Source organism: Anas acuta, chromosome Z, assembly GCF_963932015.1.
Source record: "Anas acuta chromosome Z, bAnaAcu1.1, whole genome shotgun sequence".
NCBI lineage: Eukaryota > Metazoa > Chordata > Aves > Anseriformes > Anatidae > Anas > Anas acuta.
This window is the reverse complement of record NC_089017.1, coordinates 19,417,194-19,473,744: the sequence shown is the minus strand read 5'-3', so window position 1 is coordinate 19,473,744 and position 56,551 is coordinate 19,417,194. Positions and strand designations below refer to the sequence as shown.

The 56,551-nt window shown below is 41.1% G+C and overlaps 1 protein-coding gene across 2 annotated transcripts; it reads left to right on the top strand.

Moving 5' to 3' along the window:
* The first annotated feature begins 4,327 nt into the window (after positions 1-4,327).
* Positions 4,328-50,769, top strand: CMYA5 (cardiomyopathy associated 5). Of its 2 annotated transcripts, XM_068666137.1 has the most exons (13): positions 4,329-4,611; positions 11,437-23,614; positions 25,912-26,007; positions 26,730-26,963; positions 28,649-28,671; positions 30,694-30,815; positions 35,220-35,369; positions 36,342-36,488; positions 40,209-40,353; positions 47,620-47,753; positions 48,361-48,460; positions 49,021-49,197; positions 50,140-50,769. In XM_068666137.1, exons 1-13 carry the CDS (start codon positions 4,451-4,453, stop codon positions 50,390-50,392), a joined length of 13,920 nt encoding a protein of 4,639 aa, XP_068522238.1. In that variant the 5' UTR covers positions 4,329-4,450; the 3' UTR covers positions 50,393-50,769. The 2 variants fall into 2 exon arrangements, 1 of the variants encoding a protein (XP_068522238.1); XR_011091046.1 differs by lacking the exons at positions 28,649-28,671; positions 30,694-30,815; positions 40,209-40,353; ... (2 more) ...; positions 49,021-49,197; positions 50,140-50,769 and having other exon boundaries at positions 4,328-4,611; positions 36,342-36,480.
* Positions 50,770-56,551: the final 5,782 nt, after the last annotated feature.

The following is a 56,551-nucleotide window of genomic DNA, read 5'->3' as shown; positions in this document are numbered from 1 at the left end:
CAAAATGTAAATTCTAATGTAAGTGTTACAATGTGGAAGTAATACAAACTGTAAACTTCTTCCTGAGATGTCACTTACACAAACAATTGTGATCCAGTCTATCTAATAGTTTGGCTTGCTTCTTGAAACAGTTTCCTTCTGCAATTTACACAGGCTTTCAGTTTTAATCTGACTGGCAAGCCACTAAAATATTGTCCCTCAATGTGTATTTGCCCCCATATTGGCCTTCATCTTCAGAAGGTGATAGATGTTTCACCTTCCTTTTTACCTCATTCTATTTAAAATGCAACCAGAAGTTTTTAGTACAGAATGATGCCTTGATTAAAAGATGGCATACGAATGGGGAGGTGGAGGAGATGTTGCTTCTTTTAAAAAAAAAAAAAAAATCTTGCCATCTTTTTGTCTATAAAATGTAAACTTTCTTGAAAATAGTATAACTAAGAATGGGCATGTGTTTAAACTTTGCAAAAATGTGTTTTAAGTGAGCTGGACATGAATCACAAAACTTCATGCATGACTATTTCTTAAGAGTTTGCATTCACAGACTCACAGAATCACAGAATTGAGGGGGTTGGAAGGGACCTCGAAAGATCATCAGGTCCAACCATCCTGCCAAAGCAAGTTCCTTAGACCAGGCTGCCCAGGTAGGTGTCCAGACGGGCCTTGACTATCTCCAGAGAAGGAGACTTCACAACCTCCCTGGGCAACCTGTCCCAGTGCTCTGTCACCCTCACCGTGAAGAAGTTCTTTTGCGTGTTGGTGCGGAACTATATGCGATCCATCTTGTGACCATTACTCCTTGTTCTGTCCCCGCAAACCACTGAAAAGAGGTTGGCCAAATCCCTCTGTCTCCCACACCTCAGGTATTTATACACATTGGTGAGATCCCCTCTCAGTCTTTTCTCCAGGCTGAACAGACCCAGGTCTCTCAGCCTTTCTTCATAGGAAGATGTTCCAGGCCCTGTATCATCTCTGTGGCCCCCTGCTGGATTCTTTCCAGGAGATCCCTGTACCGGGGAGCCCAGAACTGGACACAGTACTCCAGGTGAGGCCTGACCAGGGCAGAGTAGAAGGAGAGGATCACCTCCCTTGACCTGCTGGCCATGCTCCTTTTAATGCACGCCAGGATCTCATTGGCCCTCTTGGCCATGAGGACACGCTGCTGGCTCATGGTCAGCACATGTACAGTAAAAAATAACCATCACTTTTGGAGTTAACATGTCCCACACCTTAAATTATTGTTTTATGTTGGAAATCTTTTTTTTTTTTTTTCAGTATCTGTTTCAAAACAGACCAATAAAAATCTGAAACCTTCAAGCAACTTTTTAAAGTGACCCAATTCAGTAATCTTTTGAATACAATCTTACAATGGCCTGTATCCTTAAAAATAATATTAAAAAAAAAAAAAGAAAGAAAAAAGTTGATGTACTTCTGATAAGCTATATTTATAATCAAAAATGTAAAGTCTAGATGTTAGTTTTTGCAAATGTTGGGACAAGCATTTTTGTCACATCCTCTCTTAAGAGAAAACTCCCCAGTAATTTAACACTGAAATAGCACTTAGCTGTGTTAGCTCAATTGCAGGCACTATCCGGTGACGTGCAAATTAATGTGACTTGGTTTACCTTACGGTGAAGGAAGCGAATTGGACAAGTGGATATGTAGCAAGAGCACAGACAGTGGCAATACTTTCATGTATTAAAAGATAATCTGAGAGGTCCAGAAAACAAATTTCACTAGTGTCACCTTATATTATTATTTTGTCAAGGCAAACAAGTGTCATTACTTTCCATGGAAATGCCAGACGACTGGAACAAGTGGACATGATGTCGGGCTGCAACTTTTGACCGAAAACTTTGGTTAAAGTGCCACAGTATCAATTGTTTTGGGATAAGGACTAGGAGCTGAACTTTAACTTGGATTCAGTTCTGCATATACTAAAAGGTCTGTTTTTCATTGCTGACCAACGTTTTAATGTGTGTGCAAGACACTGACATATCTGAGGCCTCTTACTACCTACAATCAAAAATGCTTTATTTCAGCTCTGTAATTTTAGGGGTAGTTCTGTGTACTTGTTTTGGCATTGGGTTCACCTGTCACTTCTCACATAAATAATGTCTCACATAAATAATAACTGCTAATGTCTTATCTAGGATTTTAGGAACTCTCTTTAATCTTCTAGTGGGGTTTTTAATTAATCGGCTTAGATTTGTATGGGAGCGAGAGCTCCCAGTTCAGTGTTATCAAGAGCTTCCAATTAAATAAGAGTAGTACCAGAATTGGCATAGGCTGTATGCTGTGAAAATTGAACTTCATGTATCTTCTAGCTCTCTTGCTTCTCATTATATGTGATATTTGAACTAACTGGGGGAGGGGGCATAACAAATATACTCTACGTATCTTAAGGTGTTCTGACAATATGAGAGTTATTTTTAAGAAATGCCTTCAGAAGAATCATAGAATGGCTCAGGTTGGAAGGGACCTCATAGATCATTTATTTCCAAACCCACTGCCATAGGCAGGGATGCCACCCACCAGACCAGGTTGCTCAAAGAATTCAGTATGAAACAATTTTAAGACCCAAATTGAAGGGTTACATGGTTATTTTGGATAAATAGGCAGACATAACAGGAGGATGCAAGAGGAATTCTAGATCACCTAAAGGTAGTGTTTGTGAATACCATTCTAAATGCCTATTTGGAAACAATGCTTTATTTGAATTTAGGTCACTGAACTTGATTCACAATACATTTATTTGATGTTAAATTTCAGTCCTTCAGAGAATGTCACTCCTGATCTAATGTACTCTTGCTCTGGAGAATCTCACATGTACTTTGTAGCGTTTGTTTTTGTCGTGTTTGTCTTGTTTTCTCTAGAAATTCAGTTGATCTTTTAATCCTTATGTGTATTGATATAAATCTTTCCCTCATACAGAGTTTGATGGTTGTAAGAAAAGCATGAACGAATATGCTGTTTTGGTCAACTTAAAGGCTAAATTGTGAGAAATACAGAAAGGAGAGAACAAGTTCTGAAAATAATTTGGAGTGGTATTGGTGAAAGGGTTGTCACCTTGTCACCTTCCTCTCACTGTGTGTGGAATGAATCAAAACTTGTGCAATACACACGTTTCATATAGATTAATTTCTACCAGGCTGTAATGCTCATCTACCATACATACACTTTCTCTGCACTCACAATAAAAACTAGAGTTTAAGTTTAGTATGCATTTCAAGTACTCTTCTTTGAGAAATTACATTTTGACCTTGTGAATTGTGTACCACTGGTGTCAGTGGGTTGGTCAGGAGAACAGATTGCTTTTATACACACATGCTGCTTAGGAAGTATTTTACATCAGGTGAATTTGACCGTAAAGTTTTAATTCAGCACCGCAGAGAGATCTTGTACTTAGAAATACCTGCTTGGGTGTTTCTGTACTTAAAACACTAGGAAGAGTTCGCTGATTGCTTGACAACTGTTTTAGAACTAAAATTACTGAGATTAGAGTTGTGCTGGGTGTACAAACATTGTATATACCTGAAATAATTTGGAAGTTCTTCAGTTAGAATCTGAGCATAGATGCTTTTCTCTCCCTCTTTCATTTTATTTTTATTTTATTTATTTTATTTTATTTCACTTCATTTTTATTATTTTTAAAGGCTTTTTTTGGCTAGTGATTTGGAAATACTTCCATTTTGTTTGTGAAAACCACAGGCTTCTGAGTGAAAATGCAGAATGTTAAAGGACAAATGGGGCTTGACGTTAACTCTTCATGGTAATACGATTTGGTTTTGCTTTAAATTAGTATCGGTTCTAGTCCACCGGAAAAAGATACTTGAGATGCCCTGGGATTTAATACATCAGTGGATTTCAGGGTTCAAACATATGCCCTACATGTTGTTGAAATCAGCAGTGCACCCGATACCCCTCAGAGCACGGCATTAATTACTAAAGGTGCACATCCAAGTCACCCCCTGGGTAATCTCCTGTGACCTCTCTAGCTCCAGGAGGTCTTGCCTTGAGCCACCACATGTCCCCAGCTGGGCTCCACGCTGGAAATAGCATTTGGGCATGCCAAAAGCGCCTTTTTTTGCAGGGGCAGGAGAAAACACTCGCTTTGTTTGTGCCTCCCCCCCACTCCAGCTCTTTAACCAGACCCACTTGGAGCAGCTTGGCCGGGGCTTGGGCCCCGTTCCCCAGCCCATGGTGGCCTTTGCCTCTGGGGCGGCGTGAGGCCAGCCGGCCGCTGCCACGTGCCCTGGCACCCGGTTGGTGCTAGGACCCGGGGTGGGACCGGCAGCGAGTCGGTGCTGCAACTTCACTGCCTCTATTTAAAGACTGCCCTGAGTCAGGAGAAGCGAGAGCTGCTGGGGATGACAGTTGCTTCAGGCAACCCTGGGGAGGACAGGGTCGGGGGTAAAAATCACCGTCGAGGGCCTGAGCTAGAAAGGGCATGGAGGGGTACCGCGGCGCCGAGTGTGACCGGGCATCCGAGACCTCCTCCTTCATAGAGGATGAAGAAGAGGAAGAGGAGGAGGAGGAGGAGGAAGAAGAGGAGGAAGAAGAGGAGGAGGAGGCCGTGGACCCAGAGGAAGCAGAGGAGCTGAGTAACAGGTACTGCCTCCCCTGTGGGGGCTGCTGGCGGCCTCGCCTGACAGCACTGCCCTGTGGAGGTGAAGGTTTGGGCCTGGGCCCGGTTCGGTTCCTCTTCCCCCTTCCCACCCCTGCAGGGGCTCTTTGGCTGCTGCAGATATGAGGTGGGGGGTGTTTTGGGTGGGGATGGCCGTAATTAGGTTTTGTGCAGCAAGCGCCGGCTCTGAGTTCCCTGAAAGCTTTTCTATTTAAAGAGCCTCCGGCATGCCAGCTCAAGTGGCATCTCCCTCTGCTCCTCCCTTTCTGGCTGACTCTTTGTCACATTTCGATCTGAGACGTGCTGGAGATTTGCCTGTCGGAGAGAAAACGGTCAAATATGATAATGGTGCAGTTAAATTTGTTCCTTTTTTCTGCCTTCGCTCTCGTCCCTCCCTCATCAGTCCTTTCTTTTCTCAAAAAAGTAAAACTTGTTCTACACACTCTCCACTAACAGGAAATCTCAGGAGATTTGTGGAGTGGAATGAGGTGTCATTTGATTTTTTGATTTTTTAACACTTGCATGGAAGCTTTTTTTTTTTTTTTTTTCCCTAACACTACGTTTCTGCCATGAGGAAAATAAGGAGAGGGAACTTGGTCCCACACTGGATGCGGGGGCGTCTGCAGCTCGACTCACCCTAACGTCGTCTTTGGCCATGCAAACGCTGTTGATTTCATAAAGAGACAGAGAGGCCACCCCTTTGTACCAGCTGCAAGGTTTCTGGAGCAAAGCCAACCAGTTCAGGGTGCATACTTCAGGAAGAACCGATAACATCACCGTTGACTGTTTAAGATATTTTCAGAAATAACATTTATATGAAATTTTGGTCATACAGGACCTAAAACCAAAGTGCTGTGGAGCCATTCTGCATTTAGAAACTGCTCTGACAATGCAAAGCATTTCTCATTTTCACTGAGCTTCACCAGGAGAGAAAGAGATGGCCGAAGAGAGGTGGTGGGGCAGCATCTGTGCTGCCTAAACCACCCTGAGTCCTGCAGGAGTGAAATTTAAACAGCGAAACGTAGCTCAGGAGAGCTGGGAAAGCTCTGTGCTCTGAGAATGAAGAGCCAGTTTTCCAGAAAGGGGGGGATGCCTCCTGTAGGTAATGCTGCTTTTCTCCCAAGGGAGACGTTTACTTGGGTCCACACAGGCAGTGAGAGGGGTTACGTGACTATAAATGGTATTTACACCTGCGCATAGCTGTAACCTGACAAGAAAACCAGCTGAAGCTAGAGCTACTCACTGCAGACAGCTAAAACACAACAGCCTGGAGTCTTTTTTAATGCTATCTGCAATTAAATGGCTAATAATAAAACTCAAATTGTAGAACACAACAAGAGTAGGAATGGCTAACTTTTCCATTAAAGGAATGGAACTACATGCCTGTATGTAGCACTGCAGTTATTTACTGCTCACGATGGGAGGACGACTTCTCAGGTGCCTGTTTGCAGCTCCCCACAGCTGTGACTTGCTTCTGGCTAGCAGCCTCTGCAACCAAAGCTCAGGCATTGCATTGCAATGCTTAATTAAACCACAGAAATCATTCCCTTTAGCAATCAGTTATATTACAAATTCCAGAGTTCATACCTACCCTTAACCATCTACTAATAAGAGAGATCAGAGCCTACCAGTGAGTTCTTTAACAGCTGTGCCCAGTGGTAACTGAGTATATAACTCCATTTGATTAGTTTAATTAGGGTAATTGAGATGCAAAATTTTGTTTTTGGCACAGATACATTAACTGCACTGGGCATTCAGAAATAGCTTATTAAAGTTAAATAAAATGGATTCTTTAACAGCTTAAATTTTGCTATTGCAAATGTCAGTGTGCTAGTAGAGTTTAAAGCCTTCTGCTATGCTTACTGCCTGGGCAAAATTCCTGGGAAGTACTGGCTAAGCAAGAACAGCAAGGCAAAGCCCCTTCCATGTACTCACTGAGTCTGTAAGATAGTTATTGGTTGACAAACATTTTTTAAAGCCCCGGATGCAGAACATAATTTTCTGGTGTTTTGAAAATGTAGCTGAGAGGAGATGTAACCAATATGCAAACTTGGCTGAAGACAGCCTGTCCTGGCCCCTGTCGTCACTGATTTATTTTTAACAGCCCCAAGCTCTCTGTCGTTTTTGTGTTCCTCCTTTACATGCAGTTGAATGGCACCTGATTGTGCAACATTGCAGTCAGTGGGAAGTTCCCCATTGGCTCCTTCTATTTCCATCTTTTGAGCACACAAATTCTCATTCCTATTTTATAAAAGAGTTATGCAACACAACGGCTGGCCCAAGGTCAGGAAGTGCTTCAGGGAGTGAAGCAGAAGAGTCTCGGTGTTCCCCTGCTCCCTTCACGTCGCTGTACAAGCCCTGGCTGACCTGCACCACTTCCACATGTGTTCCTTTGCAGAAGTTATGGAGCAGGGCATAGTTTTTGCTGCAGCTTTTTTCATGCATGCCCCTTCCAGCAAAGAAGCCTGGCTTCTGCGTCTTGTTAATCCCCACCAGCTGCCTGAGCAACGAGCAGGTGTCTGTGTACAAGGCTCTGATGGCAGGCCAGGGTAAAGGTTTGGTTTTGTTTCCCTTCCATAGCACAGGTAAAACGCCAGCCAGCTATCAGACCCCCATGGGTTACTGAGAGCACTTCTGCGGACTAAGAAAATTATTCTTCTCTGATAGAAAGTGCTTTCCTGTTGGAAATGCACCACGTAATTCATAAGTCTCTTTAGAGTGTTAAAAAAAATGCATAAAGGTGCAGCAGAGCTTATGGCTTGCCCAAGAATTATGATGCCTGCACATAAAGCAGAAAAGTTCAGGTTTTACTAAGCTTTGTAATGTAATCTGTAAACAATTTGGTTTCCTATCACAGTTTGTTATGCAAGTAGTGAGACTAACACACGACATCAGAACCCAATATAAAGCTGGCGTAAGGCATCGCATCCTGGTCAGTATAAATAACCCATTGATCTTCGGAAGGTTCATGCAATATTTTCTTGCCTTTGGGCATTTTGCTGTCTGAGACTAATGGCTCTTGACAGATGTCTTTTTTTTTTTTTTCCTAGTTCCATGTAGAATAAATCGTTTAAATAGCAAAAATATTTTCAAAGCACTTGTTTTATATTTTAAGGCAAACAGCAAATATGAGTAGATTTTAATTTTTGTGCTGGTATCTGTGAGATTACAGTCTTGTTGTGGGAAGATAACACCCAAGTGATTTGTGTACCTGCTAGAATACCTGAGCCTCTAACTGCTATGTGACATTTGAGCAGCTGCAGCACAGTTCTGCCTCTCCTAACTTTCCCAACTGATTTCCTTTTGCAGAAAGGGAAGGTCTCAGGATGTGTCTGTAGGCAGGGCTTATGTTATAAGGGCTCTGCAGTCAATGTATATGTGTTTCCAGGTAGCTGGAATGGGTGTGGGACTCTTTTTATCTATTTAGTGATGACCTAAGAAGGCCAGTTAATGGGGAGAAAGTCATGGAGTTCTGGAAATTCCATTTCCCACTCCCCCTATTTTCCTTTTTTTTTCCCCCTTCTCATTTTTACATGAAGTAGTCATTCCACAGGAAGATATGAAGTTAACAGTAGGCTAATACATGAAAGGCTGGGTTTAAAATAATGAGTTTCTGGTAGTTCCTAATTCTCTTACCCTGCAGAAGGAAAAGGATGATCTATTGCCCTAGGAAATGCAGAGCAATAGGGAGACACAGCTGAGCATACAGATTGCTGTAGGGCGAAAGGGGCAGCATGGTGAAGGCAGAGACTGCAGGAATGTGCAGAACAAAATCACAGAAAAAGAACATGTTTCTTTCAGCTAGGATGGGAAGCTGGCCCAAGCAATTTTTTTCTCCTTGCGCTGTGCTGCAGAGTTGTGGTAGGAGACTTTAGGAAATGAGAGACCTTGCCTGTGCAGGCCACTGGCACAGCTTGACATCCAGGATGTACAGGGACATCCTGGCATCCAGGGAGGTGAAAAGTCTTTCCCAGCATTATACGCAAGGGAGCACAAGCTCAGCCTGCCACGCTGGGCTAGAAATCTGAAATCCCAGCAGGCACAGCATGCAAGTTGTGGTGAGAGGCAGGAGACTGTGAGAAGCAGAAGAAGATAAGAAATCTCTGGGGTTTGGGCTATTACAACAGGAAGCACGAAACAGATTGTTGGTGTCTTCAAGAACTATAAAAGTTTTGAGCCAATGTCCTAGCGTGGAAATAACAGACTGGCTGGTTTGCCAACAAGATTGGGTGTGAAATGTCTGTGTGGAAAAAAGCAGCGTTGTCTGCTGTCCCTGGATGTCTGCACTTTCACATCTCTATTTATGCACCTGGAACATTGGGAATGTCTTTTTGCAATGGCAAACACTTCCAGTGACTAGAAGCCTACTGCTGTACAGCATACAAATTCTACAGAGAACTAGAGGAGCATTTGGAAGTATGTTGGATGAAAAATCTTAAATTGTATGTCTTTCATTCTGGCTTAAAAATATAAAGCACCAGCTCATTGCACTGCAGAGGAAGATGGACTGTGACTGCAACTTTGGAAAACAGAGGATGACTTGAATAATTGAAGCTCTTTGCATAGGCAGGGCCAGGGCAGCCTGCTCTTAATGACTAATAACAGATGATGTGGGAGAGCTGCTCTATTCTGTGTGGGATTTTATTTAATAACACCAGTGCAGAGGAGAAGGTTAAAAAATATATGAGGGCTATTCAGAAGTTGAAAAATCTATAAAAAGATTAGGCTTCTGTTATTGTGGACTCAGATAGGACCTGAATGTACTTCCTTAGTACTAATGCGATGGATTTTATTTATTTATTTGCTTATGCTATGCCCAAGTCAACCCAATACCAAATCATGAAACAGGCAAAGGAAGAGATAGCAGCAAAATTGATGCAGGTATTGTTTTCTTTGTCTGTTCTTCCACACTATAAATCTTACCTATGAAGCTAGCCTTGCTAGGGAGTACCACACCTAGGCAGGTAATCAGCTGTCTATGCTGCATTTTTGGTTTGGTTTTGCTTTGGTTTGTGGGATGGGCATTGCATTATGTTTTGGTTTGGTTTGGTTTTGGTTTAATTTGGTTTGGTGGTGTTTTGTTTGTTTGTTTGTTTTTGGCTAAGACATGATTATTTGTTATTGTACTGTCAGACTTAGACTCTGGGCATGACTCCAAGCTGTCCTACTAAGCACAACCTTCTGGCCAGCCTAGTCACCACAACTGTCTTTAAGTCCTGTCACTGGACTTCAACACTGTGTTGTCCCACCGTGGCCTGGTCAGGCTGTGTCCCATGGGTGACTTCAGTCTTTGGTTAGCACCAAACTCATCAGAGATGGGACACAGTTTGTATGAACCTCAGCATGGGCCAGCCCAGGGCAGCTCTTGTGCTGTACTTTTAGCTTTTAGGAGCAAAAGTTAGGGAAAGGTAACACCAGCAGTCCTAGAGGTATTAGCAGTATTAGATTTTTATTTTTTTTTTAACCTTCTGGCAGGTACTGAGCAGTTTTGCTGAGTGACCTTTACAAATTCTTTATGGTTTGCAAAGTTCACTTGATGGAGAGATGATGGCTCTGCAGAATTGCCTTTTCTCCTCCCTCAGAGACCTTCGCCTCCTGGCATTTGCTCAGCACCCTGCAGAGCAGTGCTGAGAGCTCCACACCTGTGTTCCCCTTGCCTTGGGCACCCTCCTGGTCGTAGCTGGGTCATCACTTGCAGCACTCGGTGAGTCAGGTGCTGCAGCTCAGTGCCCGTGGTCAGGAGCCAGATTTCTTCACTTTTGTGAAGCACTCTATCCTAATCACATACAAAGTGCTACAGAGGGCTTTGTGTAGCCATAGTTTTGCACCCTTCTGTGGGAGTGACCGAGGTCACCCCTCCTTCACCAGCTTTGCTCTGCTGAAGCCTCCACCTCTGCCAGAAGGCACTCTGCATTTCTTTCCCTCAGCTACTAACACAATTTCCCCCAGTGAACTTCTACCTACTCCAGGAGTATGGGGGTTGAGTGTTATGATCGCTTTTTCTATGCTTTTTCGAAGTAACTCTTGCAACCCTAGTAAGATATATTTTTTTTAAATAGCACCATGTTTCAATGTCTTATAATTGCTTTTGCTGTTTTTTACGTTCTTACACCTAAGACTGTTTTTTTTCCAAAGCTTCTCAGAAAACATTTCTTCATTTTTTTCTTAAACTAAGATGAGATTTAATTGCAGCATGTGACAGTGTACTGTCACATGCATATCATGAGGTTTAAAGTTAGCTTTATAAAACACTGTTATTTCAGAATATTTAGATTGTTGAACATATTCTAAATTACTTTGTTAAATATGTAGAGTGCTTAGACAGTGAAACATAGGTGAAGACAGTAACGAGCCAGATTTGCTACTCCTTTGCACATTATATCAAAGCAAATGTGGATGCTATTAAAATATTGACAGTATCTTATAAATGATTAGTGCTAGGTTTAAATTATACTGTGAGATAATCAGGCACTGGAGAATAGCCCCAGAATCCATTCAATCTCATACTGGCAAATCAAGGCCTGATCAAAGACTGCTTTTCCTGCATTGTCAAGAGCATTTAAACACCTCTCCTTTGGTGAACTAATCTTGCAACATGCACACTTAGAAAAATGCTTCTAAAGTACATTCGTCAGATGAAATATGGCTTCACTTCTGCTTGTGTTTCAAAATATATGCACATGCAGTATTTTTGAAAGTTTAAAAAACATTGTTTTAGTGCACTGGATTTCATAGCAGTAATTTGATGTTATGTGATTTTATGGCTTTTTTTTTTTCCTTCTTTTTTCTCTTTTTTTTTTCTTCTTCAGTTTAAAAGATCTAATCCAAAGTGAAGATGTGAAACCCAAGCTGCAGTACATCATGAATAACCCCTCCTTTTCTATGGTAACAGTTCAAAGTGAAGATAGTGGAATAACCTGGGAAACCAGCTCGAGCAGATGTTCTACTCCCTGGACCTCAGAAACTAGTACAACTTCTGATCTTTACAGTATGGAAAGTTCACCAGTAGGTTCTCCTCCAGGAAAAGTTATCTTTATCATGGATGAAGGTAAAATTGTTAGGAAAAGGAAGCGTAAACCTTCAAATAGGGTGCCATTGCCTACAACTCTCAAAGGAGGCCAGGGCAACAAAAAACGTGACTCTTCTGGAATGCAGAGACAAGAACCAAGAACTGTTCTAGGAGATGTGCAAGGCTCAGTGCTAAATGTTGAACAGATGGAAACACGAGATACAGATGAGGAAATGTTGGATGACAAAGAAGATCTGGAGAATATTGCAGAAGAACCAGTAAAACGTGCTCCAATAAGATCCATATTTAGAGAAAGCAGACTGAGAAAAGTAGGACCGATCCTTGGAGGACCAGTAAAAGCTAGAATTCAGCTGTTCAACTCCATTTTTGGAGGAACTGGGCCAGCCCCTGAAACACTAGAGAAAACTAGAATCCAAAGAAAGAGCTCAGTTTCAGGAGATTCTGAACAGTTCCTAGATACATCAGTAAAAGAAAGATTGCATCAGTTCAGTTCATTTTCGGAAGCAACGCATCCAAAACCTTTCCAGAGGATAAACAGAAATCTTGAAACACCATCAGAAAGAAGAAGGAATCAAAGGCAGCAATCTGCAACATATCCAAGTCAAAGCTATTCTTCAGCAACACATCTTGAAAAGCAACGTACTAATAAAGATGATATTTCACTTAAAAATATTAAACCGACTAAAATGAAAGATACACCAAGCAAATCTTCAAGCTCTGCTGAAAAAACAACTCTTCAGCATAAAGAAAGAACAGACAGACAGTCTCTACTGGAGACTCCAGATGAGGTACCAGGACAGTCAGTGAAGTCCTGCCCTCCTGAAGAAGCAAGGAAGCAGCAAAGTTTCTCCTATTCACCGGTGGCCAAGATGGCAATAACAGAGCAGTCGACATCCATTGCATTAGAGTCTGATGACAAATCAGAGAAACAAGTGCTGATTCCTTCAGCTGAAACTGCAGAAAAGAAAACAGAGCAATCACTGCTGACAGCATCAGATCTTCTGGATGAATCAAAGGAGCAGAAAACCCAGGCCAGTTCAGCACCACAGCCTGATTCAGCAGATAGACAAAGCACTGAACCTGTTTTGCCTACAGCATCAGCATCAGAACATCCTGAGAAGGAAATACAGAAGTCAGCAGTTCAGTCTTACTTACCTAGTGCTCCATCAGCTAAATTCAGATATTCCACTCTATCTGAAACAAGACAGGAGGATATTATTCCTCAGTCATCGGAGAGTGCACAATCAGAGTCAGAACATGTGCCTTTACCACATTCTGTAGATGAAACAGAGAAGCAAGAAACTGAGAGTCACTCGTCGGCAACTGCACAGTCAAAAACTGATCTTTCAGGTCCATTGGATTCCATTAAAAAAATGGAGAGTCAAAGGACCCCAATACCAGAAATGCAAAATGTTCACTTACAGAAGCAAACAGAGTCAGAACAAGACTTCTCCACTCAGATAACAGAGGATGAAGGAGTTAAACTAAAATCACATATTCCTGAAAAGATAGATTCCAAATATCTTGGCATTTCCTATGCTGTTCACACAGAAAAACAAGAAACCCAGAAAAGTTCAGTTGTGAGTAAAGCAGTAGATATGGATCACCCTGTTGTTTCCACTGAAGTAAACAATCAAGCAGAGAGTGCACAAATGGAGATGGAGAATCCAGACATCTCATACTCCAGTGAACAAATGCTGGAATCAGAGAGCATAAAACTGGAAACAGAGCATCCAGGCTTTTCTTATTCCAAGGATGACACAGAAGAACTGGAGAGTGCACAGCTGGAGATGGAGCAGCCAGATATCTCTATTTCCAGGGAAGAAACAGAGGAAATGGAGAGTGCACAACATAAGACAGAGCATCCAGATTTTTCATATTCCAGAGAAGAAATGGAGGAACCAGAGAGTGCACAGCTGGAGATGGAGCAGCCAGATTTTTCATATTCCAGGGAAGAAACAGAGGAATTAGAGGGTGCACAGCTGGAGATGGAACAGCCAGACTCCTCTCTTTCCAAAGAAGACACAGAAGAACCAGAGAGTGCACAACATAAAATGGAGCATCCAGATTTTTCATATTCCCAAGAAGAAATAGTGGAATCAGAGAGTGAACAGCAGGAAGATGAGCAGCCATATATTTCATATTCCAGAGAAGAAACTGAGGAATTGGAAAGTGCACAGCTAGAGACGGAGCAGCCAGACATCTCTCTTTCCAAGGAAGACACAGAAGAATCAGAGAGTGCACAACATAAGACAGATCATCCAGGTTTTTCATATTCCCAGGAAGAAATGCTGGAATCAGAGAGTACACAGCTGGAGACAGAGTACCCAGGTCTTTCTTATGCCAGGGAAGAAATGGTGGAATCAGGGAGTGCACAGCTGGAGATGGAGCAGCCAGACTTCTCTTTTTCCAGGGAAGAAACAGAAGAATTGGAGAATGTTCAATATAAGAAGGAACAGCCAGACTTTTCATATTCCAGAGAAGAAATGGTGGGATCAGAGAGTGCACAGCTGGAGCATCCAGACTTTTCATTTTCCAGGGAAGACACAGAGGAATTGGAGAGTGCACAGTTGGAGATGGAGCAGCCAGGCTTCTCTTTTTCCAGCGAAGAAACAGAAGAATTGGAGAATGCTCAACATAAGATGGAACAGCCAGACTTTTCATATTCCAGAGAAGAAATGGTGGAATCAGGGAGTGCACAGCTGGAGCATCCAGACTTTTCATTTTCCAGGGAAGACACAGAGGAATTGGAGAGTGCACAGTTGGAGATGGAGCAGCCAGGCTTCTCTTTTTCCAGCGAAGAAACAAAAGAATTGGAGAATGCTCAACATAAGATGGAACAGCCAGACTTTTCATATTCCAGAGAAGAAATGGTGGAATCAGGGAGTGCACAGCTGGAGCATCCAGACTTTTCATTTTCCAGGGAAGACACAGAGGAATTGGAGAGTGCACAGTTGGAGATGGAGCAGCCAGGCTTCTCTTTTTCCAGCGAAGAAACAAAAGAATTGGAGAATGCTCAACATAAGATGGAACAGCCAGACTTTTCATATTCCAGAGAAGAAATGGTGGAATCAGGGAGTGCACAGCTGGAGCATCCAGACCTTTCATTTTCCAGAGAAGAAACAGAGGAATCAGAGAGTGCACAACTGGAGACAGAACATCAGGACTTTTCCTTTTACAAGGAAGAAACAGAAAGGCCAAAACCTGTTCCTATTGAACTAGAACACCCAGAGTCTTACTACCCTGAAGAAGCAGAGCAAGAAACAACAGCAAAACTTGAGCTGGAACCTTCAGATTTATCGTGTTTGAGGGGAGAAGCAGAGAAAGAAAACTCTACAGAATTTGACTCAGTACATCCAGATATATACGATTCTACTGGAGGAGCTGAGAAGCAGCAAATGGGGCATCTGAAAAAAGGGCATTCAGATTTACCATATCCCATGGATAAAACAAAGCATCAAGCATTGGCACAAGTAGATTTGGACAGTTCTCTTTCCTCACATTTTGGTGACAAAGGAGAACAGCTGCAGCCTGTACAGCAGGATTCACAACTTGGAGGTAAACTGTACTCACTTGGCAAGGCAGTACAAGGAGAAGCTACTCAACTTGCTCAGTCAGAGCATCCAATTGTGTCATATTCTACTACAAAAGAACAGCAGCATAAAACTTCACAGCTGAGGACAGAAGGGGCAGATACTTCATATTCCACTGACAAAACAGAACAGGAATTATTGCAACCAAGGCTGAAACATGCAGATGTCCCATATTCCCAGGGAGAAGCAGCACTGGAAGCTGTCCACAAAGACTTAGAAGGTCCAGGGTGGCCAAGTTCCATTAGGGAAGGAGAGCAAAATGAAAATGTACTACCCTCAGAAAACAGGGGCCTGTCATTCACCACTGGAGAAATAGTGCAAGAAGGAATAGATTCGGGATCATTATACTCCTCATGTTCAATTGACAGACCAAATTCTGGGGAAATGGCACAGCTGGAGCAGAAGGATTTATTTCCTTCCTATTCTACTTCTGACAGTAAACAACAGGGAACATCACCACTGGGTTTGGCCCAGTCAGATACATCTTATTCCTTTGGAAAAATGGAACAAGAAGAGACAGAACACAGAGAGCTGGAAGAGCTGGAAGAAGCCCAACCAAAAGCTACACAAATGGAATTGCAGCATTCAGATTTGTCAGAAACCTGGGGGAAAGCAGATTCACAAGACATAGACCAAATGGATTTGGCACAGCAAGAAACAGCTCAGCCAGAGTTAGCATGTCCTCTGCCATATACTTTCAGTGAACAAATGCAAGAAATGCAAATGAAGCCAGCATACCCAGAACAGGCATTTTATGTAAGTACAGGCATGCAGGAGGAGGTGACACAATGCAAATCAAAGCAACCACTTCTTTCATGTTTTACTGGGAAAATGGAACAAGATGAAGTAACACATCCAGAGCTGGAGCAAACATTGTTGCCCTCTTCCAGTGGAAAAGAGTCTCCACTGGAAATGGAAGTGAGTTCAGAATATCCAGATTTGTCATATTCCTCTCACAGACCTAAACAACAAGAAAAGTTTAAACATCCAACTTTGCCATTTAGTTCGAAGCAACAAGAAACTGCACCACTGGTGATGGAACATCCAGATTTTTCATGTACCACGGCTGAAGTGAAATCATATGATGCCATACAGCAGGATTCAGAACATCCAGAGAAGCTACACTCCATGGGAGAAATGCAACAAGAATCAGAGTATTTAGATTCTCCAGAAACCCTGAGTGGAGCACAAGATGAAGCCATGGAGGTGGAATCTAAATACACAAATTTGTCACGTTCTGTTGGTGAAGAAAAACAGCAAGAAACCTTACAATTGGACTCAAAACATCCAGATATATCACTTTCCTTTGGTGAATCTGCAGAACAATCAACTCAAGAGTTTGAGTCAAAATGTAAAGATTTGCCTAAAGTGGCCAGAAAAAGAGCTTTACCAGGAATTGCACAAATCGACACAAAACATCCAGGTTTGACGTATTCCCTCAGCAAAGTTGAGAAGCCAGAAATTGCACAATCAGAAGTGAGACAAACTGACTTGTCACATTTCACCAATGAGGCAAACAAACCAGAAGCAATACTTTTGGATCAGAAACACAGAAAAATTTCTGTTGACAGAGAAAAGCATCAGCAAACCCCAAAACAACAGTTACAGCAAGAAAAGCTTTCATATTCTCCTGGCAACATAGAACAATTAAAATGTGCTCAAGAGGACTTGGAACAATCAGGTGTATCATTTCCCACTGACAGGCCAGTTGACAAAATGACCTTGCCAGGGACAGAACATGTTGATGTGATACATCCTCTGGATAAATCAGAGGTGCAACTAGAATCAGAGCAAGTGGGTTTAATTTGCTCCCTTGGAAAACCTGAACAGAAAATGGTTCAGTCAGAAGTGGATATTTCACATTTGGCCCATTCTGTGGGCCAACGAGAATGTTCAGTAGAACAAGAAGAAACAGCAGAGCCAGGGCAGGGACATCCTGACTTGCTTTATTCAGTTTTCAAAGAAGGAGAACTGAAAACTACAGAGTTGAAACCTGAACATCCTAGTCTATCATGCTCCCTCAGCAAAGTAGAAGAAATAACACAACTGGAAGTGGAACAATTTGATGTGTTGCATGTCCATGACAAAACAGAGCAACATCCACCTGCTCAGCTGGAGCTGGGCCGCAGAGTCTTGGCATCCCGTGCTGACAAAGTGGGACGGCGAGACATGGCACATACAGACTTGGTACACCCTGATGAGGTGCAGCCTGTCGGCAGAACAGAGCATCCACCACCTGCAAAAGAGAAGCAAGGAGTTCCATGTGCATCACCTGACAGTGGAAAAGAAAAACAAAAAGGAATCGCAAAACCAGAGCTGGAGCATCCTGATTTATCATATTCCATTGATAAAACACAGCCAGAAAAAAATACACAACTGGGGATAGGAAAACCAGACTTATCATCTTGGCCTGGCAAAACAGAGCAAGCACAAGCTGCTCAAGAGGAGCAGTCAAGCTTCTTCCATTCTTTCAAACAAGGAGAGAAAGCAAAGCCAGAACTGGGACATTCACAGTTATTTTATTCCGTTAGTGAGGCAGAACAAGAAACGCCACATAAGAAATCAATTCATTCAGACTTATCTGGTGGCAGATTAGAACACCATGAAGTTATACAGCCAGAGACAGAAATAATGGATTTATCATGCTCAGTTGGTGAAACACAGCACACTCAAATTGCCAAGCTGGATTTGGAATGTCCAGATTTATCACATTCCACTGGTGCTTTACAGCAACAAGAAGGAGTTCAACCAGAGCTGGAAAAGCCAGGTGATTTTTCATCATCTCTCAGCAAAGGGCAATGGGAAAGTGCAGGAATGCAGGCAGAACGCTCTAAGTTGCAGTACTCTGTTCAGAAAACAGAAGGACTGCAAAATTCACAAGCAGAATCAGAATATGCAGATTTGTCATTCTCTGTTGGCACAGCAGAATCTCATAAAGCAATACAACCAGAGTTGGAAGAACTTGATTTGTTGCATTCTACTGTCAAAACAAAGCAATCATGGGCTGCTGCACTAGACCCTGAACATCCAAATGTCTCAGATGCCATGGCCAAAGTACTACAGCCTGATTTGTCCTCTTCCATTAGCAAAGACAAGCAAAGTGCACAACTGGATTTCAAACAGGAAAGGGAAAGCCATACATTGCACCCAGAGGAAGAAGCACGACTAAACTTAGAACAGCCAACATTGTCAAGTAGAACAGTGGAGCAACCAGAAAGGGCCTCAGTGGTAGGGGAGTTCCTGGACGTCTTGCATTCCTTTAGCAAAAAAGAGCAGCAAGAAATGGCAAAACAAGAGTTGGAGCATTCAGGTTTATCATACTCTACTGATAAAACACAGAGAAAAGAAACACCACAGCTTGTGTTAGGACAAGCAGATTTATCATCTTGCCCTGGCAAGACAGAGCAAGCACAAACTGTTCAAGTGGAAACAGAACATCAGGACTTGCTACATTCACCTGGTAAAACACAGCAGCAAGGAACAGCACGACCAGAGGTTGAACATCCAGGTTTGTCACGTTCTGTTGCCAAAGTAGAGCAGCCACAGGCTATGCAATGGGAATCAGAGCAGACTGTAACACCCCATCCCATTGTAAAAACAGAGCAACATGGAGTGACACATCCAGAGCAGGAACTTCCCAGTTTACCATATTCCGTTTGCAAACCAGTGTCACAAGAAAGGACAAAACTAGACATAGGACACCAAGATTTAACATATGCCCTTGGTAAAACAGATGAAATACAAACTGTGCGAGGTGAACTGGAACACAGAACTTCGCAGTATTCTTCCGGCAAAACAGAACAAGAAATGATGTTGTCAGAGTTGCAACATAAACAGCTATCTTATCCAGTTAGAGAAATAGAAGAGGAAGCTACACATCAGAAATCAAACTATACAGATTTGTCACATTCCATTGGCCAAAAAGAGCACCATGGAATAGTACAACCAGAACTGGAAGAAATGGATTTATCCTATACAAGTGACAGGTCAGAAATCTCACAACCAGCCCAAATAGTACTGCAACAGCCAGAGGTTTTGGATTCTTTTGGCAAACTGGAGGAAAAAGTGATGTCCCAGCCTTCCATTTTGCACTCACATGGTGAAGAAAAGCAGGAACTAACTTCACAGTTAGACTCAATGCAGCCAGGTGTATCACATCTGCTTGGTAAAACAGAAATACAGGAAACTGCAGAAGAAGGGTTTGTGCCTTCTGATCTTTCATATTCTATGGGAAAAGCAGACCAGTTGCAAAGAGAACAAATGAAATTAAAATGTCCAGAGTTGTCATATTCTCTTGGCAAACTAGAAACTCATGGAGTGAAACCATCGAGTTTAATGTACTCCTATGGCAAAGCAGAGCAGCCGCAGGCTGCCCAGATGGAACATCCAGAGACACCATACTTCATGGGTGAAACAGAGCAAAAGGATGGGGCCCATCCTGAAGAGCAGTGTGTTAATTTGCAGTACTCTGTTGTTGAAGCAGAGCAACCAGAAACACCTTCTGTACTTTATACCCTTGGCAGGACTGGGGAGCAGGAAACTGCACAACCAAAATTTGAACAACCTTTTTCAACCTCTACTGAACAAGCAGAAAAGCATGAAATGCATGTATTGAGAGCAGGACATTCAGAGAAGGGGGACACTGGGACTACTTCATCTCTAACTACTCAGTGGGAAACTGAACAAGATTTATCCTTTTCCGCTGAGGAAGCAGCAAGCCCAAAAATTCAACCCTATTCATCTCCTACTGAAAAATCCGTGTCTATTCCTCTGGGTGTTTCACGTTCTGTTTCTAAAACAAAAATGGAAAGAAGTCCAAAGTCTTCACCTGTAGCTGGAGGCATGTCCCCTGAGCACTTAGATTTATCTCACACCCATTATAAAACAGAGCAGTCAGAAACTGCACAGCCTGTGTCAAGTTTCTTCTCTGCAAGAAAAGAAGCAGAGAATACAAGAATTCATCCACATTTGCATATGGCTGCATATTCAGAAGCTGAACATATAATTACATCTGAAGCAGAGAGAGAACAGGCTCCACATTACTTCCACACAACTAAACAATTAGAATCTGAGCCATTAAATGCATCATATTCTACAGATAAAACAGAAACTGTACAAGGTCAAGAGTATTTAACCGTACCTTCAAAACTGGAGACTGAACCTTCAGTTCCATTTTATTCAGTTGATGAAACATGTCAGCAAGAAATTCCACCTTATTCAAAACCTACCTCTGAGTATTTGGTTGCCAAGTGCTCCCTAGCTGAACACGAAAGGCAGAGCATGCTGCTGGTTACTCCCCAGTCTGCACAATCAGAGAGTAGATATGTAATTCCACCACATGATGAAACAGAATTGCAAAAAGATCAGCTATATTCACCTAAAACAGCAAGCTTGAATATAGCACAGATGGGGGATAAGTCCCTGCTGCACACACAAGAACAAGACGAGCAAAACCTCACAGAATACTTGTCATCAGAGCAGCTAAGAAGTCACCCCACATTCACTGCCAACCAGGATAAGCAAGAAATACAACCTGATGTGCAGAAGGTGCCATCATTGATGAACACAGAGTCAAAGGTGACTGCTGTAGCAGACCAGCAACCAATATCCTCAGATTCATTTGTTCCTTTTCATACTTCATCTGAAAAGTCAGTATCTGTGTCTTTCACTGGTGATAAAGAGAAAAAAAATATTTCATTATCTCTATCTAAAATAGTAGGTACATCTGGAAACCAAACAAAAAAAGAAGAGGAAAGACATGGAATGCAACCCTATTTGGCAGAGCAGAAGTATACATCCTTAGAGCAAATGGGAGCTGTTTCACCGGATCTTGTTTATGAAACTGTGACACACAAAATTCAGCATTCTTCTGGTGAACAGGACAGACTCTCTTCAGCAGAGTCAAAGTCTGTCTGCTCTAATTCTGATGAAAAGCCAAGTACAGACATTCCATCTTTTGATTTGGCTAGCTGGCTGGCAGAAGAGGTGAAAGCTCGTTCAATTCATCCTATTCGAGCTACAGAAGTAGACAAGCAAGGAATTCAACTTTCTCTGAAGGGAACTTCTGGCTTTGGATCAAAACAATTCCCAGCTGGAAGTTGTGCAGAACTTACAGTTCATGGCACTGCCGTCAATAAAGGAGATACATTTAGAGTTTCTGATTCAGTGTCCAGTGAAATTTCCCACAGAGTACCCTCAGAAACTGGTCACAGAATGCAAAGACATGATTTACTGTCTCCAAGAGCAGATAATCCAGGTCCAGAAAAAGTTCCAAAGAGTGAAACTAAGTTTGGAAACCCTACAGAAAGGGAAGCAGTGCAACATCCACAGGTAGACAAAATGTCTAAAGTGCCCGAACATTACGTGACAAGAGAAGAGGAAGAAATGGAACAAGCGAGTGCTGTAGAAGACACTCAGCATGAGCCAGAACCTACTGAACAAAAAGATCTATTTAATATAATTTCAGAAGGTTATGAAATACTCAATATTCATGCTCCTACACATATTTCTTCTGTTGATCAAGAAGAAAGTAAACACATGCCAGATAAACTAGAATACTTGGAAACAAATCCTTCATTTAAAAGAAAATTAGCTCATGATAGTCGTAGTGCCTTAGCTTCTGGAACAACCACAGAAATTTCAGACAGGTCAATGTTGGGAAAGCCAGAAACCCATGAACAAAAAGAATTGGTCAAGAATGATGAGACTGAGGAAACTGAAGAAACACAAAAGGAAAGTCCATTGTTGCCAGAAAGCAATACTGATGTGATATTGGATCCTGATAATGGTATGGCTGATATGGATTACTTTGAAAAGTACACCTTGATTGATGACAAATCCCCAGTTAAGCCACATTTTGAAAGACTGAGTTCATCATTTCCTGAGACAGAAGATCCTAATGAACCTGTGGAACAAGCCGCATCTTTTAAAGAAAGCACAGAGGCAGATACTTTGGAAGAGGAGTTTTCCCTGCTTGAGGATCTGGATGAAGTCTTTTATGGTACTGCAAAAGGAGAAAGCAAAATGCAGGCCTATGCAGCAGCTCCAGAATCTTTACCTCCGCAGAAATCAATTGACATTAGCAGTAAAAGAGTTACAAATATAGAAGATGAACGGAAGTCACCAGGAACCCCACTATTTGATTCAGAAGAAGGAGTGCTAGAACGATCTCTGTTTTTTCCAACATCAGTTGCTGCTGTTAACCCAGAGCTTCTAGAAGAGCCACCTGCTTTGTCATTTTTGTACAAGGATCTCTATGCAGAAGCAGTAGGAGAAAAAACAAAGGGTGAGACTCCGTCTGATGAGGAGAGTGGAAATTCTAATGCATCTTTTCCTAGTAGAAATTCGGACACAGATGATGGAACAGGAATATATTTTGAAAAATACATTCTTAAAGATGAAATTCCAGGGAAGGTCTTAGATCATCAGGAGGATCAGATACCAGAGGATGAGTCTTTTAGTGGAGGAATTTCAGTTCAGAGTTACGAGGACAAGTACAAGTATAGCTCTGCTGGTGTTTTAGGAACTGAGATTCTGCCAGAAAGGGGTGTTGTGGAGACAGAGAAAGTCCAGGTTGATAGTGACATTAAAGCAACAATTTGTAAACCAATGCATGCCATTCCTTTTGGAAGAGAAGCAGTTCTTTCAGGTGCTAGAAGTGATACTACTGAACAAAGAGAAGAAGAAAATGTACCTGTAGAAACAACTGAGGAATTGCCAGAGCAAATGAGTCAAGAGTATAGCCAAATAATCGATTCTCAGGGAGCTGCCCATCCGGAAGCTGGCAATAAGCGGGAAGAACAGCACAAAGTAACAGCAGTTCCTCAAATGGAAAAATATATCCCGTATATCAGAACTCCTGTTGAAGACAGTGAAGATGATCAGTATACCCAGGAAAATATCTCATGTGTTCCTACCGTTCAGCAAAGAGAGAAGACAGATTTGCAAAGAGAGGAGCAGCAGCACCCTGATGCTTATGAAGATCTTGCTGAGTCAATGGACTATGATGTGATTACACAAGAAGAACTGTTACAAGATGAAATATCATCTGAATTCACACATGAGGAGCTATTATTTGAAGACAGGGATTCTTTTGAGCATGTTGGGGATAGTTATGAATTTGTTAATGAACCAGAGCAAAGAACACCTGTTGAACTTGAAGATTCAGGCTTTGTGGTGATGTATCCTGAAAAATCAATGGCAAACATTCCTCAAGTTGAGAGTCCACAAAGAGAATTAAAGAAAGCGCAAACAGACACATATTGTTACCACTGCAAATGTCCAATATCTGCTATTGACAAGCTTTTTGGAGAACACAAAGACCATGAGGTCACAACACTAGATGATGCTGCAACCAAGATGAAGGTAAGAATTAATTTGTATGTGGAAGGAGATACTGAACCTAATTTCTGTAGGCCTCTTGTGTAGTCAGTGGAAAGGCCCAGAGAGCAGCCCGGAGACTGTAACAATATCTATAAAATAATAGTTATTCCTAAACACGAGAGGTCTTGAAGGGGGAATATCCTATCATTAAGATATTCTGTGGAGTCCTGGGCTTTCTAAGCTGATCTTATTTATTCAGCAGTTTGGATGACTATGTTTATACATAGCTGTTACCAGATTTTCCTTCTTCTAGTCTTCTTGTCTGTGCATGTTCATCTGTTTTGTACATGTAGAGTAAGAAATGAGAAGATGTTTCTGTAAAGAGAATTTTAGTAAGAGCAGCTCATTTCATTTGACGAGGTACAGAAACCTCAATATGCAGGGACTACCATCATCATAAAATGTTCTCCTTTCCAGTTATGTGTGTTGCTGCTTGGATATGTTAGACTAGTTACAGAGTTTGTGCTGTAAATTTTTATTGAACCCTCCTTCCTCATTTTCTGTTCAGTTCATGTTCATTACCTCAGTATCATTTTAGTTATACCACAGGTAAGTTTTGCAATTCCTACTTCTTCCCACTATTTCTAAGCTGTACTACTGGAAAAGACAGATAGAAATGTGTCCCGTTTCAAAATAGTACACCTTTGCTATCAACACTAGAGAAAATGCTGGGGTTTTTGTGGAAGCTCATTTGTTACTTAATTGCAGTTCTGCTTGTGAAGACTGCATGCATGTGATGTTTCACTTTTCCTGTATCAGATTTTTATATATAAATATACAGATGTTCCTTTCTTGTTTAGCAGCAATTTAATGCCACTCCAGTGTCTGAAATGTGAAGTCTCTTTTCTAGCAAAGGTTCAGTTGTCCATAATTCAGATTTAGTGAAATTTCCTTAAAATTTCAGAAGGGTTCATATTGCTGGTATTTCTGTTATTTTTATGTATATAAGAAAGAGAAATTAAAAGCAGGGGAGTAATGTGCCAGTTTCAAATATCAGCATTTGCAAACTATCTCCGTGGCATGTAGGTGTACATGTACGACAGCAGTGTTGCTTTTTATATATGGCCATTCATGCTTGACTTAGAAGTGATAATTAGCCACCAATAATTCAGTAATAAAGTCACAGACCACAGCGATCCCTCAAATGTACCTACACTGCAGCAAGTCAAGCCATAAATAAATGTCCCATGATATCACTCCCTGGCTGTGCAGGATGGACATGAAGCCAGTATTAATTCTGGCCACAAATCAGGCCTGGCTTCACATGATTTCTAGTACTCAGGGCTCAGGTTACCTTGAGATGGTGTTTGTATGTTTCTTGTTACTTCTGTATAATTACTGAGAAGACATTAAAATAGCAAAATGCTGTTTGCCTGAATTTTAACTGTAGGGACATAACTTCACAATAAAAGAAATGAGCTATGAATGGCACCTGTCAGATTTTATAAGTTATCTTGACAAACAGAACTTTGCCTCTGAATATTGGTGACTGGCCCTAAATATTTATGAAGTTAACTTTTGGTTTTACTGTCCTAAGTGCATTTATAGTTAGTTTATATTAACTAATATGCTACTTTTCAAGCAGATATGGCTGTAGAAGTTTGCTATAATAGGAAGCTGTTACCAAAGAATGTTAATTTTCCTTTTAGATCTATTCCAGCTAATCACAACTACGGATTTCTAAAAATTGTAAATTTTACCTGAGCACTCTTCCAGCTTGCTCTCAAGAAAGGTCAAGAAGCACTAAGACAAAAGTTCTGAATTGTCTCTGGTGCCTGTTGTCTCTTGGACTGCTTTTCTTTGCACACATAATTCAATCAGTGATTTTGATAGATTCTGGTTAAGAGACAATATCTTCAAATTTCTAGTTTTAAAAATATTGCAGTGTTACCCTGTGTCTTAAAATCAATCTGCTAGCCTCATAGTTACCTGCCATATTTTCCTTCTTATGGGCTTTATCTCCTTAAGGAGCTTCTCCTTGAAGCTCAGAGCGCTCTCTGTTTCTAGCAAAGCTACAGTAGAATTCGTAGTGCCCAACAACTTGTAGAGAACTCACCACCTTGTTGAACTGAGATCACTTTTTTTTTTTTTTTTTTTTTTTTTTTTTTTTCATTTGGAAACAGTTTTGTGGCTGTTCCAGTTGCTATATCTGTGCTTGTAGTCAGGGAGATGCCTGAACTTAATTTAGCCATTGTTCCATTATGGCAAAACAAAATATTCATCTCAACTATGCTCTACATGAAAACAACATACTTAATCTCTGAAACTTTAAATTTCAGGATCAGTTAGGTGAATTGCTAAAAGCACTGGAAGAAAAGTCAATGAAGATTGAAGAGTTTGTGAGTGATATTGAATCCCTATTTAACTCTGTTGAGGTAAGTCCAGTGTTTTTTCTTACTAGTTCTTTCCCTCTACAAAATTGCTTCTAAATTATGTTTGCCTTTTTTGTTGTTGTTGTTGTGTCATTTTTTTTTTCTGCTAAAATGGGCTGTTTCTCCAGTCCTCAAACTTACTTCTCCTGCAGGAAAGAGTTACTTTAAGGGAGTCAAAATACTGCTTATTAAATACTTCATTGGGAAATGGAATATGTGACTATCAAGCACTGGAGGAAAAAGTTTCCTTAATTTTGGTTATGCTTATAAAAAGCTCGCACTGTGTCTATATTTAGAGTCCTGTGTTGAATACCTAAAGGAGTTGCCCAGTGCCTGTAAGTTCTTAAGCCTTGAGAACTGTATTAATTTCAGTTAAAAATATGGATTTTTAGCTATTTTGTAATCAGACTACCCATCTCTATGCTTAAGTATAAAAGTTTAATTTTAAACATTCACAGTAAAAAAATAAAATAAAATAAAATAAAATAAAATAAAATAAAATAAAATAAAATAAAATAAAATAAAATAAAATAAAATAAGTACCATTGTTTTAAGTGTATTTCTCTAGTATAATTTCTCCCAGATGAGCTTGCTTACAGAAATAACGTTCTCTTACTGTCAGGATGCCAGAAGGAGTCTGGTGGATGGATCGTGTATTTCTGTGTATTCATTAACTGTTGTAATTTTAGTCTGCAGATCAATTTACATTTGTTTTCATTTGTCAGGAAAATTGTAAGAAAAATGCAGAGTTATTGGAAAGGCAGAATGAAGAGATGCTTAAGAAAGTGGTAGCACAATATGATGAGAAATCAGAGAACTTTGAAGAAGTGAAGAAGATGAAAATGGAATACCTGTATGAGCAGATGGTTAACTACCAGCAAACTGTTGATTCAGCAAAGGAAACTTTGGAGACAACAGTAAAGGAAATGGAAGAACTTGATGGATTTGTTTTCCTAAATGTAAGTATAAATGGCATTCATACCATAGCTTTTATGATTGTAGTTAGGAAAGCACTTACACAGTGCCGAGGCTGAGAATGAGTTATTTATCTTCCATTTTTCTAAGATCACTAAATTCTGCAAGCTCAGTTATTCCACTCTGAAACTGCCAGATCAGTTGTTTTTGTCATGTGAACACTCAGAGAGAATTGCAAAGATGATGCATAGGATGAAAACATGCCTTATGCCATTAAAAGAGTTCTATCTATTTTGTTTTGTGAGGAGAAAGCTGAGAGACGTCTCAATAATTAATCTAGAATTATTCACTGAGGAATAATAACTGTCACAGTAAAAGATACATTACTATTTGAAAGAAAGGTGGAAAAACAAAGCATAATTGAAAGTTACCCAAGCTGTAAGTAGAGTGGGTTCTTTTGGTGGTTTTGGTTTGTGTTTTTATGACAAGACACTAGGAAAAGTTATGTACTCAGATTGGCTGTGATAAAAATTCAGAATGGATTAGGTTTAGAAATGTGAACATGACATTCATGTCTGTAATGGTCCTTTTTGGATTTTAAAAACTTTGTGAATCTGTATGACTTGAGTTACCTGGCTGATACAGTTATCAGCTGGTCTCAGAGAGTCCAGCAGGTTAATTGTTAATGGCCTGGGTCCTCCAAGACTGTTCTTGTGTTGCAAGAATTGCCCACAGGTCAGCTGTGGCATTTTCTCCTCTACAGAAGTGTATCATGGGGTGAGATTTCTGGGACAACAGTCTTTAGCTGTTACAGAATTAGCCAATAGTTTGGAAGTTGCAGAAACTATTCTGGGAAGCAAAAAAAAAAAAATGAAAAATTCGAATTACTGTTTGAAGACTGATCATTCACGCAAAGTAAGACAGCTTCCTGAGTAGAAGCTCCCAGTCCACATAGCTGTTATAGAAATGGTGGAACGATACCTGGCTTTCCTCATTCTGAGTTGCCCAGTGACTTAATATCCTGTAACTGAGTCAGTCCCTTGGGAAATAGGCTACTTTGGGACGGGCGAGAAATGTATTTTATCTTCTTGAACTTTGCAAGGTACTGGATTAGTCCTTTGGCAAAAAGAAAACTTTGAAATTCTTTTGTAGGATGCGTAACTATTTCCTACAACCCTCAAGGTTTTAACTAGATATGATCATAAAAGATCCCCTAGTCCTTACTGTTAGTGATATAGGACAGGAACTTCTCTTTCTCTAAGACAGGAGATGTTAGCTGAAGATTCACTAAATATGAGAGAAACTCTTCCTCTGTGGGTACAAATCTCACCCAGCTTCTGGCAATCAGAAGCTATGAAGGAGATTTCATCCAGAATTCATATTTAAGTGTTATAAATGTAAAAGTGATTTCCTTCTGCAATAGCCTTCATTTAGAACAGTATTTGGCTGTACCCTGGTCTTTATAGCTAGATATTGAATGCTGAGTCCTCAGGAGTTTTAAACCAGATACAGACTCTAACAGCCTGCTGAGCAAGAGCTTTGAAGTGAAATATTGTTAAGGAAACAAATTCTCTGCAGGTGTGAATGAGCAGCATCCCAGCCAATATCAAGTCAATAAAGCTGTGTGTATTTATCTCTGAGGCGAGTACCAGAACTGCTAGATGAGTGGCTCTACAGCATTCTCAGGGTTTTGAAAACTGCTAATACGTTTCTTTCTTTCTTTCCTTAGTCATCTAAAGAATTGAATAAAAGGTATATGAAGTATGGGTTAAGTGCACTGTAGTGAATAGTAGGCATTGCCTGCTGGATGCTTCATTTACTAATTACATTGCTAATATTAGTAGTAACTTTTATAAACCTTGCAAATAATGAAATTAAGAAAAGATGTTTTATACTTGTTGCTTTTATTCACTGTTTTTGTGGTGTTTTGCAGAAGTTCTGTGATTTATCAGTTAAGCACAGTTTTAAAATATCAACTTAATTTTAAATCTCTACAGAGGCTTTTTAAGCACGTTCCTTGTAGTTATTACTACATACACATATAATAGAAACCATTCTGTCTATGCTCACATTTCTTAACATCATTATTATGTATTTTTGTTTACTAGTCTAGTTTGGTATTACATGATCTCTGAAAGGTTATAATGCAAATTATCACTCATATGTCTGGGGTTGATGGGCTGTATTTGTGAACAAAACTCCAGAAGAAATAAAAAAAGAGACTAAGTAACAGTTTTATCTACATTTTCCATCATTGCTCTTTCCAAAGTTTACCAGGAGACTACAAAGCCAGGCTGTCCTGTCTCCTCATCAACACCATCTGATTCAGGACGTGTCTAAGGGGTCATGCCTTATCACAGCTGCATCATGGCCCACCTGCAGAAACCAATAAATGCATACATAGCAAATAATTCTCTGCCATGTGTGATTTCCCCAAGGGAATAATTTTGATTACACCCATCCTTCATGAGGGAAATGTTCAATTTGCCCAAAAGTTCATATTCACCCTATAAATCTTCCAAGGTGAACTATGAATATTTAGACAGGCTGTCTCCAGGATTCTCCTATGCAAGCCCACAAAACAAGGAAAATTCCTCTTTGCCTGTGCATTTTCAAAAACCAATGACTTTGCCCAAGGGGCTGGGGCACTGTGTGGTGCAAACCTACCCTTGTCAGTGCTGCCTCAGTCATGACAGTGATGCATGTGCTGACATGGGTTGCTGGACTGAGATGTAAAAATGACACAAAGGTTCCAGTTCATAGTCAAATTACAACCCCAGGAGAATTGTCTGATGAGTATGTGCCAAACATCCCTTCACAGTTTCCATTAATTTGCAAAATGAGGGTTATTAATTTGGACTCGCCTGTTGTATAGCAAAATGTGACAGTCTGCCTGTAGGTGTTTTTTTTTCAAGGCTTTCTGTATACTTAGTTTTTATTTCTTAACTTACATGCTAAACCTAAAGTTGATTCTGTTTTGTGCATGGGTTTGGTTATTACTTTATCAGTTTATTTGATAATACCTGACTTACTAAAAAGATTAAGAACAAGCCTGTATCACAATGCATGCTCTTCTAAAGAAAATATATTTTATATTTGTTGTGCTTTGTGAAAATTATGCATAATTAACTACTTCAGTGACTGAAAAAAAAAGCAGGAAAGAAAGGTAAAATTCGGTTGCTTTGAAAAAATAATCTTTCATACCCTTGAAGCAGCTTCTGCCTCAAAGTTAAAAATATGTGTGTGGTGGTTTTTTTTTGTTTTTTTTTTTGTTTTTTTTGTTTTGGTTTTTTTTTTTTTTTTTCCTATAATGAACTCAGCAAATATGGACTAATTAGGTGGAATCTGTATTTCTTCTTTTTTTTTTTTTGTTTTTTTTTGTTGTTGTTGTTGTTCTGCTTGCCACAAGCAGCTGCTTTACGTTATGTCTCCAGAGTCAGCTGCTGTAGTTTAGCTCTGATGTTTGTAACCTTTAAAGGCAGTGTGTAACCAAGCCCAAACCCCTGGGTTCTTGGGAGTCTTGCTGTGAACTTCAAATCCTTGTGTTCTCACGGATCAAGTGTAGACAGATTGTGTTTGTTCTCACCACACTCCTTATCTGAAATCTCAGTATGCTCTAAATGTTCAAAATCAGGAAAACAGCTTCTCCTTGCATGCTGTCCTCAAGTTCATGGGAAATATTTAGGGAAGCGCATGTTGCATGTGCTTTGCTTCTGGCCCTTGCAAGTTATGTGACACCAGAAGGGATTTACACAGCTGTTTTCTTCCACATAGGTTACTTTCTGCAATGGATACTACTCTCTCTTTAGAAAAGGTGCCCAGTGCTTTTTCACTGTTTGAGCACTACGCGGACAGTCCAGGAAAAAGCAACCAGCACTCTTTAAAACAAGTGGCTGGTAAGACTCTCTGAATATTATCTTAAAACTAACAAAAGCTAACATTTTGGCAATGCTTTCTAAATTTTGGGAAGCTAAAAACAGTATCTATTTGAGAAGTATGAATTTGCAAACCATATAATTAGCAATCAGAGTTGAATATAAAATGAAGTCTAATTGTGCACAAGTGTTTGGCTTATAGCAGGGCATTAAGATGAGCAGAGGGAAAAGTGCTAAAAAGGGGGATTCTTGCATTCTTGCCTTGTTTAAAATATCAGTATCTCAGACTAGCAGCAGATCTTTTATCTGTAAGTCTCCTGAGGCTAAAGAAGTTTCTGTTCCCTTGCAGGCAGGGACAGAACAGTCAATCAAATGATCTCCTGAGACTGCTTCTTCCAACTGGGGGTAGCCCCAGCAGTGCTGGTGGGGGGGAGGGGGAGAGCAGGGGGATGGCTGAAGACCCTGGGTTTGTGCCATGTGAATGAAACCACCTTGAAACCCCTCTGTATAGGGGGATGTGATGGAGCTGGGTGTAGCTAGTGATGACTGTAGCTGGAAACAGTCTCTACTGAGGACAGTCGCAAAAATTGCATGTGATGAAGAGATTTATTTATCTCTATCTCATATTGCATACACTGTAAAAAGCCTGCCTGTGGGTGCTTTCTGCTCTGCCTGTACACATACCTATAGAAATTATCTGGTTCTGGTCAGCATTCAAGGAAGATCCATGTTCCTCATAATGGGGTCTTGGTCCAGCGTAGCCTTCTCAAGAGGAGGTTTTTTTCTGGGCTCTTACACCTCACTGTCATGATTTTTGTGACCTCTCATACACCGTCACATGCACCGCTGCCATCATAGTCACTCTCTGGCTATTCAGGTGGTGCCTCTCTCTCTGGCAGTGCAGCCAGAGCACACATTTCCATTAGGTGCTTTGTTCTCTTGCTGGGTTATCAGGTGGGACACTGGCAAAGTGCTGTCTTGTGCAGACTTTCCTGTTGTTATCTCAGCCTTATTTCTTTAAGAAATTACATGAAAAGATCTTTTTTTTTTTTTTTTTCTTTTTTTTTAAACCTGCATTTAGCAGGTGTTCACTTAGTACTGTAAATGTGCTATCTATTGCAGTTTAGTTCCTAGACTCCCTGTCACAGTCCCCTGTGTGCAACCATGCTTTCTTCCTAGGTTGCTACCTACTGGCAAGGTCATACAGGAGAACAGACCTAATTTTTACATGCTGTGTTTCCTTTTCCCACAAGTCACTCCAACATGTTTTTCCCCAGACTGCTGAGATCTGCTTTTCAGTTTTGTATGCATTAGCTACCATGTTTACTGAACACCAAATGGCTCCAGACTAGGTTTGCTTTTACCAAGTGGAAATGACTGTCAGATAGCAACCACCCTTCAAGGCTCTTCATCTTATATGCTTTCTACTCTTTTTTTTCTTTTCTTTTCTTTCTTTTTCCCCTTTTTTTTCTAGAATACACAGTTTTCACTCTTCACTTCCACTACAAAGTATTTCAGTGGCTATTGTGATTTTTACTTTGGTGAGCAGTAGGACAAATATATATATAGTTTTTCAACACTGTGCCCTTCCTGAAGGAAAATGAAGGTAAATACCTACATGAAATCAATTTTGAATTTAAAACTTTGAGTACATAATTTATCAAATACTGAAGGCAAATGCCAGACACTCTCAGAATTTGTTTTGACTGAAGCCATTTGATGAAAAATATGTGAATTTTCTGTTTCTCCAATCAACATATTTTTCCTTCACAAGTAATAGTCTTTCACTGAACAATTTCACAGAACTTTATTTTCATTGCTTCAAAAGCATCTTTCCTTCAAAACACCCTCCATTTCCAAATTTTCCACATCCACTAATGGAAAGTCCTTTTCTCTCAAATTCTTCCTACTTTCATGTAAACCACCCATTAACAAATGTGTAAGCATAAAGAAAACCTTGCAGTATGCCCTTGGTCACACTGGAACAAATGCTCTGTCAGAAGGAGTTAAGTCATTTCAAAATCAGAAAATCATTATTTCCAAAGCCTACTGTGAGTGCTGCCCATTCATAGCAAAAGACAAGGACCTTTGTGATGGTAACAATCATCTATTAAAATCACAGAGGAATGTAAATGCTCTCTGTCTTGATGTACATGAAGGAAAGGAAATATTATTTACTATTACAGCAGAAAGGTGTAAATATCCATAAAATATTTGGGATTACTTTTTTTTCACTTGGGGGCCATGGAGATCAGGTAGCATTAACAAAATGTTTCCTTACCATAGAGTACTTCAGTGAAAACCGAACTGATCAGAAAATGTCCCACTTTTCTGTTGAAAAATATAATTTAGTCAAACTTGTGGTGCAAATAGTTCTTTTGTTTGACTAAAATTCATTTTAAAAAGGGTCAGCATTTTGATAGCACAGAAATGTTCTGTTTCCACAGAGAATAGCTCAACTTTTTTTGCTTTGAAATTACTTCCTTTCAAAAGTTTATTTCTTATTATGCAAAAGTAAATTAGAAATCAAATGCTTTTCATTGTTACTGAACTCAATTTTGATCCAAAAGGTTTCTTTGTTGTTGTAGGTTTTATTTTTTCAGAAGTCTCATTCATTAAGCTAGCTTCTCTTCAGATTTGGCATAAGAATAAATTTTGTAATTGTGGGGTTTCTGTGATCATAAACGGCAGTTTCTAGGCAACTTCACAGGAAAAAAAAAAAAAAAAAGCTGATTTTCCCACTGGGTCTACTAAAAGGAAGTCCTTTCCTAAAGGTGAGCAATTTCTAGATTGACCAACTCTAGATCCAATCAAAAGACAAAAGATGGATTGTTTTTAGCAATGAAAAAGATATGTTTTCTTCCAGTGGGAAGCAGATGTAATCTCACTGTACCAGTAGCTCTCTGCATAAATCAACAGTCAGCATCTGCATTTGCCTTGTACATGCCACAGGGGATCATCATCATTACTACGAAGATAACTGAGAAAAAGTAAAAACTTTCTGCTGAGATTCTAACAAAGTTCATGCAACATGGAAATTTACTAGATGAGGATAAAGACCCATGTATTTTTGTTCCCTGCATTTACTTTAACAATGAACATCTTTGGGGGCTTTTTGCTTCTTTCTTTTCCCTCCCTCTCTGTTAAGCCATAATCTTAGAGGGAAATAATATCTCAGCAGGGATGGATCCATGCACATCAGCAGACAAAGCTTGAATTAAATTTGGGAACTGTGGTGGTCTTTGAAGCACTCTTTGTGAGGGATGCTCCTGACTGTTTCATGGGGTGTAGATGCTTTGGCTAAGCAACTACATTTATTCATTTATTATATATTATACTTATTATAGCATTTATTCAGTCTCACCAGCCCATGCCAGCCAGGAGTATGCAGCTGTCTACCTGCAATGAGGGTCCACTTCTGGGCAGATGGGATAGCAAGGAGCCTCCCGCTCCTCAGGCTTAGACTGCAGGAGGTCTGAGCCTTCCTTATCCTAAAGGCATATGCCTGTTGTTGCCAGTCTATCAGTGGATTTGAGACTCTGCATGAATCCCACCCCAGTGTGGTAGCTCCTTTCCCCTGCCTGTGTTTCTGGTGTCAGTTATGTACATCTCTGCAGGAGGCTGTCTGCTTCTGCAACCTCCCTCTCCCCATCAGTGATCTATCCTGTGCTGCTTGCTACAAACAAGCACTTTCAGTCCCCACTTTCACAAGCATCCTTTCCATAGGATTTTCTCTCCTCTGGTGTGGTCAGGTAATGGAGAAGGCAGTTGACCAAAGGAGCTTGCACTGAGGTCCAGGGACTCCTGGCCCATCTGAGGAGATGGCCTGAAGTTAATAGGTGTTTCCTGGGGTTCCTTCAGTGCATGTGCTTGCAGAGTGCCTGTGAAATGGAGTGCAGAGCTGGAAAGCTCTCTCTGTGATTGGAGGGAGCAGGTCTCCTGGTGAAGGGAGAGTGGTCCTTGATGCCGCTGGGGTTTTGTGACAGTTCTGCATGTCCAGGATTGCCACAGGCCTGGGAGGCAGTGTGCTGCTCCCCTCACCCGGCTGGAAGTCGGAAATGAGAAGAAATTACTCATCTGTGCAATGGTCCTGTAGGGAAGGACCCTGAGATCTGCACAGGGCATGAACACAAGCTTTGTGCTGGGCTCAAGTGGTCCCAGAACTGGATCTTAATTTGCTGGGACTGTGAGGGAAATGGGCCATCAGATTCTATTCTGAACAATTAATTTCTTCCCTCTCTAGTTCAGACAGACCTATTGCTGCAAAATTTCACCAGTATTGTCCATATTTCAAATATTTGATATATTTCTTCTGTGAAAATAACAACCTTAGGGAAAATAAGCAATTTTGTTGCCTCTTGAACATGTAGTAAATTCACCTGAATATACAGGGTTGTGAATAACAACTGAAGACTTTCCATTCAGTCCCACAGACACCGAGTGTAATACCTCAGGAGCAAAACTCAGCTACCAGCACCTCCATTGCTGTCTACTGGACTGTGAATGAAGGGGATGCCATTGACTGCTTCCAGGTGTATTGTATGGAGGAGCCACAAGCCAGCAAAGATGAGGCAGGTGCGTACAGTCTTGGCTTCATGACAGCAGCAACTCTTTCTCCAATGATCTCAGGTCAGCAGAGGGGAGCCTGAGCTACAAGGGAGGGCCCAGGGTGCAGTGAAGAAATAATATATAGGACAAATAACAGTGGAGGAGAGCAAGATGTAGATGATGTTTCTTCTCTCCTTCATGCCAAATACAAGGTAAATATTGTGGTCTGCATAGTGCTGGGCAGTTGCTCATAGAGAAACAGCAACACGTGTATTTAGGTGCTTTTATGAAGCAACCTGACCTTCAGAGAGGATGTGTCCCTGCTGCCCTGTGGGTAGTAATGGGGACTGCAGACAGAGGTCCCAAAAGGATGGACCTGATTTGGTTTTTAGGGCCCTGCATGTATTTTGGAAATGTTTCCTAATTAAAAAAAAAAAAAAAAATACAGGAAAAGATAATCAATATTTCCATAGTATTTCCACATGTTCCAGATATTTATTTTTTCAAAATGACATTACATTATTTAAAGATTAAATATGGAAATTGAGAAAAGAGGATTCAAATGCTCATTCATTAAAAAGCATGGGCTGTTCACAGAGTCACTTAAAACACCTGGGTGGTACACATATCCATGTGTGCACACTAAAGGATGCATAGGATATAAATTCCACTATAAGAAATTCTCTAGAATTATCTAGAATTTCTTATTCTTTATTCTCTGTTCTCTATATTCTTTAGAGAAATGAAACCAGGGCTAATAATTATTGATTGTATGTCCCAGTTTGCAGCACAATCCTCAGTAAGACTGAGAATACACTCAGCTCACGAGCATGTCAAAAACTTTCTGTCAAAACTGAGCTGGAGTAAAATATTGAGATCTTGGCTAATAGCACCTTCTGGACTTTAACACTCTATTTTTTACATATGAGTTGAGAGGAGCAATTATAGGCCCTAACAGTGAAATGCATAGGTGTAACAGCCTGTGTATGTTTCTCCTAGCTTTGGTGGAAGAATACAGAGTGACAGTGAAGGAAAGCCACTGCATTTTGGAGGACCTGGAGCCAGATCGCACTTACAGTGTGTGGGTCATGGCTGTGAACTGCACAGGATGTAGCTTGCCCAGTGAAAAAGCCATTTTTAAAACAGGTATGTACATAGTTTGGCATTTGATTAGTGTAAGCTTCAGGTTCCTAGAGAAATTTTTGTCCATATTGTTACTAAAGCAGATAAAGCTGATTTGTTTAGTCCATCTGGTGGATAGCAGGCAATTCACAGTCTTTTTGCTAAAAGATAGCAGCATAATTGCTCCTGAGGGGAAATTTGGAAGTATTCAGATTTGAAGATGTTTGCAGTCTCAGGTCCTGCACATTACGAACTTCTCTTCTGAATGGGCTGCAGTGCTCCAGCGCAGCTTTGGGAAATCCACCCTACTGCTCTCTGCCACTGCTTCTCCTGTGGAAAATGCAGAGAGAAGCTGCCTGGTTTTGCCTCTCTGCCTTCCTCCCAAGTACATCTATGTTACATTGATTAAATGATTAACTTTGCAGGGGGAGGCCTGTTCTACAGAGGTTACATGCCATGTCTAGCTCTGTGGGACACAAATCTCAGGTGTGGCTGTGAGAGGCTCTGCTGCTGTTTAAGTGGTGTAAATTGGGATGAGTAATTAGACGAGTATTGTTTATGAGCTTCATTTGACTGAATCATTTTTCGTGAGTTTTAATTTCGTAAATAATTCGTATTGACAAAACTGTTGCTTCTTGAATTACAAGCGAGATGAAGCATCTTGTGTTCTAGACTTTATCTGAGGCACTCATGCCAGATGATATTTCTAGTGCTAGAGGGTAAAAAAAAATAAAAAAAATTAAAAAAAATAAATCATTCTGTACTTGAATTTGCAAAATAAAGACAAGGATACTCAACATTTTCATAATGTGATAACTTTGTACAACATTGAGTGTATTGTTGAAATCACTTGGCAGCAAACACAACTTCAAGCCTTTTGCTTATTCCTTTAGACATCAAATTTGTTATTTTTCCATGATATTCAATTTGCTGTTCATATTTTTAGCAAGGCTGATTTTCCAAAGATTTTAAAGTAGAAATTCAACTGTTATGACATCAACAATGTAGTTGTGAGTATGATGCAGAATTCCTTTGAAGTGGTCAATCAATAACAAATCATTGCCAGCTAAGTCATTATTTATAAAGAGGTTCTCACCCCTCTCACCCAAAACTTTGGTGCTTCATAGCCCACTTAGCCCCATGAACTCAAAAACAATAATTTAGGGAGTTTATTTTCAGTATTTCAGATGAAATGTCTGTAGGAGAAAACCATCTGATGGTATATGCAGTTATGGGAACATTAATAGTGGATCAAAACTGTGCCTCTTCCAGTTGTTGGGAACTAGCCCCCCCCTCCCCCCCCCCAAGGCTTCCCCATTGAGATTGCACTTGCAGGCCTGTGAGGAAGGCAGGAGGAGCTTCTCCTATGTCTGGCTCCTTCACCTCCAAAACTCACTTCCTTTCCTAATGGGAAACACACTGTTTCACGGATATATTTTGGTGATGGCAGCAAAATATCCATCTACACCCCTTCTACCTGTCCGCCCAGAAAAGTGGTGGAGTCACCATCCCTGCAGGTGTTCAAGGAAAGGTTGGACATGGTGCCTAGGGACATGGTTTAGTGGGTGACATTGGTGGTAGGGTGATGGTTGGATCAGATGATCTTGGAGGTCTTTTCCAACCCTAATGACTCTATGATTATATGATTTAAAAGGAAATTTGTATCATAATTCTGCAATCCTAAACTCAAAACTTGTCATTCAAAATTTATCTGATATTTATCCTGTATCTGAGGGACAGAGCAAGAACATAACACATTTCCACTCTTCGCATCTTGTAAGATCACTTGTGAGTGTGCAGGAATATTACCAGGAAATCAGATATGTGTTCTAATTAGAACAGCTTGAGTAACTACAGTTAATTTGCTAAAAAACTCAGAAGCACAGTAACAACTTTTTCTGGCTTTCTGACTCCATCTATTCTCTAGACAGATAATTTCAGATAAAAAAGTGAGTGAGATCTCGTGATGTATTGTTTGTATATCCATTAATGTGGGTATGTGTGTCCGCTTCTGAATGCAGGCATTTGGAGATTTAGCTATTCATTTTTCATTCTCTAGAAATAGATACTTTTAAAAATAGACAGTAATCATGTATGTCAGAAGTGAATTAAAGGACTATTGCCAAGGGAACTGCACAGATTTATTAGTCGATAAGAATCTATCCCACAGATTCTTTGCTCTGGTGAATACCTAGATTAGCTGTTCCTCTAGTGAAACATCAAATTAACCTGGAACCTGATTTTCACTAAACCAGGAAATCAATATGTACTTTGTTGTGTTTATTTGTTTGTTTGTTTGTTTCCTTTTCTGATAATAAGAAATTATTTTTGTTACAAAACAGAGTGATCTTGAACCTTCACTGCAGCTCTATGAGATTATCTTGTCATAAAATTGTCCTTTTTCCATCTTTTACCTAGTAGGCCTTCTATTTGAAACTTAATTACTTTGAAAGCAAGACAACTTCCTATGACATCTTTAAATTAAAAACTTTTATTTTAATGATTAGTGTTAAGACTGTTTATCTGAGAGTCAACAACAGACTGCAATGTTCCTATGTTGCTGTTCCCTGGAAAGAGATAGAGTAAGTGAATACAACTAAACAATTTTCAGCCTGTGATGTTGGGTGTGCCATTTTACACAATAGCTTTTGATTACTTGCATTCAGTGCACTGCTTTACATTCAGTTTTCTGTCTTGCAGTAGGGTTTGCAGTTCTTAAACTGAGGCTCTAAAAAAGAGAAATTACAGAACCAATTTTTAGAATCCGCATTGCAAAAATAAACAGGACATAATTAAGCAGAAACTCATCATCACCCCTCAGTTCTGCCGCAGTACATTTCTTTCTGATGCAGTTCATACAGAAACTGCTGAGGACAGGACTGAGGTAACCTGAGCAGGGCTATACACAGTAGAGTCTTGATGCTCTGCTCCATAAAGAATGGTGGAAATGGTGAAAATGTGCTTGAGCAAAGGCATAAAAATCTCCTTGGACATTCTAAGGATGTGCAGGTATGCACATATATTCACAGCGACTTTTCACAGAATCACAGAATTTCTAGGTTGGAAGAGACCTCAAGATCATCGAGTCCAACACTCGAATGACCTAACTCTAACAGTCCCCACTAAACCATATCCCTAAGCTCTACATCTAAACGTCTTTTAAAGACCTCCAGGGATGGTGACTCCACCACTTCCCTGGGCAGCCTGTTCCAGTGCCTAACAACCCTTTCAGTAAAGAAGTTCTTCCTAAGATCCAACCTAAAACTCCCCTGGCACAACTTTAGCCCATTCCCCCTCGTCCTGTCACCAGGCACGTGGGAGAACAGGCCAACCCCCACCTCGCTACAGCCTCCTTTAAGGTACCTGTAGAGAGCAATAAGGTCACCCCTGAGCCTCCTCTTCTCCAGGCTGAACAAGCCCAGCTCCCTCAGCCGCTCCTCGTAGGACTTGTTCTCCAGGCCCCTCACCAGCTTCGTTGCCCTTCTCTGGACCCGCTCGAGCACCTCGATGTCCTTCTTGTAGCGAGGGACCCAAAACTGAACAGTTTCTAGCATGTCTTTTTTTCCCCTGTAATGTAAACCTTTGTTGTTGAAACACAAATAAGCAAAAGATCATTGCTGGACAGGTAAATCTAACTGTCCTTTGTTTTTTGGGGGGGAGATGAGTCTTCCTTTCCCTTGACAGCATCTCAGCAGCTGCTGGTACCTGCCTTGCAGTGCAGCTAATGTGTTCCTGTGTCCACAGCACCTGCCATCCCCACCATCAAGGCTGAAGACTGCATGGTGTGCTGGGACACAGCCACCATACGCTGGCACGATGGCTCAGCAGCAGCAGAGTCCTTCACCCTGGAGTACTGCCGACAGCACTCGCCGGAAGGAGAGGGTCTCAGGTCAGTGCTGCGGTTGCAAATGTTGCTCAATCAGATTAGGCAGATGTTAATGAGTCCTTCCCAGACTGCGGGTCATTACGCAAGAGATTATTCTGTCTTCAGCTGCGCAAGAAAGAAATCAGCTTCTGCATGCTGAAGAACCTAGTGGCTGGATACTAATCTATGAGATTAGGCTGAGAGACATAAAAATACTTCCTTTTTATTCTGCTTAACCAGAGAATCCCTTTCGCTTGGGGTCAAAACCCTGGAGATGTTGCACTGTCTGCAATCAACCAGAAGTTGCAGGGCTGTGCTGGCTGGGGAAGCAATCACTCCCCCACAGCTGTGATAGCCCCAGGCAGGGCAGGAGAGGGCAGCTGAGCTCTGTGGGAGACAGTGGGATGGAGGAGTCCAGCCCAGTGTGCTCTCTGCTTTCTGGGGAACAAGATAGGAGCCAGCTGGAGGACACAGCAAGGTGAGATACTGGTATCTCAGTAATGTCAGTGACCCACCTGTGAATGTGCAGATCCCTCCCAAAGCACAGCAGAGCCCTGCGCTGTTCTGCTCTGCATGTGTGTGTCTGCACCACTCTTTGCAAAAATACCACTTGAGTCTGCAGCAACACAAAGAACAGCTTTGAAATTCAGGGTGGCATATGCTTTTGTGAGACCCTCTCTGGTTTCCCCTACACTAAGTGTGAGTGGCATACAGGAGAAGCCAAGAAGAGACATAGACACCACTAGGCAGCCAAACCATTGGTTGTGTTGAAACGCAGAAAAAAAAAAATGTGGTAGTCTCTATGTCCTTATTTTGTATTTTGTTGTTGCTGTTTGTTTGTTCAAAAAAATCCCCTTGCAATAAAAATTAGTTAAGTGGATTAAAGAGCTCACAGGTTTCTAGTAGACAAGTAAGTGCATTTGTGTGTATCTTGTTCCTTAGAAAAGTAGGCTAAAAACTGAAAGAAGAAACTTCTGCAGGGTTGGGAGACCTTGTTTCACCCAGTACCAGCATGCCGTGTTAATGCAAACAAGAGGAGGAGGAGGCATCTTGCCCAGATTTCCTGCTCTCTGGGAGGGCAGCCATGACCTCCACTGTTTTATACATATTTCATGAGGCCATCAGGTTGCTGTCGAACTGCCAAAGTCACTGTCGGTCAGGGATAATGTAGCTGCTCCCCAAATTTGGGCTGTGTACTTGTCCTTAAATTTCTTTGCTGTTAACTGCAATTGCCTCTTTTTCTCAAAACTGAACCAGCAAGTGCGTCCATTTCTGTAATCTGTGAGAGAAGTGGTGTTAAAACCTAGCCGTTTGCTAGTGTGGAGATAACTGTTGCAACAAGCTGCCAGAACTGACCCATTACCTTTTTTGAGTAAGCTCATGCAAAATGTAAAATGTCTATAATCATACAGAGTCACATTTGACTTTTTGGCCTTTATGTGGGCAGCAGCTGTCCTTTTACTGTGACAACTACAAAAAATTCACAGACAACAAAATCATGACTTTTCTCAGAATTGCTTTAGTTAAAGATCTCTGTGTTTGTGGAAGGGTTCTGACATCATCTTTTTACAGTGTCAAAGACCACCTTTTACCACTTATTTTCCCTCTTATTTGCCTCTCTTTACTTTTCCAAAAGCAACCCCTCTAAGATTAACCTGGAAAGTTTAGTCCATAATGGTACAGGATGGAGAATTTATTTCTTTTTTATTATTTTTTTTTTTTCATAAAAAATAGAAATTTGGTAGATGGAGCATACTGCCTGTATTGCTTCCAACACTGCTGATGTGCAAGTTAGGACTAGAAATCAATTCGTCATGTAGCTGATCAGTGAGACACATAGCTCCAGGAGGTGAGTCAGGTCTTAGATGAGCAGAGGTGCTTTTTGGAAGTACATGTAAGGAGCTTTGAGTTACTCTGTCAAGTACCTATACTAGGTGGGATAAAATAGTGTATTTATACCTGCCTAGGAGCATTTGGGCCTTGAAATGCTATAGTTTCTATTGACTACTTTCCTTGAAAGCTCAGAGTATGTCCTTCACCCATTTCCTGAGCAACATTCATCCTGGGGACCTGCCAAACACACAGCCTTCCAACAGACAGCCTGTGCCTCTCATGCTTGCCCCAGTCCCTTAGCTGAGCAATTCCCCCGTCACTGGGTGGGAGTCCAAATTCATTTCCCAGCAGCCCTGTGAAGTTCATACAGCTGCTCTCAGGGGCACAGCGGGTAAGCAGCAGTGAGGGAAGGCCACCTAGAGAACTTGTGGACAATAATGTTCAGATATCTCACTAACTTCACTTGGAGAAAAAGATTCCGTCTCAGCTTGCATGGCTGTTTTCACGCAAGCTGTTCTGGAAGCTCACACAAGCCAAGGAACACTGCCAAGAGAGCAAGCAGGGTGAAATGCCCCCATCAAACAGCTGGGGCCATGTGTGGAGCCCCTGGATGGGACCAGCCCATTGTAGCCTTCAGCATGTCCTTGCGCAATCCCAGCTCCCCAAGGAGAAAACTTGAGGAACCTCTAGAAATAAATCCTCACAAAAAAAGTTTCCTTCTACATACCATCAAAAAATCTAGATTTTCATTTCTGGGTTCTCTTTGCCAGCTTGGCATGGTTTTGTATAAAACAGTGTTAAGCCTTCTACAACCACAAGTCCCTGGCCTGCTGCTGTGCTTTTCAAGCTCCTCACTGGGTTGATTCTTTTTCCAGAGTCTTTATGCAGCTTTGAAACGTTTCTTTCAGTTTCCAGAGCTCTGCTATTTTCTTGCTGTTCAGACTCTTTCTGTTGAGAAGTCAATGGAACTGTGGGTGGAAGATGGAAAACTGTGAGAAGTGTAGTCCAGGGATTAGGTGTGTGGGCTGTTCACATGGAAGCCATGTATCACATCATATGTAAGGCTCAAGGAGACAGAAATTAGTACATTATGCGGTGAGTTCATAGAAGTGGAAGTGACTGAATGTCACCCTCTCCACTAATGGGAGACTGACACCACCAGTGACTGAAATTTTCTGTCTCCTCAAAGGACAGGTCTGGAAACAGGAGAGCATACCTCCCTCCTGCTGTTTTGCCCATGACCCTCCAGCCAGCTCAGGAAGCAATGTGTAGAAAATAGGGTATCTTCCTCCTCTCTGCCTGTTCTTTTTTTGACATCCTAGATAGAGGTGAAGACCATTGCAGATGGTGCTTTGTTGATCTAACACTGCAACAGTCAGAGCCAGGACAGAGGAGAGGAAATGAAGCATGCAGCACAGCTGGAAGGGAACTCAGAGAAGTTCGCTCTTTATATTTAGCTTATAGGGCTTTTTTGCACTCATGGTGTACCCCTTTTGTGTGCTTCTGCATCTGTCTTTGGAAGCCTGCATGTCTTCAGCTATGACTTGGTATCAGTGGTACCTGCACAGGTCTGGAGGTGTTGTTTCAGTGTGATATTGGGGGTGGGAATTGCAATGACAACACAGAGGGTGTTCTGAATCACTACAAGGCATATCATTTGCTGGGTTTATGCAATATTAAGAAATACCCTCTAGATACTGCTTTCTTGAAATAAATGAGGATGCTGATGAGAGGAACATGCATCAAAACACAGAATCAAGTTTCCCTAAAAACAGGGAAATCACAAATGTAGGAGACAGTTGCTACTTGTCAATTTAAAGGTGAAGAAGCATGTAACTCCTTTCTGCTCTGCTTTGAATAGCGCATGCCTGAAATTTGGAGCCTGAATTTTGAAACTTACAGATTATTCTTAGGAAGATAAAGAAGAGATGCACAAAATACTTAAATTCAATGTTTCTTGAATTTCTGTGCTCTGTAATTTGTATCATGATACCAGGATGTTGTGGGGAAAGTGTAAATGTGATAATATTTATGCTAAAGGCCAGAATGCATCATGCTTTGACAATAACGTTATTACATTTCCAATCACCTGTGAAGTAGTCAGGTATATTTCACGTAGAAAAAAGGTGCCACAAAAAAAAAAAAAAAAAAAAAAAAAAAAAAAAAAAAAAAGTTGTAGTTGCATTTCTTTTTCCTTCATGGCCAAAATTACATGCTTCGATACTTTAGGTGGGAGTGAGAAAGACCTAGCTGCAATGATTGTTACAAGAACTCAGAAATTAAACAGGCTTTTACCCAAAACAATCAGGATATTAGAAACGCATTTCCCCTTCCCTTCTCCCATGCTTGTCCTCTATTGCTGTAAGCTGGGCAGTAATCATACCTTCTTTTCCTCTTTACTTTTTCATTACTGATTACATGGTTAACCTGAAGCATGACAAACAACAATAATTGCTAAGAGCCTGAGAAGCCCTCAGTATTCACTTTCCTCCCTCCACCCTATCCTCTAGACAGAAAGGCAACAGCAAAACCTATTTCTTCTTTGCACTCAGCTTTTCATGAGCTTGGAGCTGGCTCAGTGTTGCAAGTGAAATTCCTTCTTGTTGGCATATACTGTTTCATTAGTTGGCAGCAGCAGTACTGTTTTTAAGCCTTAATTGTAGCTAAAAATGATGGACTCTTACTCTTAGGCAGCTTAGAGATGGCTAAAAAAGATTGCCAAGCAGAGAACACTGTTTGAAAACCTGATCATTGTTTTGCTGACCAGACCTGCTTAAAGTCCAGGCATTTCCTTCTTACTATTACAGCTGAAAAGAGGTATGGTATTGCTCTCATATTTAAACATGCAACCAAACTCTTCTTTGAAGAATTTCAGGTTTGAGAGAAACACAAGGCTGAACTTTGATGGCTGATCCTGTTTTCAATCAGCTGGACTCCAAATCTTTTCTGAATATCCAGGCTCTGGAATCCACACTTTAGAATATGAATATCCCAGATCTACTTCTTGTGCTGAAATGTACATGACTACTTAGAATTAAAAGCATTTTCATGTTTTACTAAGTAGCCATCAGTTAACTAGCTAATAGTGAAAAAGAAAATATTTTCTAACTTTTTTGTGAGGGCACTGGCTTAAGTAACATTTTCCAGAAGACAGAAGAAGGCATGACACAGAGAACATCACTGTGCTTAAGACACATGGATGTTGCCAGAAAAAGCTTTCAAGGAATAGCTTACATATCTTCATCTCATCTCACCTGCTCAAACTTCTTTCTGGTGATTTGTGCTTCAGATTCAAACCAAAGATGTCAAGATGGTGCTGTTAAAGAGCAGAATTTCCTCAAAGCTTGGGTGTCCACTTCTTTTCCAATACCTCAGCTTCCACCCCCATTTTCCTTTCTATTGCTTCCTCTATATTTGCCTCCTTGCTCAGTTCCTATGTATTTTTGTTCGACTCATCTTTCCATTTTCTCTTGTTCCCTATACTCAAACAAAGCCTTTTTCCTGTTTCATGTGTGAAGTTCACTCGTGAGCTTGCACCTCTTCCCTGAACCTTCCAGGAAGAAGTGATCACCCAGCCTAACTCCCAGTGCCTTGCTGAAGTGCTGTCATGGTTAGGGCTTTGCTTAATTACAGGGGTGAAGTGAGAGTGCAATTGCTTCCATGTTTGGGCAACCCACTTCTTTTGTTTACTGCATGAGATCTAGCACTAATGTAACACATGCCCCAAGGCAGCAAGGCCCAGTGCTGATCGTGCAAGAGCTCCAAACTGTCTGAAATTCTTTCAAATTGGAAAGATCACAGAGGCACCCAGCGCTTTTTCTGTGTTTTCAATCACTTTTAATGTCAGCTCTCAGTACAAAATACACGTTACAGACTAATAAGGATGAGGCACCAGCCTTTCCCCAGGATGCTGTCCTCCTAGACACAGAGCTCTACGTGGTGTTAACAGGAATATGCTGTATGTAGGACTGTGGGATTTTAGCTTTGTCTGATAAATGCAGCAGAGGGAGGCGTGTTAAAAATCGTAATGGATGAGCACCGATTATTCTTCAGATTGTGCTGCTCTCTGGTGGGACATACGGGGAAAAACATTCACAACAAATGAATAGCAATGATTTTACTTCACAGCTGACTTGCCTGCCGTACCTCCTCTGGGGTCACAGTAATTAGTGGTGGTAAAGGTGATTTGTTTAATCTGGCTCCCCGTGGAGACATTACCTGCAGGAGGCAGACAATCCTGAGCTCTGCTCTCAAACCCTGTTTGGAAAGGAAGGTGCCTTGCATGCTCACTGGAGACAAATCTCCTGCTTGTGAATTTGCTGGAGTGCTGAGCAACACTCCTGCATTCAGCTCTCCCTCTTACCACTGAGGTTATTGTCTTTCAGCCCGGAGGGCAGGGGTGTTATCTCAAAAGACATGTATTATGCTTGAAAATTAAATACGTGCCTTGAAGACTTCCATAAGCATTTGTTGGAGGAAATTGCCTAATCTCTACCGATACACAGTCTTTACCAACAAGCATACAGTGCACCGGGTATACACCGTCTGGCTTTGCCACGTGATGCAAAAATGAGGGAAAGCAGGACCCATTGTGTGAGAATCTGTTAAGCCAATCTTTCGTATTCCCAACAATACATAAAATAAAATTGGCATTTTTCTAGCCATGCAAAGTACTTTCACTGGTGCTTCAAAGTGCCTGTGAAGCAGATTGAGTGGGTGCTGACTCTCATTTCCCTGCTGTGTGTCAGTACTTCAGTGGCTGAGAATGCAAGGGCTTGAGCTTTTTAGACACCTCAAAGAGGAGGCAAAACAGGGCACTGTGCAAAGGCAGTTCTCCTGCTACTGCCTTTTTCAAATCCAGCCTGTTAGAGGGCATGGCACAGTGAGGGAGACAGAGCCAAAACTTTGTTGATGAACAGCTGGTGAGCAAGGCATTCATAATAATTGCAAGGTTTCTATGTGGTCTTAGGAAAGGGTATCCCTTCTTTTGGACCTAAAGCATGTGCCCAGACAGTACAAACACAGCAAGAGTGTTCATAATCATGCAGCTGAGTTAATTAAAAGCTTTTTTTTCTTCATAAGCTTGTTTATTTTGTAATGCAGGCTTTGTACAGGAGGTTGATGAGAATTTGATGCTGTGCTGCTAACATTTTATGTGATGACTTATGCTACAAAATAAAGTCAGTGTTGCACCAAATGACCACACTGAGTGAGAAGGAGTTAAGGGACAAAGGTCTGAAAATTTATCAGAAAAAGTAGTCAGGATACCTCAAGTAAAATTGCAATGCTCCTGCAGAACCTGTTTGTTTCTGAAAACAGTGATCACCTTTCTGTTTTGTAGTTTCCCTATGGTGCCTGCTTCAATAGTCAACAATATATTTAGGTGGCTTAGATTAGTCTTTCCTTTTTTGTGTATCTGCGTGCGTTTTCATGTATGAAAATCTTAAATATTTTCAGATCTTTTTCTGGTATAAAGAGAAATGAATTGAAAGTATCCCTGGAGCCCAATGTGAACTATTTCTTCTACTTGAGGGCTGTCAACACATTTGGGACAAGTGAACAGAGTGAAGCTGCTCTCATCTCAACTAAAGGTATATCACCATTTTCTGATGTCAAAACAATGGGGTAAGTGGGCAAAGCAGTCAAGTATATAATTTTCCTCCAGAAATCGTAACTGAATTTGCCATTATGGGAGCAGGAAAGTTATTGAGGTAAAAGGCACCATATTTTATCTCCTTAAAATTAGCACAATCTGAGACTACTTTAGTTGAAGTAAAGGTAGTTGTCTGTCAGTTTAAAAGTGTTTTGACCTCAGAAGCAGAACTGTTGAATTCTCTAACTCTGTCAGAGATTGAAATGATTAAATCATCCATCGTTCCTCCAAACCAGCCTCAAAATTCAAATTTGCTATTCTGAAAAAGCAATACATTGAAAATTCAACCATATGTAACACCAAAGACTTCTCTGTCACCCAGCTAGCTAGTTTTTTGAATGGTGTAACTTGTTACAATCCTTGAGCCTGGTTTCCAGAACAAAAGTCCTTGCATTGTTGCAGCTTTGTGTTACTCCTACCTGCCAGGAGGCACAGCTCTGTCCTGCTAAGGTGACAGTAGTTGTTATTTAATATATTATGGTTCATCTCATGTTAATGTTGGTAACCTCTCTGAACTGGCATTTCTTTGTTGTAAATTATACTAGCAACTCGATTTCACATACTGAGTGGCACAGCCCATCCTGCTTTGCAAATCTCCCCTGATGCAACTGTGATCTGCCTTCCCGAGAAAGCCAAATTCACTGGGTGAGTAGCAGCATGCTGAGCGCAGCCAGCCTGGGGGATTCTGGATGGGCAAAACTCTTTCTTTTCTCTGTAGGCAGCTTTCACACATCGCTAACTAATTTTGTAGAAGCACTGAATTTTTCAGTCATGCAGCCTCTGTACATTATGTGACAGACCTCCTTTCAAACATTGCAATCCTTCAATAATACTGGTAGCAGCAGTGATGTAGGTGCTGGGCAGAGTTCAGTGGTGAACTGAGGAATCTCCACAGAAAGTCAAAGACAATGGTCAGAGAGAAATTACCTAGTGTGACAGCTGAGTTTGCCTCGGTCTGTGGTCACTGCTTAATCGTTGAGTGCACTATAGTCTCAAAGAAACTTGTTGCTGCACTGAAAAGATGAGATTTGTTGGTTTATTTTTGAATATGTTGTGGCTAGAAGTAATCTCTCCTTTCACGTTGTTCCTCACTTTCTAACCCATTAGTAATTTTAGATGATGCTGCATGATGTAACTATAACGAATATCGCAATATGGCTGTCTATCACCACACTCACTTTACCCTATGCCTTTTCCACAAATAGGTTTCCATCAGTCCTGGGTGAGCTGCTGCCTGCTCGGGGACGTCATTACTGGGAAACTGTTGTCTCTGCCTGCAGAAGCTACAGGATTGGGATTTGCTATGAGACAACACCTCAGAGCAGTGCCCTGGGACTGAGTGATAATTCCTGGTGCATGCACTGCTGTCCTACACAGACCAGGTAAACCTGAGTGAGTCTGGCTGCTTGAGAAGTTACTTGTCTGTCCTGTAAACAAAATTGGTGAGCTTCAAGAATGTCAAGAGCAGAAAGGACCCCTCTGCTTTCTTTCTGAAAGCTTTGTAGCAAGAAAAGGGCAACTACAAAGTATCTTAAAACCTCCTCCTCTTAAAAAAAAATCTTGTAGTGCATCTTAAAAAAAATCTCAAACAGGCCAACTTATCTCCCTTTACCCAGCCAATGAATCAAAACTCCATTTATTACTGCTTTGTCTTTCCAGGATCATATCCTGAACCATTTCACAAAATGCCACCAATGTCCTTAAGCGTAGTCTTTATAGAGTCTATTTCCAGCTTCAAGCCTCTATAGGGAATGCCTTCTGCTGCCTTGCCCTTCACAGCAACAGTGACCCACCTGCTACTGCGGCAGGACTGCAGGGTAGTCTTCAGTAGGCCAGTGTCAGGAGGCCAGTGGAGATTTGTGAGTCATAACCCTCTTAATGATGTGAAGGTGTTCTTGATGTAAACAAGTGTGTTTTTGTTTTTGTTTTGTTTTGTTTTGTTTTTCGTGTGAGATCGTGTGAACACATGAACATAACCAACTAAATGAAACACCTGAGATGCAAAGGGCTTTGCCATCGCATAGCTCATGCTTAAATCCCCACAAAGACATGTAATAAAAATACAGATGAATACAATTTTAGCAAGTCAGCTTTCAGCAGAAGGGTTTGAAGATGTTGAATGAAAAGACTCATCAGCATGCTGGACAGGGCTTTGAAGCAATGCCATATTTGCTTAGGTAGGCAGGTTATACACTGAGCAAAATCCTGTTGCCATGTGATACGCTGCTGTATCCCGCTGTTAATAGGTGGGAATTAAGTGGTACATTATTTCTGTTAAATCACAATGAGGAGGCTCACTGCTTTTAATTTCCGTTTTCCCACAGCTTTCTTTACAGGTTTTTTCACACGGGCGTGATGAGCGATGTCCATGTGACAGAGCAGCCAGCCAGGATCGGCATCCTGTTGGATTACAGTGGTGGCAGACTGTTATTCTTCAATGCAGAGAGAGGACTGGTGCTGTTTGCCATCAGGCACAAATTTACTGATGCTGCTCACCCGGCCTTTGCCCTGGAGAAGGCTGGAGTGCTTACCCTGCACACAGGAATGGAGCTGCCAGAGTTTGTGAAGCACAGCTAATTCCCTGCTTCACACTCTCAGGAATACTAACAGTTTCAGTGTTAGGGTCAGGGAGGGAAAGGGGATAGTCAGGGAGGGATGTCAAGTTTTCTCTGATGAATGCTATGTGCATGGCTCTCCCTCACATCGTCAGTAATTGTAGTTAGTGTTCAGCCACATAATCACCTTGAGCCCGGAGAGAAAACAGCACCTTCAGATGGAATGTACACCTAGTGATATACACAGCAGTATTTTGGAGGAGGAAAAAATGATTTGTTAGATATGAGCTTTAAGAGGGGGGGAAATGTACTTTCCCTGTGAAGATAATGACAGTGCTTGCTGTCTTTTTAAAGTTGATGATGAGCCTGTGTATGAAATAAATGCATCTCTCACTGCAATACATGACTTCTTTTGTCAGAAAAAGCCATCATTTCATCATTTGCCAGGACAATCAAAGCCGAATCCAAGATGATGTGTATGAAAAATGTGCAAAACTTCCAATAACCGCAACATCTTGCAGGTTAATACATCATGTGTTATTGTTGACCAACTCTTTTCTTTAAATACACAAGAAAACTTGAAAATTTAGGAATCTGTATGTTTGCAAAAAGAGTGAATCCCAGAGCAGGCTCCACATCAGTCACATGAAGTTTGAATATACAACACCTGCCTACCCTGCTCACACCAGACTAACAGAAGCAACCTAACCGTGTTTCAGTAAATATCTGTACATGTAAATGAGTACTCACGAAGAACATGTATGAGGAAACAAAACATCGGTGCTGAAATCTTTCCCTATGTTTTTCACCCTCAATTTGCTGAGTGGATGGTTTAAGTGGTGAAGGGGAAGTTGGCACCTGGGACATTAAAGAACAGCCAAGTTACCAGCAACCTTCTTGTGGATTGCCCTTTTTCCATCACTGCTTCTTGACTTTGCACTTGCAGATTTGATGCTTCTAATTTCAGGCTTGTGGGCATTTCTGTGAGTCTGCTGTGCTCTGCCCAGTTATCCACACCAGCACCAGAACCACATTGGCAAGATGCAGTGTTTCAGGGGAGCTGAACAAGGCAGGCTGAGTATGGCTGATGCCAGCAGAGGAACAGAATGCTGGTTTTCCCCCTTGGCTTGTTCAAACCAAGTTTCAAAGCACTACACAAATCAGTGGTACTGCTTTCTTCCTGCCTGACCCAAAGGCAGAACACATGAGGGCCAGTGGTGCCAAACTCCAGTGAATGCTGGGCAGAAATTAATCTTAGGGAACACGGGTGGTGGTTTTTGTGCTGGGCCTGCTCTTGCAGTTTCTGCCATAGGGGACTGCTTTGCCAGACTCACTTCTGCACTCAGCTGAAGAGCCATCCTCCCTAAAGAAAAGCAGATTTCAAGAGCCTAATGGAGCAGGTTTGCTTCTGAACAGAGAACTTCAGTGGGTTATAATAAGGCTTCTGCTTCTTATGCTCAGAGGAGGTGCTTGCTGTTTTATGGTATAACACCACCTAGACGAGCATTTTAACCTGCTTAATGAGACTTGCTCAGTGTCCCAGAGAAGCCACACTCTTTAAGTTTCACAGCAGGCTAGGGTGGGATGTTTGAGGCAAGATAAACAAGATCCTGTGACCATTTATCTTAAGCCAGAGTTCTTTTTGGCATTTCAATTAAAGAGTGCCACTTCCGAGTTCCTGCTGGGGAGAGAAGGGAATGAAAAAGCAGGATAGCGCCTTATTGGCTCAAAAGGGTGTTTTGTAGCAGTGTGGAGGATGGTGAGAAAAAGGTCCAGGATTAATTGGAAAAGAAAGACAGCAAGGGTATTGGGGGCAATGTTACCGTGAAGGCTGAGGAGATGGAGGCAGAAGGCAGGACGGAAGCTCACACAGAGCAGATGGTAACAAACCAAGTGTCAGGTCAGTGGTGTCAGCAGCGTGTGTTCCTCAGGCTCCCACCGCCACTGAGCTCACCAGAGGTTTGGCTGTCTCAGGAGCTTAACAAGGGGCTTTGAATCAAATCTGAAAAATCCCAGCACCGGGGCAGTTGTATCTGTGCTCTCCCCTCCCTGATTGTTGCTGTCCCAGGGGTGGGATTGCTTCACCAACACGAACATGATGTATTGCCGAGGGGGCAGAGAGCAAGGAGAACAAAATGACATGAAACTATCTGGGTAGATTTTCAATTAAGGCAAGAAGCAATTGCCTTGTCAAACGCACTGTGTATGAGTAAACAATGGTTTTAACACAAAAAGCTAAGGCTTCATCTATTGCCACACACTGCTACTCAGGAACTACCAGAACATTTTAGCTTGGCAAAATTTGTTTCTGAAAGGACCTCATTGTTAGAAATATTTATTTCATTCTGAAAAACAAACAAACAAGCAACGTCAATGACAACAAAAGCCACACCACCATCAACAACAAAAAAAACATACCTGCTTTGTTTTCTTCCCAATTTTTATTTAAGGCTCAGAATTTTGGTTGGGTAGTATCAAAAAGTGTAGTTACTGTTTACATGAAAGCTGGATAAATGATCTGTAGTTTAAAATGTCACTGAAGGCAGCCCTAAAAAAACTAATTTGACTTTCTAAATCTGGTCTGCACTAAGCCGTGTCAAGCGAAGAAATGCCTGGAGACAGGATCCTGGTTTGGAGAGATGGAAGACAGTGTACAGTAAACAAAAAAATGCTATGCAAGACTTAAGATTTGGTTTAGGCAGAAAAATCATACTGGTGAGGAAAGCAGATCCTGAAAGCCAAATTCAAGCTGCTTGTTGTCATAATGTATGGTACAAACTCTACCACCTGTGGAAAACCTAGAGGTACATCTGCTCTGATTTTTTATTTACCTGATGGGCATGAAGTGGCACCATTCAGGAACTCACTTTCCAGAAGGTATCTGTCCATATACGTTTGAACATAACAGTGCAGTCTGTCTGACTTCCTGTTCAGATGAGCTGAGATTTCGAGACTTGTTGCATCCATTTCTCCTGGTCACTGTAGTTTGTAACCACACACCAGAGGAAAAAGGGCAAAAAACTCCTGGTCAATGTCTTTTCCTGCACTTCATGAGTTTAGCACTGGAAATATATTAAAAGTTGTGTGACTTACTTCCCAGCAAAGGATATTAGCTTGGCTAACAGTAGCTAAGCCTTTGTATTAGAGCTGGCAGGGTTATGTAGTGCGTGTATGCTGTCTGATCATCAACCCATGCTTAGAAATACATAGGATTAGATTTTAAGAGTTAGAGAAAGAACCATAAATGAGTACCAATATTTAGGTGTTTATTTTCATTCTGAAAGTACAAAAGCAGATACCTAATACTGCAATTATTATTAATAAGTATTTGGAATGATCTGAAACATATTACGTTAAAAGGAAAGATTTCATTCCAGTGGTTTTTAGATTAGGCTCATAAACCATCAAGCTCTGAAATGAGAATATAGGCCTGACTGTAAGAGGTAAACATTGATTTCTACTGTCAAAACAGTGCCAGGCTGCAATATTGCTGGTATCTGTAGTATTGATCCACAAATCCTGCTTAGGTCTTTCTGCTCCAGAAAGATTTTAATGCTTCCCTGCAACATCAGGCAGAGGAGCTTGGCTAAACCACAGAGCACGTGCTGTGCCTGCATACAGGGACAACTTTGCTCTCATGCGAGCCCTTTTTACAAAGGAATATGTCACTAAAATGTAAACATGTTTGTACTGAAAGTGGTCCACTGATGCCTTACTTTAGAAGTTAAGAACATCCTCCCCCTTCCCAATACTACTACTGTGGAGCTTAATTACATGTTATCACTAAGGCTGTAGTAAGACATATACCCAGCAAGGCACAGTACCAATAAATTGTTGCTAAATCCACGGTACTGTGATACCGTCTGTGATGCACATGTGAATTACAATTTCTATCAGCAGGGGTTTGAATAGGTACGTAGCAATGGGTGTTAGAGTAATATAAAGTTATGATCTTTTTGAACCGTTCTCATTGCAGAATAATAAATAGGACCTCTGCTGTATTGAGGTTTAAATTGGATTTGGAAAACTACATTCTGTGCTAGAATCGCTGCTGCATTATTGTCATTTTGCTGAAGGATTTGCTAGCTCTCAAGAAGCTAATGTGCTCATAGTTACACAGCCAGCAAAGAAGTGAGAGTGTCTCTTCTGCTTCCAGCCATGTGCTGTGGCAGGGAAATGGGAGTAGAAAAGTATCTTCATTTTTTCATGCAGAGTTTGGCGATTTTCTGCCATAGTGGAAAGTAGCATTTGTTGGTCAGGGACCACTTTTGGGGCAGCTCCTGGAGCACAAACACAGCCTGGAAGGAGGTGGAGGAGATCTCCACTACAATGATTTTATCAACAGTTAATATATGTGTATTTCAAGTGCAGTTCCACTCTGGAAAATGTCTGTGTAGAAAGACACCTTCCTTTTCAGGGCTTATATTACAGAGGCATGGTAAAAACATTTCTAAAACATGTTTTTTCTCAGCCTTGGAGAAGCACTGCTGCAAGCAGAGAGGGAAATAGCCCCATAGCTTATCGTACACTGCTACTACAGAGGTCAGCTGAATTTCAACCTGCCAAAGCATTACCACACTACCGAGGAGTGAGGGATGGAGAGCTGGATCCCTGGCCACAGCAGCTACAGGAGAGAACTGGCTTCTGCTGAATAGATAAACCAGTGTGGCTCTCAGCGCTGGGCATGGCAAAAGGAGACTTTCATCTGGGTGTTATTTTGTGTAGACCAACCTTGTGATGTTGTAAAAACCAATCTCATACCATGTCATGAGCCTGGCTCAGGATGCACAGTGCACATGTAGTCCCACAACTCTTATTTGCAAAGATGATAACTACATTTTGAAGTGAATTTAAGAGATTACTTTACATAGACTGTGATTGTATTTTAGATATGTGTCTGTCTGCTTTTCTGGAAAAAAAAAAATACTGAAAAATAATACTTATAGAATGAATGAACCTTTGGAACATGACTGAATACAAGTGAGCTCTGAATACTAGCTGACAAGGGAGAGAGCCATGCATGCTGCTCCAACAGCGTCCACTGGTGTTGGAGGTCCACAGTAGCTACTTATAATTAATAAGATACTAGTAGCTACTAGTATCTTAATTATCATTATCTTAACCATGAAGTTTTTGTTGTTGTTGTTTTCTTTTTGTTTGATTGTTTGTTTTTGTTTGGTTTGTTTGTTTGTTTGTTTTTCTTAAACAAATATTAATAAAAATACTATGTGCAAAATGTGCAACTAGATGTGCAGATGACTTAAATGATTGGTAGTGTTTAGGAAATAATCTGTATCAGTATTTAAAGTACAAAGTGAAGATTTCCCCTTCAAAGAAAGGGCATGTATTCAGACAGGTAAATAATTTTCTGTGTTTCAGTCATAGCAGAATTACATAGGAATATGTAAATAGTCCACCCTAAGTACATAAGGGCATTACTCTCTAGGGTATGAAAGCGGATTTGGGGGCTTAAATAGTAGCATTTTGGGGAGACAGGGGTATGTAGGTATGTAGTGGGGACGTAGGAGAAAAAAAAAATAGCACTAAGTCCAAGTTCAAATTTGCATCTTAGCTTAGGACCACATATTTCTGTTATATGCTTCTCAAGCAGAAACTGATGCTATGTTTTGTGATTGCAACGTAACAAGACTCAGCTTTGCGGTGTGGGTCTGCAGTTACTTTTGCACAGATTTGGTAAGTTCAGTGGAGCCTGAATAGACTGGGCTTGCCGGTCACATGTGGATCACCTGGGCAATTAAAGAGCAATAATCATTTCCTCAAAGTGTGGGACTCCCGGGATACCTGCGTATCTGTGGTGGGAAAATGGTATGCTTTTCTTACAGAGATACTCTTCCAAGGCTCCTGGACCCTGGACCCTCATTCCCAGTTACTCCACCAAGGACCATGGGGCTGTGTGCCCCTGTAGGGCAGGGTTTGTTGTACTGCTACTTGCTCAGCAGAAGGAAAAACTGAGTACTTGCTCTCCAAGCACTTTGTAGGATATTCCTATCTTTAAAAAATCAAGATCCCTCCTAACAGAAAAAGGAGTTACAAGAAATCCCAAGCAGTTATACAGAGCTCTGTCTTCATTACTGTTACATTGCTGTTTTCCAAGCAAGAATAGAATTGATTTAAGACATGCACATTAGTGAAATTCTTCTCTTACTTAATATAGTACTGA

Coding starts and splice junctions, on each gene's coding strand:
- CMYA5 (XM_068666137.1), top strand. CDS start 4,451: ATGGAGGGGTACCGCGGCGCCGAGTGTGACCGGGCATCCGAGACCTCC. Junction 26,964..28,648: donor ATGGATTTGTTTTCCTAAAT/GTAAGTATAAAT, acceptor TTCTTTCCTTAG/TCATCTAAAGAATTGAATAA. Junction 48,461..49,020: donor GAGAAAGCCAAATTCACTGG/GTGAGTAGCAGC, acceptor TTCCACAAATAG/GTTTCCATCAGTCCTGGGTG.